The sequence below is a fragment of the Lotus japonicus genome, chromosome 6, assembly GCF_012489685.1.
Source record: "Lotus japonicus ecotype B-129 chromosome 6, LjGifu_v1.2".
Lineage (NCBI taxonomy): Eukaryota > Viridiplantae > Streptophyta > Magnoliopsida > Fabales > Fabaceae > Lotus > Lotus japonicus.
This window is the reverse complement of record NC_080046.1, coordinates 14748669-14809616: the sequence shown is the minus strand read 5'-3', so window position 1 is coordinate 14809616 and position 60948 is coordinate 14748669. Positions and strand designations below refer to the sequence as shown.

The 60948-nt window shown below is 37.9% G+C and overlaps 6 protein-coding genes and 1 pseudogene across 7 annotated transcripts; 3 read left to right on the top strand and 4 right to left on the bottom strand.

Moving 5' to 3' along the window:
- The first annotated feature begins 947 nt into the window (after positions 1-947).
- LOC130724968 (probable long-chain-alcohol O-fatty-acyltransferase 5) lies at positions 948-2016 on the top strand (annotated as a pseudogene).
- Positions 2017-9750: 7734 nt separating this feature from the next.
- On the top strand, positions 9751-15531 carry LOC130722633 (uncharacterized). Its single transcript, XM_057573437.1, has 4 exons — positions 9751-10353; positions 12264-12749; positions 13904-14416; positions 15134-15531. Exons 1-4 carry the CDS (start codon positions 9820-9822, stop codon positions 15215-15217), a joined length of 1617 nt encoding a protein of 538 aa, XP_057429420.1. The 5' UTR covers positions 9751-9819; the 3' UTR covers positions 15218-15531.
- Positions 15532-17105: 1574 nt separating this feature from the next.
- Positions 17106-19961, bottom strand: LOC130722635 (GDSL esterase/lipase At2g40250-like). Its single transcript, XM_057573439.1, has 3 exons — positions 19275-19961; positions 17739-18006; positions 17106-17363 (listed from the first exon to the last, which is right to left on the bottom strand). Exons 1-3 carry the CDS (start codon positions 19902-19904, stop codon positions 17170-17172), a joined length of 1092 nt encoding a protein of 363 aa, XP_057429422.1. The 5' UTR covers positions 19905-19961; the 3' UTR covers positions 17106-17169.
- A 1750-nt stretch (positions 19962-21711) lies between these two features.
- LOC130722636 (uncharacterized protein At5g43822) lies at positions 21712-27904 on the bottom strand. Of its 2 annotated transcripts, XM_057573441.1 has the most exons (7): positions 27548-27904; positions 26214-26362; positions 25989-26107; positions 25025-25204; positions 23976-24032; positions 22950-23014; positions 21712-22054 (listed from the first exon to the last, which is right to left on the bottom strand). In XM_057573441.1, the coding sequence occupies exons 2-7, from the start codon at positions 26355-26357 to the stop codon at positions 22011-22013; spliced, it is 609 nt and encodes a 202-aa protein (XP_057429424.1). In that variant the 5' UTR covers positions 26358-26362; positions 27548-27904; the 3' UTR covers positions 21712-22010. The 2 variants fall into 2 exon arrangements, with proteins under 2 accessions (XP_057429424.1, XP_057429423.1); XM_057573440.1 differs by lacking the exon at positions 27548-27904 and having other exon boundaries at positions 26214-26386.
- Positions 27905-36854: 8950 nt separating this feature from the next.
- Positions 36855-37700, bottom strand: LOC130724967 (uncharacterized). The gene has a single exon (XM_057576232.1). It carries the CDS (start codon positions 37698-37700, stop codon positions 36855-36857), a length of 846 nt encoding a protein of 281 aa, XP_057432215.1.
- Positions 37701-37834: 134 nt separating this feature from the next.
- Positions 37835-46422, top strand: LOC130722631 (UTP--glucose-1-phosphate uridylyltransferase 3, chloroplastic). Its single transcript, XM_057573434.1, has 17 exons — positions 37835-38733; positions 39549-39729; positions 39820-39969; positions 40095-40256; positions 40342-40514; positions 40611-40677; positions 41639-41805; positions 42472-42630; positions 43133-43224; positions 43313-43407; positions 43893-43970; positions 44170-44265; positions 44740-44814; positions 44899-44990; positions 45114-45276; positions 45784-45844; positions 46018-46422. Exons 1-17 carry the CDS (start codon positions 38033-38035, stop codon positions 46128-46130), a joined length of 2625 nt encoding a protein of 874 aa, XP_057429417.1. The 5' UTR covers positions 37835-38032; the 3' UTR covers positions 46131-46422.
- A 260-nt stretch (positions 46423-46682) lies between these two features.
- Positions 46683-48954, bottom strand: LOC130722632 (U-box domain-containing protein 1-like). Its single transcript, XM_057573435.1, has one exon. The coding sequence runs from the start codon at positions 48911-48913 to the stop codon at positions 46877-46879; it is 2037 nt and encodes a 678-aa protein (XP_057429418.1). The 5' UTR covers positions 48914-48954; the 3' UTR covers positions 46683-46876.
- Positions 48955-60948: the final 11994 nt, after the last annotated feature.

Sequence of the window (60948 nt, the reverse complement as noted above, 5' to 3'; positions counted from 1 at the left end):
GTTCCAAAATCAAATTGTGATTTGATCACCCTACACCAGAAGTTGCTAGGTTCATTCAAATACCGCCACTTCCATTTGCCAATCAGAGCTTTATTAAACAAAACCAGGTCCTTAATACCAAGGCCGCCAAACTCCTTGTCCTTACAAACATCAGTCCAATTCACCCAGGCAATTTTATACTCACCATCAAAACCACCCCACAAGAAATTCCGCATAAGACGAGTGCACACTCTAACTATCCCTGCGGGCATTTTGAAAAAGGACAGATAGAAGAGTGGCAATGCAGATAAAACACTCTGAATCAAACAAATCCGACCCCCAAATGACAACGATCTCTGCTTATAGAAGAGGTACTATACCGTGTTTGACGTGTTGCTTTCTTAGAAGAGGAGACGGCAGGACGGAATTGAATGATGGTAATTATAAGGTGACGTCAAGGGAGATGGCAAGAAGGAATTGAATGATTGTAATTATAAGATTTTTATGTATTAGAATTTAGAAGGCCTAATTTAAATTAATTTCCCTTCAATATCAAATTAAAATGAACTATTTAAAAGGATAGCTCAGTTAGCAAACATAAGTTGAGTGTGTGAGAAGAGCTCTCGGCCGGTTCAATCCCCACACAATATACTCTGAAGAAGGGATGAGAAGTCTTAACTGTGACTAAATCTCAAATCTAACGGCATTTAAAGGGTGATTAGGTACCAAATATTTATTTTAAAAAAAATGGAATGAACTAATGGATTTCTCCGGAGTGGTCCAAAGTTGCAAATTCAATATCACTTCTTCATTGAACTTCTTTTTCCAATGTAATTAATTTCCCGAAAATCTCTCATTTCCTTTCTATATATACAGCACACTCCACTTTTGAGACTGTCTCTATATCTGCTCATTGATCACTCTCACTTACACTTGCACATAACCTGATCTTATATTCAAGGAGATCAATGGATGGTGAAATTGAGAGGTTCATCATGGTGTGGATCACAGCCATGTCATGTCTATGCTATTGCTACTACATAGCTGCCAAAATACCAAAAGGCTTCTTGAGGCTCCTCTCTCTTCTCCCTGTTCTCTACCTCTTCCTCATCCTCCCTTTGAACCTCTCTTCCTTCCACCTTGGTGCCCCCACAACTTTCTTCCTCGTTTGGCTTGCCACTTTCAAGCTCCTCCTTTTCTCCTTCAACCAAGGCCCCCTTTACCCTCTTCCAAACATCGTCCACTTCATCTCCATAGCTTCCCTTCCCATCCAACTCAAACCATCAAAACCATCCAAATCCACCACCCAAACAACAAAACCTCTTTTTCCCACGTGTCTCAAACTGCTTATCTTGGTTGTGATCGTACGTTGCTATGACTATAGTGAAACCATGCACCCATATTTCATGTTTGTCCTCTATCGTTGTCACATGTACCTCGGCATAGAGCTTGTGTTAGCCCTTAGTGTGATCCCAGCTCAAGCCATCTTTGGCTTTGAGATAGAACGACAGTTCAACAAACCGTTCCTATGCACCTCGCTTCAAGATTTTTGGGGTCATAGATGGAATCTTGTGGTTACGAGTATTCTACGACCCACCGTATATGACCCCACACGTCGTATTTCAATGTGTTTTGTGGGTCCGGCATTTGCTATGCACGCTGCCAGGATGACCACCTTTCTCGTATCTGGCCTAATGCACGAGCTTATGTACTACTATCTGACACGTGCGCTTCCCACAGGGGAAGTCACGTGCTTCTTTGTGCTTTCACGCTGCGTGCACCATAGCGGAGGTGGAGGCTAAAAAAGTTTTGCTCCGTCGCGGGTGGCGGTTGCATCGGATCATGTCGGGGCTGCTTACACTTGGGTTCCAGACTATCACTGCGAGTTGGCTTTGTTTTCCTCAGTTGTCTAGGAATGGTGTGGGTAGCAAGGCTATCAGGGAGTACACTTTTTTGGTGAATTTTGTCAAGTCAATGTTACCTAAACATTTGTCTAACTCTCTATGTATTGAACATATTATTAAATCTACAATATGAAGATTAGTTTTGATGGCAAAAGCTAGTTATGAGATTGACGTACTAGAATTGATGTAGACCACTTGCACTACAAAAAGAATGCTATAGGCGCTGAAAAGTAGCGTCGGTCACGATCCCGACACTAAATTTGGGAAGCCGTCACAAATTTTAAGTAAGTTTTTTTCTCTTTTATTCCCATCTGCTTTTAACAAGTTTGCACCCGGTGGTTTAGCGTCCATGATGTGACATTAAGTAGCGGCTCTGGTGCAACGATCTAGAACATGGTGTGAAATACATCGGTCAGGGTATCCTCGGTTACAGCCAACACTGACCCCATGTACAGACGATCCAGAACATGGGTGAAACTATAGCGTCGGTTTGGCCGATGCTAACTCTCATCTTTTCCTCCGCCAAACTTTCTTTATAACTTTCTCTATGTAAAAACTCACACAAACCCTATAACTTCTCTATTCTCTTCCTCTTCCCTCTCCCTCGTTACTCGCCTAAGATGTCACCCCTACTCTGCCTTTCCTTTGTCACGCCTCACCGTCACCCTTACCTTTAGTGCATCCCCTCTCTCAAACCCTACACCACTGCACTTAATCATCAACCTAACCCTTATCGGCTCACAATCTTGCACCGCTATGAGTCATCCTTGTCCCCCGACCTACATTATGACCCTTCGTTTGACGACCTTATCCTCCCTCTAGCGCTCAACCTATTCCATTATCCTCCCTCCTCTTCTGCCACCTTCACCTTCTCCCCCGGCCACCAAATCCACCGACATCACTCTCTTCCTAAACATCTATGTGATAGCCCTACCATCGTTCCTTTACGAGATGCACCGTTGGCGCTTTACCACAACCGAAAGTCCTCACCCTAACTCTGCCACGAGCCGTTGACCCGGTGGCAGCGGTTGTGTCCTGAGCATCCACCGGCCGACATTTTTTATATTCAAACTCATTTAAGTTGTGGTCTTCAGGAGTTTCCTCTCATCGATCTTTTGATATATTCAAAATCGTTTAACAAAGTTATTCGTTGATCTTTATTATTTTGTTGATTTTATGTTTTCCACAACCCTTATATTAATTTGGTTAAATATAGAAGTGTTAGAATTATTTGTAAATGGAGATAATGGTTTGTCTTAGGATATTATAATGAGTGAATATATTGATTCACGAAATGAAATAACTCTAATTTGTTTGTCTTATGATTAGTTATATTAATTTGAATATGTATGAAAGTGTTGGAATTATCATAATGAGTTTATCTATAAATGAAGCAATTTGTTTTTGTTATGATATCATAATGAGTTTATATGTTGAAAACAATTATGAATTTTGATATAATAATTGAAGTTTTGGTAAGTTTGTCTTGTGTTTTGATCTATTATGTTTACCGGCAGGACCAATTGACATTGTTCAGATACATTGATTAAATAGTTCAACAATGAGAATTGTGTTACATGAGGTGAAAAGGGTTCAATAGCTAATTCATCTGGCTGTTAACCGAGTTGAACTAGGCCAATACACATTCAGTTTTTTGAATCAATCATTAATTTCGGATTAGACAAATCATTCAGATTATCAATGAAAAATTTAATTTGAAAATTGTGTTATTTCAATTGTAATTCCTAATGACATTACAAACGACGTAAGAGATGAGACAAGCAACACGATTGTATACTACAGTACAAGAAAACAACATATTGCTTACGACTAAAAACTGTCGGTACACACAAAAAACCGTCGATAATGGCATTATATCGACGATCACCGAGCCTTCGAGTTTTGGCTTATAAGTAAATGATTACCGACGATTTTGAGCCTACAATTATTACCGTTGAGTTCGTCGGTAATTACAAACGATCATTTATACGTGTAACTATTAACAGTTTGAGCCATTGGTAGAGATCAAGACGAAATTGTTTCCCCTTTTCTTTAGGATCGACTAATTTCTTTAAACCTGTGAAGAAATTTTTTATTCATTGCCTCATTATGGATCATTCCTTGATTTAATGGATGGTTGTTACGGATTGTTCGCAGCACATAAAAAAAATTGCTTGATTTATTGGGTTTATTTATCATGAGTTTCGGGATATGAGTTTGAAGGTACTGGATTTTAGGGGAAGAAGATGATGTGGAAATGAATGGATAAATTTTTTGTTTTTGTTTCTAGAAATTTCTAGGTTTTCGATTTCTGAGAAGAATAAGGGGAAGGGTTTTTATGTTTGTGAGAAGAAGAAGTGGAAGAAAGTGGAGGAACAGGACTTTAAGTGATTAAAAAAACTTTCGATAGACCAAAATTGATGTGAAAAATTACACATAGGATTAGAGAAATGACGTGGAAGAGTTGACTGGTCAAAATTAATAACACATAGGCACAAGGACTTAATTTAATTAAAAAATTATTAAATATAACATTTAAAGGATTATTCATGGACCCAATTTGATTCTTCTTATAAAGTCAAGAACCCAAAATATATTTAAGCGTAAATGTAATTATCTATCAAAAAATATTAAACGTGAAAGCCAAATAATACGATTAATTGATCCACAATGAAAATCTTACATATAACACAAGACACAAAAAAGAGGACCATGGTGTCCCCTCGTTGATTCCCCTCGATGGGATTTTCTCTTGGTTTAAGCCTCTATCTTGTTGTCCTTCTGTGGAGAAGGAGCCTGTTAAGGGCACAAGTTTTTATGTTGGGAGAAAAAGAGGTCGCCTAGGAAAGTTACAAAGAGGGGAAGGAAAAAACAAGGGTTTTAGGTTACTGATTATGTTGCCGTCGAGGCACCGGGAGTGTCTACCACTGCGTTTGATAGGGTGGATCCTGAGGGACTGTTGTCTTCTCAGTCCCAGAATTATGTTTATGAGCGTGCATGTAAGATGTGGACGGTTGGTAAAGAGTTGGGTCTTGTTTGGGAAGTTTCCGATGAGCTAGGAGGTCACTGAGGGGTGTGTGCAGCATCTCAAACGTACCCACCCTAATAAGTATGGGTCTTAGTTCTTTGTGGTTTGGGTTGTTTTCCTTTTGTCTTGTTTGTTTTGGTATTGTTTGTAGGGTTGCTTTTTAATTGACATATTGTGGTTAGGTTTGAGTTGTTCAGGTTTTATTGTTTTGGTTATTTATTTATTTTGTCTCAAGTGAACCAAAGGCAATTCTCGGGAATGTTGTACTCTTTTTCCTTCACTAGGTTTTTTTCTCAATGAGTTTTTCCTAGGAAAATTTTAAAGAGGCACATTCCCTGGGTGTGGCCTTTGGGGTGGTTTTGATTGGTGGGATTTTGTTGATTTGTCCTATTTGTGAGAGAGTTGTTCTCATGAAATTTATCTATCTAACAGTATATATCTTTTGCTACCAAAATAAAAATTATAAACTAAATTAAATACAAAAAAGGAAGAAATTACTGTGAAAGCCAAGAGGATGGCGAGCCTATATTTAGGTTACCGATGACTTTTGAATGAGTATATATAAGTTATTGACGAAAATAACCGTCAGAATTCTAGCGGTCAGTTGTCGTGCCCAAACAAATTCTCAAATTCATTCAAAAAAATATTGGTAAGGACACGAAAATCATCCTCCAAAACAATGACGACCGAAGTCAACAGTAATGGGATAGTTAAATTTTCCCGCCAAATTACCGACAAAAAAGTGCTTAAATTATTTTTAATTTTTGGCAAAAAAACTTTTTCGACGACTTAGCCGTCTAAGCCGTTAGTAATGGAGTCCTTTGCCTCTGTTGGTAAATTGCCATATTATTGTAGTGTTACTTTTGTTATTGTGTACTACTTTTCTTATGGCAGATTACAATTATTTGTGATGTGATTTAAACTTTGATTAATTTGATTGACACTGAAATGCCTTATTAATTATATTGGTAAGATATTTTATTATGTTTTGTCAATGCAAACTTGGTGATGATTTTAATTATTTGTTAATGATTTTCACTACCCTAAATTGGTGCTCTCGAGCATGCCACACACTACCTTTAATTTGGAGATACTAACATAGTAACTTCAAGTTAGGGGTAGTTAGGGCTGAGCAGCGGGCGAGTTGAGGTGGATTTGGGCGAAAGATGTCGGGTTTGGACGGATTTGAATCAAACATATTCAAGACCGACTCTGACCGTGGTTGGTTTCGGGTGTGTCGGGTCTTGGTGATAAGGGTTAGCGGGCAGGTTGGGGAGGATTAGACTCAGATATGTGTTAGCTCAAGCTAGAATCGAGAAGAGGGTTTTTCTCTGAGAAAGACCACAGAGAACTATCACAGATCGCAACGGCGAGGGCCAAGGCCACCGTTGGTTCGCAAGTAATTAACAAAGAGAGCGGAGGAGAAACATGAAGAAAAATGGGTTGTTATATGAAGGAGGCGACAACGAAGACGATGAAGACAACCAAAGCCACACCAACAAAGATCTAAGCGATGGACATGACCTTCAGCCCCGCCATTAGTTCGCCGATAGAATACCGGCACCTATTGAGACAACACTAAAGTGGAGAGAAACACGAAGAGTTGCACAAGAAAGGGGGGATAGAATTGTGTCATCCAAAAATTGGATTTCCAAGCGATAGAGAGATATCACGATTTGATCGTTATCGTTTGGGGGCAGCCAAAATGTTAGAGAGAAGATGGGGGAAGGAGTTAGACGGTGAACACAATGATTTATCCTGGTTCGCCCCCAAAACGATAGGGCTACATCCAGTCCACATCATGACTGAGATTTCACTATGCAAGTATCAAGGACTTCTCCTACAACAAGTATTTAACAGGACTTCTCCCGGTGAGTTTGTAAGGACTCCTCCTTTGAGTTTATAAGGACTTCTCATTTGAGTTTATAAGGACTCCTCCTATGATTTTATAAGGGCTCTTCCTACAAGTTTATAAGGAATCCTCCTATGAGTTTATAAGGACTCCTCCTACAAGTTTATTAGGACTTCTCCTTTGAGTTTATAAGGACTCCTCCTACAAGTTTATAAGGACTTCTCCTATGAGTTTATAAGGACTCCTCCTAGTGAGTGTTATCCAGGACTCCTCCAAGTATTCTTTCACTGCCTCTTCAGGCATTGAGTATTAGAAAGGACTCCTCCAATACAAGTATTAGACATGACTTCTCCCAAAAAACAATCTTTCTCAAGATCGTGTTCATCTTCTCTAAAATATCTTCTTCTAAGAGGGATAGTAGATCAATTAAGTTCATGAACATAAAGCATTTAGGAGATTTTCAACTCTAGGCTTATGCTTTATGTTCTATTACATGATAGAGATAGAAAAGATTTAACTCTAAGAATATCTACTCTACATGTTTTTATCAGACGATGATAAATTATGTGATCATTAGGAGTATCATCGATGTCTAATGTTGGGCACTGAGGCTCCAATTCGCACTTCATAGATTTGAGCATAAAGCTCAATCCTTGTGAGCGTGAGCACTACTTCCTCAAGTATTTGCTTCTTCCCTTTATACTTCTGAGTCTTCTGTGAGCGAAAGGTAGCTGTTGCGACCTGTTGGAGCTTGGCGTTCACAGAGCTTCTAGTCGTTGGATCAAACAACGCTGATGTACCATCGTCAAAGCTTGCTACTGTTTGATGGAGACTCTATGTTGTAAGGATGTGATTTTTAATGTAGAAGGTAGCATAGGTCTGCGTTTCTATCCGTTGGTGTAGAGATATGGAAATCTGATAGTGACACCACAAAGCTCCTTTTCATCATAGCTTTGTGTCAGATAGTTAATCTTTAATTTGAATCTTCTGCACAAAGTTGTCTTCGGCTTCAACTTCAAGGGAGAGCTTGCTTGATTTGACGTTGCGGTAAGCTAGAGTGAGTTGCTGACTTTGTGGACGATCCTCTGTGTCGTCAGTCTTCAATTCTGCTCCAGACGATCTTCCTTTAGTCTTCCAGACGATGAGTGTGTTTCTGCTTAGGCTTGGTCACTCTAAGACTTCCACTCATGTCTTCCTTCCCGGTGCTGAGGTCATTGGACAATGATGGTTTAATTGTCTTCGACATTGTGCTTACCATAATCTTCCTCAGAAGATGCTTTCAGCTCTGACCAGGTTCTTCATTTGTCCTTAGAAATGGATTGTCTAGTTCGCCCTGAACAATGGGCCTAGACATTGGGCTGTGCTCCATTTCTTTATTTCTTTGATGAGAGAGAAAGAAACCTTTGATGTAGACAATTGCTCAGGTTTCCTTGATCAATGTGTTTTGTAGAGTATCATGTGATTTCTTAGCACTTGACTCTTCTCTCTAAGCAACTTGTGTCGATTTTATGGCTCAAAAGGCTTCCTCCCTATCAAATGTTGTTTGGATAGAGGAGGGACCTCTAGGACTTTCTGATCTTTTGGTTGTTGACCGTTTGGCTTCGATGCCGGTTTGATTTCTTAATAATATGACCTACATTAAAAAAAATGATTTAATCAAGGTTTTTAATGTCATTTAGGCAACTTCATTTCCATTTGGCTTATTAGCACTTTTGGTCCCCCAGATTTCAAAAATGTGCAAACGGAGTCCACTAAGTTTAAAAATAGCATTTCACTACCCCGACGTTAAGCTCCGTCAACACTTTTGGTCCCCCGCCAGTTTTCCATCCAAAAACTAACGACTTTGGGGACTAAAAGTGCAATTGAACTCAAAAATTAATTAAAAAAATAGAAAAACATTAAAAGCCCTGCAAACCCTTGATCTTCATCTTCTTCCTCAATCATCTTCAAATTCAGAACTGAAATTCACACAAAAAAGAGGTAATATGACATTGCAAGAACCATACCACTACCAGTAGGGAGAAAGTAAAGAAAAAGAAAATAAAAATATCAGCACATAACATACCCATTCCTACACATTGGCCATGTAGGGAGGCCAATAATAGTGTGGGCATCTTCGAGCAGCTCAACAACTATCGCCCAGTAAACAGAACTTGAAGAAACCTTCATGTGATTAGAGTTGATTTGTGCATAGGAGAGGGTTTTTCCTACCCATAAAATGAAGAATAAACCCAGAAAAATAACCTCATCAACCCACATCAAAAAACCAATATTTATCAAAACCCAAACGAAATTTATCACAAAAGATGAAGCAGAGACCCAAGTCGTTCCAGATCCAGATCCTTGTTCTATACACCAAATCGAAATGACCCAAAACCTACAGTCACCACCACGCCATCACAGCTTCCACCTTCCTCGTCCTTCGATCTACAACTTCCATCGTTTCTTGTTTATTGTGCAATTCATCTTTTGTTATTGCTTCAATTCATTCCTTGCATGCTTGATCATGTTGTAGAGAATCAATCTGTCATATTAAGGAATTAGGTTCATTTCATAGTTAAAGAAGAATGAAATGAAGATCAGGCTTCATTTCTTAATTGATTTGGAGAATATGGAGATGTTTGGGAGAGGAAGATATTTTTTTTTTTGGGTTTTTTCTGGGCAAGGGGATGAAGATGATGAGGGAGATGACTGAGGAGATAACTTTATGGGTTTTTGTAGGTTTTTTTAATATTTTAATTAATTATTTTTTGTTTAATTACATATTTACCCTTAGAACCGTTAGTTTTTTGATGGAAAACTGGCGGGGGACCAAAAGTGTTGACGGAGCTTAACATCGGGGTAGTAAAATGTTATTTTTAAACTTGGGGGACTCCGTTTGCACATTTTTGAAACCTGGGGGACCAAAAGTGCTAATAAGCCTTTCCATTTGTGCAAATCCGTAATAACACAAGCGAGAATAAAAGGCGAAATATTTTGTTCTCTATAACCTTTTTTGCTTTGCTTGAACTCACACACTCTTCCTTCTCCAACCAAACTGCCTCCGAATCTCATCAATGGAAAACTCTGAACAAGTTCCAGTCCCTCCAAACCCTAACAATGTCAATACCCACCTCACTGAAGAAGACGACGACGACGACGACGACACCGACATCATCGAAGAAGAAGAAGAAGACGAAGACGACGACGACGACGTCGTTTCGGGGGACCGGAATCAGCGAAACCCTCAATCCCCTTTATCACGGTTACGCGAGCAGCGTTTCAAGCTCGAAACCCTTTCCCGGCGACTGTCATCGGAGCTGGTCCCTATCCGAGTCCACGACGTGCTGATTCGCGGAAACACCAAGACCAAGGATTGGGTGATCGAGGCGGAGCTCAAGGTTCTCGAGGAGGCCACCACCATGCAGGAGCTCATTCGCGCCTCCGAAATCGCACTCGCCAGGCTCCAGAACCTCGGGATTTTCGATTCCAGCAAGCTCCGCCTTGAGCCCGGGCCGCCGGAGTTGCCTGACACCGCCAATGTCATCGTTGACATTGTCGAGGCCGCTAGCAGTGTCTCCGGTGAATGCGGCGTTTATACCAAACCCTCGGTATGATCTCATTCTCTATTAGTGTTTTTCTATGTGATACTGAGATTGCTCCAGATTCATTCAAAAGTGAGACATGTTATTGATATTAGATTTATTTGAGGCATTGTAAAGAATTTTATGACGACACTCGGTATGCGCTGATTCGAAACTTCATGTAGTTATCTATAGTTTATTTGAGAATTTTCCTATTAAGTCTGAGGTTGTAGTTTAATTTCTGATGCTTGTTTTGTTGTGCAACAAACAGCGATCCTTTAATCGTTTAAAAAAAGAAAAAAAGAAGTTTATTTTCGTGATAATGATTGGGATAGTGGAAGGTTTATGTCAGTGTGAAATGTCTGCAGTTTGAGGGAAATGATCTGTGACTTACTAGTTACCAGGGACTAGGGGTTGGTTCACTTTGGTTATCCTTGGACTGTGAATCGGAAGCTTTTAGTTTTAGGGGTATTGGTTTTACAATTTGAAGTTTCAAGTAAATGTGGTACTTCCTGATAATTTTGTGGATAAGAAATCACAGTTCTAGTCTCACTTGGAGTTGGGGTTCCTAGCAGTGGAAAATCTCCACCTGTATCTTCCACAAACTCGTGGTTTGGTTAAATTGTTCAACAAGCACCTATTCTTCATGCCCTTGGGAGGCTAGCGTCATCTTACTGTATGTTCTTGACAGTTTGACTGACTATTCTCTGTGGAGGCATTAGATATACATTGAAGTCTATCTTGGCTTTAGATACTGTAGAATGATTATCTCTATTTCTAATGGGTTATTTCTGCTACTAGTGTTAATAAGAAAATCAAGATATTGCGTATGTGCCATTTAGTGTTCATTTGTTAGGATTTTCAAAATGTCATGGTAGGAACAAGGATATTATTTGTTGCCTATTTAGCAAATATAAAGGTCCAATAGTATATGCATGTCTATATTTTACGGTATATATGAGTTTTCAGCTATAATCTTTTCCTAGAGATGCATTAGAATATTTTTGTTTCAGGCCTTGTCTAATAGGAAACTGTATATTGATCTGCTGAGTATTCAGCAGTCTTAATCTGCTAATATCTTTTCTTTTTCCATTGTGGGAACTTTTTACTTTTGTAGACTAGTTCTTTGACACTGGATTGGGCTCTTAAATGCAAAACTTGTTAGTTTATGGTCATCTATGGGATACCTCTTTGGCCTATAATGTTACTGTATGAACATTGACAGTTTGACTGACTATTCTCTACGAGGCATAGATATACATTCACTCTCTTTTCCCAGATTATCAAATTATTAAGGAAGCAAGCTTTTATGCTTCATGGCGTCTTAATATGAGAGCTTCTATACAGTTGCAGCAACACAAAAAAATATGTAACTTTGCTTTACTTCTTGGCTGAGGAGTTATTTTCAATGTTATTTACTTTTTTGTTCTATTGCAGACTATTTGGTTGGAAATAAGTATTTGAAAGGTTATACCTTATAGTAGAAACTAGTAAGAGACTACAGTTACCTTTTTTTACTTGGAGCTGCAGTTGTATTTTCTTTCCATTATTGAAGTCTATCTTGGCTTTAGATACTGTAGAATCAATTATCTCTATTTCTAATGGGTTCTTTCTGCTACTAGGAAATATCAAGATATTGTGTATGTGTCATTAAGTGTTTATTTGTTAGGATTTTCAAAACATCATGGTAGGCTCAAAGATATGATTTGTTGCCTATTGATCAAATATAACGGTCCATTAGTATGTGCATTACTATAATTTATGGTATATGTGAATTTTAAGGTATAATCTTTTCCTAGAGATGCATTGATATATTTTTGTTTCGGTCCTTGATTCCTTGTCTTATAGGAAACTGTATATTGAACCTCTGAGTATTTATCAGTCTTAATCTGCTAATATCTTTTCTTTTTCCTATTTCGAAACTTTTACTTTTGCAGACTAGTTCTTGGACAACTGAAGGTACTCTTAAGTACAAAAACTTTTTAGGTTATGGTGATCTATGGGATATGTCATTGGCCTATGGTGCCAACCAAGCAACAGAGGTGAGTTTGGGGGTGTATGCTCCTCGACTTAAAGGATTATTAACACCTTTGGTAGCACGGATATCCATGCTTTCCCAAGATTGGCAAGAGTTTTCTTCATACAAAGAGCAGCTGTTGGGCTTGTCTCTCGGATTAATCTCTACAAAGCACCATGACTTAGTATACACTCTTGGATGGCGTACATTAACAGATCCATCGCAAATGTCATCCTGGTCTATAAGGAGGCAGCTTGGGCATGGTTTACTGTCATCCCTGAAGTACACATTTAAAATTGACAAGAGAAACTCACCTATTAGGCCCACAAAAGGGTATGCTTTTCTTTCTACCACTCACTTTGGCGGCCTAACACCAGATCATCGGAGCTTGCGATTTATACGTCAGGTACAATTAAATATTTTTCTTGTCTTTTAGTTAATCTGCCGCAATATAATTGTTTCAATGTGTGTATTATGAATAAAACATGATAATCGTTCTTTTAAGTGATAGATGTGTAGTAATTCTTCAAATAACTTTTGTGAGTGCTTGAATTTCCAAATTGATGAAGACCAGGAATTTTTAATGAATCAATTAGACTAGTACTAGGAAATTAGCGTTTATACTCATAGCATTTTTGGGTGCAGAGTCTATCTCCTTGGACACATGAACAATTGAGAACATGGTCGGCCTTTCCAATAAAAGAAAATTTGTAGTAATATTCTTTTTCTATTTTCTTTGATATCATTCAGTTTTAATTTATTGGCTTAGAAAGAGCATGAGATACTTGTTTCACATGGGTGGGGTCTTTCCATGTTATGAAAGGACACTTTCATTTCCTGGATTAGGATGCTCATATGTTGAAGTTGAACAATTTATTAGATTTTTCACACTATTTAAAATTATTGGCACCAGTGCATGATTGGTTGCTTATGTTCTAATGATACAACTGGTTCAAAATTAAGAAGAAAGAATGAAGTTGGTTAGCATTGAGAATTCTAGCAAGAAAATCCTGGTTCCTCCTTTTCCTCCACTGACTTCTCTGAATTTCCTCTTCTCTACCACTGGTTTATATATAGATGTCAATACAGTCTGTAACCCCCCTTAACTAACTCCTAACAGCACTGACTAACTCTCATTCTGTTATTATTATTCTGTTATTTCTGGCTAACTACATTCTGTTATTATTATTCTGTCACTCCTGTTACTATTATTTCTATCATCTTACTTCTTTAATGGGTGCTATATATCAGGTAATTCGGAGCTCTATCTTATGAGCTTAATTGTGTTCGTATATGATGTTATTTTGTCAGAACCTGCTTGGAAAATGCTTTTGATAATGGTAAATACTTAATAGTGGGAGATGGAGACTACTATTGCAAATGATATATTGGGGATGGGGCAACCCTTTCCTTTCAAGGCTCGCTCAGTAAAATGTGGATAACAAGTTGTTGATGGAATATCATTTCAAGATTCTCTTATTTTGTTTGCTCTTATATGTTTTTATACTATATATGTGTGTGTGTTTATTATTACTAACTTATTTGACTCTTTTAATGCAGGAGTTTGATGTTCGCTACGCTGTCCCCTTTGGATTTTATAATACAGCACTGAACCTTGGGATTTCTGCTGGTGCTGTTTTTCCATGGGGGCATGGTTTCATGAACAAGCCATCTCCCCTTCCTGAAAGGTTTTATTTGGGTGGGGATTTCTCTCCAGTTTGCACCCTTGGAGGGCCAATAACATTGTGGGGGTTTAAAACTAGGGGATTGGGTCCTACTGAACCACGGAGACAAAGCAGAGATGCAGTGAATGATGACAATAATGATTCCTCCGGACGGGACTTTGTTGGAGGAGATCTTGCTGTTACTGCTTTTGCAGACCTCTCTTTTGATCTTCCAGTTAGGTGGCTAAGAGAACATGGAATCCACGGCCATGTTTTTGCTGGAGTCGGGAATACTGCTAAATTGACTCAGAATGAATATAAGAACTTCTCTCCTCGGAAGTTCTTAGAATCCTTTCGAACATCAGTAGGATGTGGATTTGTTGTTCCTACTAAACTTTTCCGCCTGGAGGTTAACTTCTGTTTCAATCTCTTTAAATTTAATTTCGTAGGAGGTCAAACTAACCCTCTTTTTGGGGGAGGGGGTAATAATTAAATTGAAATGATCATGTTGGAGGGATTCACAATAAGGCTTTGGGTTGTTTAGGCCATGTTTGGAATAACTTTTTTGAAAGCATTTGTGCAGATATTCTGGTAAGCTTACGATAGTGCTCATAACTGACCTATAAACTATTTTGAGGTTATTTCATAAGCTACTCAGATATTACCTTATGAATATATGATTATACCTACCCGTAAGTTATTTTAAGCTTATTTCAATAGTTTATCAAATTAGCTTATGAATAAAACTTGAGATAAGCGCCAATAAGCGTTTAAGCTTACCCAAAGGCATCCTTAGTCTTATTTGGACTTTGAGATAGTTGTGTCATTTTACTTTGTATTGTCGGTAAGATTGGATTCTTAACTGAGCACTTAATATTTACTCATAAAACTGTTTGCACCAAATTGTAGTGAGGCGCCTGAATATGATATTTTGACTCTTTGAATTATGTACTAATGTAATGTAGGAAAATAACCGGTCGTAGTTTGAAGGTTGGCATTGTTTCTCATAAGTGTTCCTCTTTCTGATGTAGTCCTCACCTGACCTCCTTCCTGATTTGGCATTTACTTGTTATTTATCAAAGCTCTCCTATAATATCTTCACTGATATACTTCCTTACTGTTTCAGGGTAACTTCTACCACATACTCAGGCAGGATGAACATGATCGTGGGAAAACTGGATTTAGGTTCAGCTTCTCAGCTCCTTCTTAGAGGGGTTCACAACTGAGATTCTTTCCCTTTTATGTATTTTTGAAGCTCTAAACAGTTTTGCTGTTCGTCACTGGATCACTAGTACTATATTCTCATTTCCTTGCTTTCAAATACAAACTGAAAATTCTGAGAGGGGATTGTTACAGCGTTGGGGATTTTTAGGGATCAGTTTTTTTGAGTAGACTAAGGTGTTTGAAATTAGAAATTCATGCACACGTACATTGCTACTTCTCAGAAGACCTCGATTGGCACTGAGAATTTTCATACATTGTTTGCTCAGTTTAAATTGCAAATAAATCCTTGACATTGCTCGAGATTATCCTTGTGGATATGTCAGAATATTGCCTTCCAAATGGTAAAATAGAGAATTAGCTTTGTGCTTGTGTGCTTGCATATTTGCTGAATGCCTGGAGCTTTTTAAAGTATTCAGGTATTATTATATTTTGATTTTGCGTTGATATATTTATAGTAACAATAAATAAATACAAGCCATGAACCAAGAGCATCGGCAAGATCTGGATAATTGGTTCATCATTCATGCAACTTATTTCAGCTGGTCAAACCAATTTGAGACGCGAAAGAGCCTTGGATTTATGAATTGGAGATGAATTAACTTTCTTTTTTCTGTCCTCAACTTCAGCCAGGCTAAAGCAGGGAATTTCAGCCTAAAGGATGGTTTTTATTAATATGAGGTGATTAAAATATATTCACTTGGGTATTTTTATGGTTAAAAGGAACTTTTAATAAACGGAAGCAAAAGAAGAATGTACATCATTGGATATGGACAAAAGAGGTAACAGATCATAGGCAAAATCCTTAATCCAGACATGATATTTAGACACTTTGCCTTCTTAGCTGGGCCGTCTTCAGCAACAACATTATACTTTCACTTAACCATTTATGGGGTCTTTGATTGTATGTTCTTATATTGTTGTCATAGTGTAGCATCATGTTTTTTTTTTTGTCTTAACCATTTATGGGGTCTTTGATTGTAAGTTTGCTTTTTTAGCCAAGCAAACCCTAGGGCATTTCTGCCCTGACCCCTTAGAACCCCCTAAAAATGTGTGTAAAGACAGAGTCAGCTCACACCCTATCATTTTAATAGTTGATTAAAATATTGACAAAAGATAAATAGTTGACCAAAAATCTGTGATTTTTAAAATTAAATTGACGAAAAAAATTTAAAAAAAGTAATTCCCAAATTTACCGCTAAACCCTAATTCCAAATTTACTCTGCGTCGTCCTGCTCGATCGATATCAACCAGCTTGACCCGAAGTCAATACACCCGACTCGACGCTAATACGCCTTGAACATCAAAATCAACCCTAAACCCAAAATTCAACATAAAAATCTACCTAACCCCTAAAATCGGTTCAACAATTGACTTTTGATTGTGTTGTCTTGCTTATTTGTTGACGTTGACTTGTGGTTGACCTTGAGAGTTATTTGATTTTAGAATAATAATTCATAAGTCATATTATTTTAATTAATTTCGCAATGCATATGTAAAAGTGCATGGTTGAAATTATTTTATTTTGCTTGTGTGAAAATTTGATGGTATTTATTAAGTGCCGAAAAATATAAATAAATAGAAAAAATATTTTATTTCATTAACACTTCTTGAGTTTATCCTTGTGGACACTTCTGAATATTGTCTTCCAAATGCATGGTAAGACAGCAAATTAAATGGATCCGTGCTTGTGTGCTTGCACATTTGATGGATCCCTGAAGCTTTTTGCAAGTATTCATGTATTATATCGTAATGACTTATTTTACCTTTTAAGGTTACTTCCTCATTTTTAATGAGCTAAATCCAAAATCATTGATATTATTTATAACTGAGAATGCTTTATATTTAGTGTATTGAACTTAGACAAATCATCTACATCGTACGAAAAAAGACAAATCATCTACATAATAATAATATAAATCTAAAATCATATATCACTCTTTAACTAGTAAGATATGGAAGTACAGTTTCACGACTATTCTCGGTGAGAAACCAATATCCGGCTTGAGTAGGATGCACGGCATCCCAAAACAGATACTTAGATGCATCTGGACAAGTTGGGGCAAACGCATTGCAAACAGGACCCATCTCGACGAGCCCTGACCCACAACACCCTTCAAGTGTTTGTTCAAAACCTTCATAAATTTATAAGAAAAATCAACACATTGTTATTGTTACACACAAAAATGCACTACGTTTACTTATAACACTTTTTTGTTTTCAACATTATTTTTTTTATTGCATTTCAAAAAAAAAAATAACATTATTATTTTTATTGATTAAAATTCATTTGAGATTTACTAGATTATACGAATCTCACTCGCATTTAATTTCCAAGTGTTGTATACTTCAACCAAAAATAATTAGGGTTAAATTTGTTTTGGGTTTCAATAAAATAGTGAATACCATTTATTTATTGATTATGAACCAAATTAAAGACATATTTAACCAAAAAAAAAAAGTGGACACAACTTAATTGGAAAAAGAAGTTCATGGAAACATGTGATTACCATATTTTGCTGGACTGTGGATCATGTCCATGAAGGGCGTATAGATATCGAAATAGCCAACCTTGGCACCCTTGAGAGTGGCACGCAGTGATTCAAGATGGGCCTGAAGCTTGGTGTTATAGACTTGAGAATCTGTGTTCTGTTGGTCATTACACACACGCTGGAACAAGTCTTCGGTGTTGTTGCTTATAGTCACTTGCACCGGCAAGCAGCCAATAGGGGGGAGACCCGCCACCATAATCCGGCGAGCTCCTGCCCTGTGGAGTCTCTGCCGTAAAATTCAACATAAAGTCACTTTAAAAAGTAAAGTAAAGTGATATGGTGTGACAATTGTTGATTGAGAAATTAATTTGAGATTTAAATAATTATTACTTGTTAGACACATGCATGGGGCTGAGTTTTCTGCTATTTTGTACGCTTTACTATTTTTAAAAATAAAAATGAGATGTGAAATATTTTTAATGAGAGTGATATATATTTCCTAATGGATAAATGAGGAGCATGTAATAGGTCATAGAAATTTCTTAACATGCTCTATGTATTGTTGTCTTCCATGCTTTTAGGGAACAAAACCATTTCGTTGCTGCAATACAAGATGTTATAGACAATGCGATTACGATATGTGTGTGGTCTTTTAAGTGTATTTGGATCATAAAATGTTTATTTTACTTGAGAGTGTTCTTATATTAAGAGTATATATTATATTTTAATAAATGATATTCTTCTACTTTCAAAAAAGGTAATACATATTTTTTGTTTTAGTTTTTTCTCAAGTATAAGTGAAATATAAAAATGATACATGATTTGTTATTTGTAACTTTCATGACTAAGCTTGTGAAATGTCTTTAAATTGGGATGATTTATTTGGCAACCACAACTGTTCGGTGGCAGAATCATACTTTACATAGATCAAGATCTCTTCTATTAATTTTTTTTTTTTGACTAAATTAGACAATTTGAGAACAGAAAATTTGTGTCATACTTGACATCTAAAATCGGAACGTAAAATTAAATCGTTGGTAAACCTTTTTCATTCCTTCTCCTCAATATTGTTGCCTTCCCATAATTAATCAATAAGACATTATTTAGTGTAATAAGAGTTTTGAAATTTAAATTTTAGTCATTCACTGATACAGAAAAAACCCAACACCGTAAACTCTTTAATATGGAAATGTTTGTCAGATATAAACTTTTCGTGGACATCTTATGAACATATAGATTAATGGTTACTTCTAAGAATACTATAGGTTAGTGGTCATTTTACAAACCACCGCTAATATAATAATGGTTAAAAACCATCAAAAATATATATTTGAGTTGGATGTATGTATCATTACTCCTCTCTATATTAGAGAGTACATGAAAGTTTCGCAAGATACTTGTAATAATTCATTTGAATTAGCAAGTTCAATTAAGAATTACAGTACTAAATATTTCATTCAATTAAGAATAGATTAATCTCTAGATGCAACATTTAAATCAGTGATCAAGACAAAGGAGAGTATATATACATATATATGCTGCAAATACACAAACCTGAATGAAAGCCACAAGGTTTTGGAGCACAAAATCCTGGTAAAGTGAAATACTACCAAACTCCATCACCCTCGTAGGAAAAAGATACGCATTGTAGAACATGTCATTAGTCCCAACACCAACGACGAACAAAGCGTTCTCAATAACATCTCTAGTTTTATCCTCTCCAAACGATTTTATCATCCTCAGAAAAGCCTCATCAAACAACTCAAACTGCTTGGCTAAGTCCCAAACTCTGGTAATTTCTATGGTCCTCTCATCCAAACCACAACCACCAGAAGCAAATGTAACCCCAGTGAGCAAGTCACTGTCCACTACACTTGTTTCAAGATAAGCCGGCAAAAGATCCTTATTAAGTCCTAGAATGCCAATGAGGTAGTCCGTCGAGAGTTTCCCGTTTGAGAACCTCCCGGTTGGGACACCGTTCGGAAGGTCGCGGCCGTACGGCAAGTGGTCGGCGCGGTAGGGAGTGTTGTTGAGGAGGTTGTTGTTGCCCGCGTCCAAGGTGGAGTCGCCGAAGGCGAAGACAGCGGAGATGTTGTAAGAAGCAGCAGCGGTTGAGAGTGGGAGAGAATGGAAAAAAGGGATGAGACAGAGAAGGTGGAAAGTGGTGGCTTTTGTGAAAGCCATGTGTGTAGGTATATGATGCGTGGTTATCTGGCTTGGAAATGTGGTGAATGCTACATGGTTTTAATATGCAGTTTGGGACTTTGGGTAGTCTGAAATGGAAAGGCTCGTGGAACCTTTCGCCATAGTTGGTTTGTTTTGGATTCACATGGCTTTTAAGGAATACGCTAATACTTTATTTGTTTTATAAAAAGGGAAAGAGAGAATAAAGAAAGTGAGAAGAGAATAGATAAGTAGAGAGAAATAAGAATAACCTTGAGCCTCGTAAAGCTACAAACAATTTGTCTCAAAACAAACTTCGCAAAAGCAAAGATCCATCGAGAGGGACCAATGGAAAGCAACAACTTTAGCTAACAAAGACAAAGAAGCCTCCAACAGACCAGTCGTGGCTGCTGCCATAATCTCTTCTTGGAGGTTCCTCGAAATCAAGTCAAACCCAGCACCTCCGGTATCAACTTATGAAGCATCAAAATTGAGTTTAATAACTCCACTTGTTCGGCGCCTCCACCTGGACGTTGTCAACGCACGAGCCTCGCGGGGGATGCTGGAACCTACTCCACGGGCGGGCCATGAAGGCTAGACAGCTGCCGCAGTATGTGCTATAAGGATGGAGAGTAATACTGAAAAATAACCTGGTTTCGCATCTCCCATATGACATACATGAAAGACAAAAACAACCCAATAATCCCAGGACCTGTTATCGAAAAAAGTTGCAGCATAAAGTCCTGTAGCAGCCCACCATTATGAACCCGAAGCCCCACCGGGAGAGCAAACCACCACTGGGCAAGATAAGAAAATATGGCATACGTTTATGGGTTGTCACGACATATGGTATGCACCATCAACGTTGATACCTCGCACCCTCAAAGCGTACTGAACGGGAAAGATTCTCACCACAACTCTCAACACCACTTTCCTTGCACCTAGGGCGCGTTTTCGCGTGCCATAATGCCTTCAAAAAAGAAGAGGGTTGGTGTTGTCCACCAGTGCTAGAAGCCATACCCCGAACCCTCCTTTAGCGAATGAAAGCATAATCTGTTTTTGTGGTATAAGCTTCATCTATGGTAGATGACCAGAACAGATCATCATCTTGGTGACCCAAGGAGGGTGGAGTTTGCAGAATCTCTCTCGCCGCAGGTGGCCAAGAAACCAGCTCAATCAGCTCCTTACTCCAAACCTGTAGATTGGTAAGAAACAAATCGAAACCATACTATAAATTACCAACCTGGACCAAATCCTCCATATAAATTAAAGGGACACCTTTAGGGAGCCACTTATCATTCCAAATGTCAATGGTTTTGCCATCTCCAACCTTCCATCACGCACCTTCCTCAAAGATCCACCGTGTATGAAAGATGCTCGTCCATGCATAGCTAAGATGACTATGCTTCTTAGCATCACAAAGCATGTTCTAAGGAAAGCACTGATTTAAGGACCCGACCCAGGAGAGAATTTGGTTACTTGATTAACCACCAAGTTTTCCCTACCAACCCAGTGTTAAAAGCTTTAAAGTCTCTAAACCCAATGCCCCCATCAAATGGTGTCCCAATTGAATCTTGTATTATTTTTCATATAAATACAAAAAAAAAGTTTCTGAAATTACGCATTGTTTTTAGCTTTTATATGTGTATATTCAGGGAAATGATCAATAGTATTGATGTTTTTTAGACCAATTTGTGCGAATCAACTATAGCCTTTGGTCAGCCAAAGTTATTACCACTCGCAACAATATTTTCAATGATCGAACTCAAAATTCCACACGATTAAGGGGCCTGGCCCTTCTACTCATATCAACACACAACTACAGGTATTTTTAAAAAAATTCATCAAAAATAAATCCAAATCCTAATCAAACCCAAACAGAATACAAAATCCTAATCAATTATTGGTTTCTTAATATTGAAAATCCTAATAGGCCTAAAAATATACTTAATAAAGAACATTTCTAAAATAAATTAAAACCCCCTAAATAACAATGATAATAAAATTCATAAATTATCACGATTAATTCTGCATCAACAATCATGCTTGTGGGATCAAAGGGCTCCCTTGAGGTACAAAAAGCTCAAGCACTCCCATGTACAATGTCAATATCGATAGTAGAGGATATCAAGATAGTTCTTCAGCAAATATTACATCAAATACAAATTGAACTGCAGCCAAAAGTCAACAACCAGAAACAACATTAGCAAACGAGTCTAATTTTAAGCCATAGTGAGTGCAAAACACTTTTTCATGCTATCTTCCAATCACGTGTTGCCACAACTAAATTAAATAATTTAGAAGACAACATATCCTAAAAATGTTTTAGATACATTTTCACCAAGAAACACTCAGAAAAATTGGGTGCTCTAGTTAACACACCAGAAACTGGGAGCATCTGTACAAATTATCCATGTCTTCCTCATTTTTCATTTTTTCTTTTCCTAAAAATAGGGGATAGCACCAGACTTGAAGGCTTTCCACCCAACAGATTCTTTGAAAGAGATTCTAAAAGTATTTTGTACTAACAACCCACAATTCCCATTGTTATTCTAAGAAGCGGTGAGGAAGGGGGAAGACAAGTGAAAAACCAGGTGTGAACCTTCAAGAGACAATAAGTGCTTTTAAAGCTTTCATGCAATCAACAACTTTTCAAAACAACAATTATACTTGCAGTTCCAGTTAAGGTTCACCAAGTGAAAATATCTCTGAAACTTCACAAACTCTAAACAATGCACCATATTTGAATCAAAGTTGACATCTTATAATGTCTATAGAAAGCAATCCAATATTCCCAAACAATGCAATGTTCACTTGAAGATACTATTTATTGAAAACAGATTAAATGTGAACTTCAAACTCAAGAAATTTAAATTAGTAATCTAAGGATACTACAGGAATAACCAGAACCATAAAGAGGTTGAGGTGAAGCATTATTTATTGTCATCAATTTATCATAAGCATCACATGAGAGCATTAAAGCGATGGAGTGATGAGTATTCATGCATTCTTTTTACAGTTAATCATCAAGACATCATTGCTACACCACATATAATTCTTCCATACCTTCCTCAGTAAGGAGATTAGGTTGATCAACCAAGAGTTGTTGCAATGCACCAAGATCACTGGCACTAAAATGCAAATTAATGCAGTTAATAAGTGAATATTAATGCACACAAAATAAGATGTTGGACACCAATCTAAACTTTAAAAAAAATATAAGTATAGACATTGAAACAATAAAAAGTAAACATCATCAATAAAGTGCGTGATAGATCTCGCAATCTCTGGGCATGTAGAAAGGGATGCTAGAACAATTGAGTAGACATAGCACCATTCGCAACTTTGTTTTCCTTTTTCTCCCCATGCAATTCTGTGCTTATTTTGACTCAAATCCTTCTGAAGATCAGATATCAAAGTGCTTTTATGTGTTGACAAACTTCAAATGCTGCTCTAATAGCAGCCAATAAGATAGTGGGCGACGTCAAAAATAGAAGTGCGGCTTAAGGATCTTCATAGAAAGGGTTTCGATCTAGATGGATAAGGTAGATTCTTGCTATTTATCATTGTCCAAAGGAGGTAAGAAAAAATGAGGCGTTAGGCAAGAGGCCTCTCATTTACTTGAAAGTTTCTCTAGGTTGTAATCATTAAGCATGTACTTGGGATCCTGTGTTTCGAAAGATGTCTAGGCACAGAAACAGTTGGAAGGATGACTTTACTTCTTGTAAAGTCAGTTTACCCACATTCAAATGTTTATTTTATTCATGGGATCCTTTGTGTCACCTTATACAAATCATTAGTTGCAGATTTGTGGGATTCAAACTTATCTTGCACTCATGTGTGTATTATGTGCAGATCTAGCTCAAAGACAGTATGTCACTTACTTTTGCATGGGGTGTCTACTTTCCTTCGGTAAAAAAGTTCTTGGTGATTGAGGGGAGCATTAGGCATGTTCCTTTACCCTAGAGCAGTCTTTCATGGTTTTAAGAGAAAATTTTGGTAAAAGTAAAAAAGAAACATGTAACAAGGAAGTGGCCATATGCCCAACAATAAATTCAGAATGGTTAACCTATAACATTAGCATCTTCATACCTGGGTTTTAAGGCCATTGCTGATAAAGCTGAGACCACTGATGATTTTAATAAATACCTGTTTCAAAAGAAAAAACTAGGAACCGTTTTTCTCAATGAAAAAACAAAAAGAAACTAATACTTGAATTAAAATGGCTTTATCTGAGGTAAAATAAATTAAAAGGCACTAAGACACAAAGCATTTAAAGCAGATTACATCCGAGTATCAATAATCATTTAGTGTTTAGCAGCAGTTTCACCCAACAAATATTAAAGGTTGATGATTAAAAATATTGACCTTCACTACCAAAATAAGAAACAAAATTGCATTTTTTAGTTTTCAAAAAAAAAAATCACCAGCAATGACACTAATTTTAATTGGTCAGAATTAAGCCATATATTCTTCTTATACAGTATCAGTAACAGAATGATTCATAGCAAGCATTAAGCGAAGAAAGTAGATCGTGTTTCTCATCTCAGAACCTGAGAATGACACCCTCGTTGGCAACTTCATTATCAAAACTTTATACTCATGATAAAGTCTCAAATTTTCCAACTCTGAATGAGTGGTAAACTAAACTCTTTGGTTTGGTGGACAGGGTAGAACATATTCACATACAACCTTCTACAGTGTATCGAGGCTGTTCCAGTTAAAATTTACCCTTGACATGACAATAGCTCTAACTACTCTGATGTTAGTAGCAGAATGCAGTTCATGTAACACTTTGTTGCATTAGGCCAAGTGAGTCCTCAGTACTCACTACTAAAATCTTTAAGGGTCTCTCTGCCCATACACTATAATGCTTATGGAACTCAATTCATGCTTCTAATCTATTTAAATTTTATATATTGTTTGCTTTTGAAGAAAATATCTAATATAGGACCATACGAAATTTAAAAAAAAAAAAATGTAACTCAAGTTTGACCAAGTTCAAAAAACTGCTAATCTTCCAAGTTCTTGCATCATATCATTTGATGAATTAAAAATTAATTTCACATTAGTGCATTACTGGGTGGTCTAAAAGAACAAATAATAGAGATGATGAAAATTTCACAAACACTATTCCTTACTCAGAGTTGTGTATTTCATGTAGAAACAACAGCCCATCCAAGCAATCATTAAGTGTGGGTTTAATGCCAACTCGCTGCTGCAGTTGTTTAATGGTTGGGCGAGAAGAACCACCTTTAACTAGTTGTCTACCTTCACGATGAATTTTCTCAAGAGATAAGACAACACAATGAAAGTCTTCCCTGAAAATTCAGATTTAAATTTAAACAAATAAGTCACTAAAACAAAATAATTCATCCTCACTAAAGATCATGAAGGCTCATAAGCTTCATTATAATTTATAAGCTGAACATGGAATCACTTCATTTCAGTTTTCATTAACATCACTGCGAGAAGGGTATAACGCTGGTAAGTGAAAAATAAATAGAAAATAAAACAATTTAATGTTACATATTATCATTATAATTTAACCAGCATCATGAAAAACATCAATGAGTCTGGATTGATCTAATTCTAACCTCCACAATTTTTGCATATAATAGGTAACTTATATTTGGACAATAACAATCTTCTTAAATAGCTACTGATAATATCTACTTAAAGAAGCTATTGAGCTAGTTCTAAAAGCTACTCTCAAACCAACATTTATAAAGATGTTCTACTAAGTGGGTGTACATCTGTCAAATATTAAGATCACTTTCAATTTTGAAAAAGATAATGTTGTGAAAACATTCTGGCATTTTACACAAAGCACAAGAGCACAAAAAGATTCTAAAAGAAATCCTCAAAGAGGGGTATTGGTTTCTGTAAAGTAGCTTAAGGAATTAACTAACAGCATGGTACTTGTTTTCTATATCCTAAGTAAAAGCCATTCACAATAACAGAAAACAAAGCAAAGCAATTCCACACCGCTGAGCCGAAAACTTAAAATGTCCATCACATTATCTATGTTTTAAGAGATATTTAGATCCATCTGTCAAGACATTTTCAAAGTTGGAAAGATTGGAGGCCCAAATATATACTCACAAAGTCTTTTTCATGGAGACCAAAATGTTCACCAAAGATTCAATCTGCTTTGCCAAAAGAGCTTCTCTTACACCACTGACACACTTCAGAACACCATAATTGTGGGAATTTTGGAGCACCTGCTTCCAATAACCCCGAGTAATTTCAGAACTACAGCACTGTCAATAATAGGATGAAAAAGAATTATATGTAGACATACAGAAGAATAATAACAAGTCAAATTACCTCTAACCTTTCAACAATATAGGAAGCATTTCTAAACTGTGAAATTAAGCACGACTGAAGCTCATTCCACTGATTCATTTCTTCCCTGACTTTTCTGAATTTTGACTGAAACTTTTTCACCATGGCTTCCATTGTCAAAGCCATAATCGCTTGGGTCATTTAAGAAACAAAATCTTTACCGTAAGTAAAACTATAGAAATTTGAAAATATGAACAATTATGAGGAAGATTTAAACTTGTCGAGAGAGAAATGAGAATGGAGAAGTGAGAGAGAATATATATCGCAGAAAGATGCTAGAGAATTATGGAATGGGAAATTGGGAAAATAAAATTGAAGAAAGCTATTTCATATGTGAATGTGAAAACATAGAAAATTATCCAAAATACAGTAAAACTTTGTTAAAAAAAATGAAACAAATCTGAATTGTGATTGATAAAAAGGCTAAACAAATATTAATGGTAAGATATGAATTTGCAGCCCGTGCAGATAATTTGAGAACTTAATGGAATTCAAAACAGGATCCAACTACAGCTTTTGTTATGGACAAAGAAACTTGAATCAAGTGACTGATATTCGCCTATGGTTGGACATGAAATTTTCACTGCTCTAAAGTGTTATCAATGACGGATGGCAATCCATGGCGGAAGCCAAAATACCGCCATATAATTATGGCGGATGCCATGGCGGCCTTAATAAAAAAAATTGTAAATATATATATATATATATATATACACACACACAATTATACATACACACATTAAAAACCTGCATAATGCAATTATACAATGCAACAACAAAAAATCTGCTAAGTAATAGCAACTTATATCATCAAATATAGGCTCAACATCATAGATACAATAGCAAATATCATAACAAAGGTTCAATAGATATTAGATACTAGATAGATATAAAGTCTCATACTCTCATTTAGCATATTACATACCAATTACCAAAACATCATGACAAATTCAAGACTTGATGTTTTAATTGACATGAAAAATAAAGTCTAAAGAGTAGAATTTAATCTAAATAACTAATCATCCAATCCCAATGTAGTGTAGTCAAGTTGAGTGCCAATGCCACTAGCCATTGTAAAACAGAGGAACACCCACCAGCACTAAAAAGTGGAAAGAAAACAAAGATTTAAGCAAACAGTGACAGAGGAGAAAGGAGAAGGAACAGAAGGTTGTAAGTCGTAACAGAGGAGAGGAATCAAAAGTAAGTCAGTAACAACTGAGGAGAAGAAAGAGATTAGAGAGAGGGAAACTGAGAAACAGAGGTGAGAGGACGCAGAAATAGAGTGGGAAAACGAAAAAATTGCAGAGAAAAATTACCTAAGAGCTTGGATGGAGCAGAGACGCGGTGGCCGGAGACCGGAGTGCTCGCCGGTGGTCACGCGGCCGCAGGTAACCGGGGATGGGCGGAGCGGTGGTCGGAGGTGGATGGGGTAGGAGCTATGGGAAGCTCCGCCGCGAGATTGCGAGGCTCACCGCCCTCCGGGAGAAGCTCGCCAGCTGCGGCACCACCGAGGAGAAGCTCCGGGCGGTGAACTCCGATTCCAGGGTGAGGAGATTCTTCAGCTCCCACCGCGGGCTCGTGAGGGTTTTGGCGCTCGGGTCTGAGGACTTGTTCTTGCTCAAGTGCTTGGTCGCCGCCGGGCAGGAGCGCGTGCTGTGCTCAATTTTTTTGGTCGAATGAAAATTTGGGGTTTAGAAGCTCGGACTTGGGCCATTAAAATCCATGGGCCCTTTGAACAGTTTTTTTTTTCAAACAAATTTGAGAATTTCCCGTTTTTTCCGCAAATCGCCATGGATATCGTGCCGTTAGGGCTGTTTCGGGCCCAAAAAGGTCCACCGACCGAACCCGCATGACATAAAATTGGGCCCGTAACCGACCATGAGATATGTCGGTTTGGATCGGTTTCGGTTTGGTCGGGTAACGGGCGGGTCGGGTCGGTTCCATCGGGTTTTGCAGAGAACAGAAAGATGAAGAACCATTACCAAACAAATTAACCAAGAACAACATAGTCAAGAACAAGTTTTCAATTGCTTTTCTCATGCGAAATAGCATGTTCATTTCATCTTGCGATATCAGAATCGATTGAGGCAAAATGAAGATGAACAAGCTATTACGGACCAGAGAAGCATGGAGGAAGAAGGCAAGAAGCCATGCAGATGCAGTGGTGGAGTGAGTGGCTAGGGTGGTGGCGGCACAGAGTATGGCGACGCAGGGAGGGGTGGTGGCGGCTAGGGTTTGGAGTTTGGAGAGAAGAAGAAGAAGAAGAAGAGAAGGGTGGTGGCAGCGGATCTGAAAAGGAAGGGTGGTGGCGGCTAGGGTTTGGAGTTTGGAGAGAATAAGAAGAGGAGGAGAAGGGTGGTGGTGGCGGCGGCGAGTCTGAGAGAGAGAGCAGAGGTTGAGAGAAGAAGAGAATGAGAGTTGAGAGGTTGAGAGAGAGAGAGAGAGAGGTTGGGACGGCTAGGGTTTGGGAGGGTGAGGGAGGGTTAAAAATTTTAGTGGGTGGGGTAATGGACTAGGGTTTTTGAAGCCTTTTTTTTTTCCTCCCCTCACTCACACACAATGGGCTGGGCCACTGGAGGAACTTTTTTTTTTATCCCTAATCGATCGGGCCGGTCGGTTCAGAACCCAGACTGACCCCGACCAAACCAGACCGGTTAAAACCGGTTTTTTTTTAATTGTAAGACCCGAGAACCGACCCGCCCGCCTGAAAAGCCTTTTTTTTGCCACGGGCCGGTCGGGTTCGGTCGGGCCAAAAAATGTTGGGCAGCCCTAGTGGCCGTCATGGCCCCGTCACGCCAAACCGCAACGTCACACACTTTTTGTGGTGACATGTTGAAAATCCGATATGGAAAAATGTCATGGCGCCGCCATGGCCGATATTTAATAACACGTGCTCTAAGATTTCCTATAACTTGTTGATCATTCCAAATATTACATTATCCATCCTCCACTTGGATTAACACTAGATAACTGACTATTCTATTACAATCACATGGAATTAATCATCAAAAGCCTAACCCCCTCAGCTTAACTCCAATTTTTTGTCAATAACAAAATCCTACAAAATTGAGGTGCTTGTTTGCAGTGGATTAATGATTAGAGAGTGAAATTCACACACTGATGAAAGAAAAGAGAGGGATCAAAACAGTTCAAAACCCAATGGAGTTGGTTCAAAACGCGTCCTAAAGTACAAAAGAGCTTCAAGATTACACGTTTTTCAACCAACACTAAGACACATTCTGATTCAAATTGTATGATACATATAAGTTTTGTAGAAGGCTATACTAGAGAAGCAGGTGTATCGTTACTCGGTTGTGAGAAGCGGGTTGAAGGGGCAAGCAATGGAGAAGAAGTGGAACGACGACGTTTCGCGGCGACTTTGATAATAATCCAGTAGCGAAGATGATTTTCCTGCGAAAATATGCTTCTGCTGCTGAAGATGGTGACGCGAGCTCTCAAAAATGGGAATAGACTCTTTGAGGAAGAAGATATAGGGTTTACGCAGGTCTCTGTTTCAGGTTTTTTGACCTTTGATTTCAAATCCTTCTTTAGTGGTTTTCGTTTTATGTTAAAAGAAAATAGATTTTTAATGTTTCTTTTTGAAGTTCAAGCTTATTTGGTTGGGTATTAAAACATTTTGTTATCATGAAATTTTTTATATGAGCATGGTGTTTAGCTCACCTCGTCCATTAATTATAAGGTTGAAGGATTTATTTTTAGTTTTTTACTCACCAGAATTAAGCGTATTTTGTGGTTAGTTGTTTACCACTTAGTTTCTTAACAATAAATGACTTACATGTATTTCCAAAGGATGAAACCTAGAGAAAGAAGGTCTCAATGTGGATTATGTGATATGCTCTGAGTGCAAGAAGTCACGGGACATCAAAGAAAATTCCCCCTAAGTAAAGTGTAGCCTAAAACTTTCCTAAGAACAATAAAGGTTTCGTGGTACTCTCAAAGGATCTTAACGAGACATCTTATGAAGCATAAGAAGATGGCTAATTTGGAGAGGAAAATATCTACTTAATATGTAGATGAGGTGATTTCTAAACTTAAGTTCCTAGAAGCTTATAGTGAACTTATAACTGGCTCTCGTGACTTTCTTTTGAATTATGAGACTCTTAAAAAGGAATTTCCTCTCTCGAAAAGCTTTTATTTTCTAAAATTTGCAATGGAGTCGTTATAAAAAGGAATGAACAAGAGTGCAGTATTAATAGCAGGTGCCTCATAGGAAACTCCTCCTCATATCTTCAAAATCTCCTTGGATATTGCTTGCATGAGTGGAAGTTCCTCCATGTTTGTAAATAATCCATGGTGTTTGATTATGCTTTCTAGAGGAATTCCATGGTTGCTTATCAAGCATCCAATATCTTCAAAATCTCCTTGGATATGACTTGCATGAGTAAAATTCCTCCATGGTGTTTGATTATGCTTTCAAGAGGAATTTCATGGTTGCTTAACAAACATCCAACTCAATTTGATATCGTTTCAAATTGTTTGAAAATTCAACGAATAACAAAAGAAAGAAAGTGGAAAGGAAAGCACCACAAAGCTCTTTATAAGAGAGATTCATAAACTTGATTGAAGATAAACCACTAGTTAATGAAACTATATGATTCTCAATATACATGTCCTTAAAGAGAGACTCAAGAGAGAGAAACTACTCTCATAAGAATGTGAAATTCTTCCATATGACATAAAGTATTTACTATGTGTTTGTGCACTTCTACTTATAAAGGAAGGTGGTATCGTCAACTATCCCAAATGGTTCAAAAAGTGTCCCTCTAAAGGCAAGCACTAATTGAGCCAAAATTCAACCTAAATAAAATACAAGCATTCACAAGAAAAAAAAAATTAATACTCAATACAAAAGAGTATAAAATTATTAGAGTCCTCAAACCCAATGTCGTAGGTCTTTCGAATATCTCAAAAGCTTGTAAGTCATGTTTGGTCAATCATGTATCAACTAACTAAACTTAAGGAGTGGTATTGACCACTTGTTGAAGGTACATGAGTCACGATCTTCTTGAGAAGTTGAAAAACTTCAAATGAAGAGCATCATGCTTACCGATAATCTTGCTAGTTTATTTTAAGCTGATTCCTCTATCCATCATATGAAGTTATTAACCATCTTTCATGGCCTTATTGTTGTCTAGGATAATGGTTATAGACTTGTAGTTTGTTACTCGTACTCATTAGACACGATTTCCTTGATTACAAGTCCCCTTCAAGCCATCACGTGTATGCAATTTTGATCTTAAATATTAGGGATTTGCTTAGTAGGTTGCGAAAAGTTATGATGGTTCATACCCTTAGAATCCATATGTGCCATCGCGACAGTCGGCCACAGAAGGTTGAAGATGAACCCATATGTGATCAACCTAAACCCTCCATTAACTAATTTACTAATAAATATATTTCTTGAATTATTATTAAAAAAAAACCGCTAACCCACAACAATAGGTTGTGCAAGACAACTATGCACTAATGCACGAGTTTTTTTTTTTTTGATAATAAAGGGGGCGAAAGCCCAAAGAAACAAGATTACACCAGAAGTCTGGGTAAAGCTACCCCAATTACATCATCCCTTAAAAGGGGATATAAAGAGCTAGGAACATGGGCAGAGTCAAAGTCCTCTCCAGGGGGGGGAGTGGCCCAGTCGCGCCAGATGATCCGCGCAACGATTTGCTTCTCGATAAATATGATGAAAGGAGACAGTCCAATTCAAGGAAGCTAAGTATTGGATGTCCTTAACCAGGTCTATGCAAGGGTGAGAGTGGGAGCAACGGATAGTGATGAGATCATGAGCAGTTTTTGAATCCATTTCAACCACTACCTCATTCAATCGATAAGAAGATGCTAACCGGAGACCTTTGAGGATACCCCAGAGTTCAGCTCTAACAGAGGAGCATATGCCAAGAGAGGAGAAGAAACCTGCAAGCGGTTTACCGGAGTGGTCGCGAATTAGCCCACCACAAGCAGCTCTAGAATCAGATTGGAAAACAGAGCCGTCAGTGTTAAGCTTCCAAGAATCACATTTAGGGGGCCACCAGCGAATTAAGTGTTCAGCCTTTGGAGGCTTGAGAGGTTTGTCCAATTGGACTAGAGAATTTGCTACTTGAGAGGCAGCACTAATAGCCATGACTGCAAAAGAATCTGGGATATTGGAGCGGTTGTTAAAGACCAGATTGCACCTATCTTTCCACAGAAGCCAGACAATGACACCAAATAAAAGGGGCCAGCTAATACCTCGATTATGGATGTAATTCTTGCTGAGGTTGGTGAGCATCCAACTCAATAAGCCTTGACTAAAGAAACAGCTCCAGTTTGCCTTCTCCACGAAGACATCCCAGACCTCTTTGATGCACTCACAGTCCCTGATGGCGTGCATAATGGATTCCTCTTGCTCATTGCATCTTGGGCAAAGTCCCTCATTTGTCATTTGCCTTTTAACACGCTCTTCGTTGGTGAGAAGCTTGTTGTGGGCAATTTTCCAAAGCAAAGCCTGGGCTTTAGGGGGACCACGAAAATTCCAGACTGATTCAAAAAGAGCATCAGGTTCCAATCTGAGGGATGGAAAGAGAATGGAGGAAACAGAGCTAATAGAAAAAAGGCCATCTTGGCTAAGACCCCAATAAGGATTATCATCTCCTCTAGCCAGCGAGGGAGGGTTGACAGCTCTAATTTTATTGCAGATTACCTCGGGAAGTAAAGGACTAAGAAGAGCCCAGTTCCAATCTCCATTTACCACAAAACCAGTAACAGGCAGATTAGCCTCCCAATCAGTAGAAAGGCCATCAGGGATGAAATCAGAAAGTGGCCCTGAGTTGGGGATCCAGGAGTCTTTCCAAAAGCGAACTTTCATTCCATTCCCAATAACCCATTTAGTGCCCTCGTCAAGGATGGGCCACACTTTGCAAATACCCTTCCAAGTCGGGGAGTCAGGACTCTTGGGCTTTGGAGGAGTTCTCAAGGAGCAGTTAAGTTTGTATTTTGCTCTAAAGACTTGGGCCCATAAGGAATCATCTGAGGAAAAAACACCCCAAGCAAGCTTTGTCATATAAGCTTGGTTAAGGGTATAGAGGTTTCGGAAGCCAAGACCCCCTTGGTTCTTGGGCATGCAAACAGTTTCCCAGTTGACTAAATGACATCTCCTCTTGTCCGCAGTGGAGCCCCAGATGAAATTCCGGCAAAGTCTTTCGATTTCCTCACAAATCCCCTTAGGAATGGGAGTGGTTTGCATAACATAAGCGGGGAGACTGAGGATGCAACTCTGAGCTAAGGACACTCTACCAGCGAAGGACAAGGTTTTGACCTTCCAGCCGGAGAGTTTCTTTTTAACTTTGTCAATAAGGAATCCAAAATTCTCCTTTGTCATCCTTGAGTGGAGAAGTGGAACTCCTAAATACAACCCCAGATTGGAAGTTCTTTGAATATTCAGGGCCTCCACCACTTGGTCAACCACTCCATTAGCCACATTCTTAGAGAAAAAAAACTCTTGATTTGGGAGAGCTGATTTTTTGACCTGAAGCTATACAGAATCTGTTGAGAGTATCTTCAATCAACATGGCTTGATCAACTGTTGCTTCCGCAAACAGAACCACATCATCAGCAAACAGAAGGTGGGAAAGAGAGGGTCCTGATCTACCTATTTTGAGAGGTTTCCACTTCCCTTCAGAGCAAGCATCTTGAATAGCTAGGGCAAGTCTTTCTATACACAGCACAAATAGGTAAGGCGATATCGGATCACCTTGCCTAATGCCTCTAGCAGGTTTGAAAGATTCAGAATAATCCCCTCTCCAAGCTATAGCCATAGTGGAGGAAGAAATACACCATTCTATCATGTTGATAAAGCTGGCTTCAAACCCAAAGAATTTGAGGGTATTAACAATAAAAGGCCACCTTAACCTGTCATAAGCTTTTTCCAAGTCAAGTTTGATAGCCATAAATCCTTGCTTCCCTTTCATTGATTTCATAGAATGAATTACCTCTTGGAAGACAAGGATGTTGTCAGTCGTACTCCTGCCTTTAATGAAACTTGATTGATTATATGAGATCAAGGAGGGAAGGGATAAAGACATTCTGCTGGCCAGAATTTTAGTAACCACTTTGTACATTGTGTTACAAAGGGAAATGGGTCTGAATTGGGTCACCCGTTCCGGAGAGGGAACCTTGGGAATTAGAGCTATCACAGTCTGATTTAGGTCCTCTATGGTTCTATGTTGATTGAAAGCAGTCATTACAAGCCTTTCCACACTGTCCTTAAGAGTATCCCAGTGTTTTTTAAAAAAGATAGCATGGTAGCCGTCAGGACCCGGAGATTTGAGGTTACCAATACTAAAGAGAGCACCTTTGATTTCTGATGAGGAGGGAGGTTTCCCCATAAGGTTGCTGATTTCAGTACTCAAGGAAGGATGATTGCCCGAGGAAAGAAAAAACTGATCAGCAGAGGAATCATCAGCATACAGCTCTTTATAATAGGAGACAAACATCTCACGGAGGTTGCTTTCATCATAGACCCAGTTGCTCTCATTATCGAGAAGAGCTACAACTTGATTTTTCTGTTGCTTGCATATGGCGCTTTGGTGGTAAAATTTGGTGTTTCGATCACCCAGTTTCAGCCACTTAGACTTGGCTTGTTGGGCCCAGAACACCTCCTCTCTATTAAGAATTATCACATATTCATCCCACAACATCTTCCTCCTATGGACAAGAGAGGGATTGAAACCTTGAGCTAGCTTGCGCTGTATACCATCAATTCTGGTCAAGAGTCTTCTTTTTGTTTTAAAAATGTCCCCAAAAACTGATTTGTTCCACAACTGAAGTTGCTGAGTACTACGAGTTGCTTTCCAAGAATCTGAGGAGCGCCAAGAGTTTTTGATCTGATTTGGGAAAGAAGGATGATCCAACCACGCAGCTTGGAATTTAAACGGTTTGGGGAGGGACCTACCATTTAAATTTAGCCGCAGCCAAAGACCAGCATGATCAGACATGGGGAGAGTCACATTAGTGACAGAGGCAGCTGGGAAAAGAGCTCTCCAAGTAGGGTTGGCCACCACTCGGTCAAGTCTTTCCAATAGCTCACCTCGTTGCCAAGTGAAGGGGCAACCATTAGCTCCTAAGTCTGCAAGTTCACAAAAATCCAAGCATTCCTTGAATCTATTTGCAGCTGCTCTATTTACTGGTCCTCCACCTTGCTTTTCAGCTTCACAAAGTACTGTGTTGAAGTCACCTGCTGCACACCAGGGACCTGAGAGTTGGGCTTTGTAGCTCAAAAGGTGTTCCCAGAGATCAAGTCGAGGCCTCTCTTGAGGATGAGCATAGATAACAGATAAAAACCAACCCCCTTGATTGAGAGGATCAACCTGCAAGTGAATACAGTGAAGGTTAGTCTCAATTACTCTAATCGAGATAATGGAAGACTTCCAACAGCACCAGATGCCACCAGAGTAGCCTACTGGGTCAGCTTTAACAAAACAGTCAAAACCCAACTGCTTAATTATTTTTTCAGCCCTGGCTCCTCCAATTCTAGGTTCTAAAATAGCAATAAAACCTAAATTATAAAGCTTACTACAATCTTTAACAAAAGAAGGGAAATTCTTCTTCCCGGCACCTCTACAATTCCATATTAACCAATTCATCATAACAATTGGGGGTTTGGAAAGAGGGGCAGAAAAACAGATCATCATGAAGAGGTGATAATAGGATCGTCTCCCATGGAGACATCCTGCAAAGGCATAGTGCCATCATCAGTGTTCTGTGGAAGAGAATCCATCCCTGCACAATTTACATCAGTTTGTCCCATGGGGAAAGAATTAGCCACCCCTTTCTTACGAAGAAGAGACTGGATAAATTGTAATTCCTCATCAGTAGGAACTACAGCACTGGCCTCCAGCCAATCACTAGTACCTTTGCCTTCCTTGAATTGTTCCCATAACTTGTTCTGTTGTTTCCTCATTTCTCCAAAAATTGCATTTTCTCTGGGGTCCAGCTTAGGAGTGTCCTTAGATGACAAAGGTACAGAGTTCTGGGGAGCAGGAGCTCTAGCTTTGTTGTGATTCACTTGACCAGAAGCCTTGAGGTTGCTCTGCTTACTGGGGTTGTTCCCATTCTTCTTATTGACACCAGTAGCAAATCTGCCTGCCTTAGTGGATGCTTGTCCAGAATTGGGGAGAGCATGGGAACCGATAGGCTCCTGATCAGATTCAGTGACACCTTCCAGAGCATTAAATCGAGAGCCATTCCCTTGGTGCTGCAAACCAGAGGTAGAATTTTTCCCAGCTTTCTTTCTAGTTGTCTTCTTGACTAGCATCCAAGGTCCAAAACAATTAGTGGGTTCAATTTCTGTATGCTTCTGTTGTTCTTGGCCATTTGAATTTGGTAGCACTTTGGTGGTGTCTTTAGCTTCTTCCATAGCCAATGGGGACGAACCATAGTTCACCTCCTCAGGGATAGGCACTTTGGAGGAATTAATGGAAGGCATTTGAACGCTTGCAGTGGGTTCCGTGCAATAGTCTGTTTTATGCCCATAGCGTCCACATCTGAAGCAGATTGAGTGGAGTCCTTCATATTCAAGACGGTGCTCATCACCCATAGCAGTGAAGGTGGGGGTCAGCTGCTGGCTCAAGTCCAATTCCACACAGATTCTAGCGAATCTACCTCTGGTGTGAATAGAGGTATAAGTATCATTTTCAGCATAGTGCCAAGATTAGAACCCAGCCTCCACAAGAAAGTTTCAGTAAATAATTCTACAGGGAGTTTTGGTATACGAATCCACACTGCAATTTTTTGAACCTGGCTATCATCAGCTTTGAACATTGGCCTCCAGCGTTGGATCATCAAATAATGGTCAGCAACCATCCAAGGTCCTTCAAACAGGGCAAGTTTATAGTCATTCTCAGACGAGAATCGAACCAGAAAATAATCTTCACTCAGGTCCATGACTTTAATTTCACCTTCTCTAGCCCATAGACGTTGCAACCGTTGATTCATCCACCGAAAGCCCAGTTTCTTACCCAGAAGTTTCACAATCAGAGAGTTCTTCCATGGCCGGCACCATTCGCTGTACTCTTCAATCGATATCGGGATGATTGGGTTTGGATTGAAGGGCCCTCTAGCCTTCGTCAACCCTCTGTCACCAGCATCATTCAAGCACAGGTCTTCATGGACAGACTCCAAGATTTCTTGAGGAGAAAAGAGGTTGTTGAAGCATTCACCCTCCACAACCTTGTCTCTGTAAGAAATCTTACCTGCAACCTCCGCTTGCGAGTCCACCACAGGGCCTTTGTGATTCTCGCCCTCCTCCATATCAGTTGGGGATTGGGGCATAGGAACATCATCAGGGTCTGAAATTCCCACAGTCTTGACCTTTTTGGTGCTCCGTGCCATCTGGTCGAGCTCTTCCGGCGAGGAAACGCGGTGGTCTCCATTTGCTATCCCAACCCTAGCAGAGCAAGTTGGTGTCGTCATTAAAAATTTTATTAATGCACGAGTTTTTAAAGAAATCCAAGAAAAAAAATTGCATATATGCATGAAAAGGTGTGAAATACAAGTAGCCAATCCGATAACGATATAGAGGATATTTGACACTAGAGCCACAACAACACAAAACTACAAATCATAGACGGTTGATAAAACACACACTCCCTCGGTCCCTCCTTCCTTCCCACCCTCCTTCTTCTCCCTCTCATTTCATGGCATATACCTCAAGCATCTTCTCCTGATTCCTCTTCCTCAATCATTTCATTCATTCATTCATTACAATTCACACCACAACAACACCATACCTCACCACTCAAACCATGATTCACTCCTCCACCTCCTCCCTCCTCCGCCATAACAACCACCGCTTCCTCTTCTCCTTCCGCTCCAAACCTTCTAATTCTGACTCACACTCTAACTCACACTCACAGCAATCTCTCTCATTTGGAAACTCGCTATTATCTCTCACACCTTCTTCTGCGCGGTCATCATGCTGCCACGTGGCGCGCGTCTCCACGGAGGCATTGGAGCTCTCGTCGACTCCGCCGCCGCCGGGCTTCGACCTCCGCCGCGAGATTGCGAGGCTCACCGCGCTCCGGGAGAAGCTCGCCGGCTGCGGTACCACCGAGGAGAAGCTCCGGGCGGTGAACTCCGATTCCAGGGTGAGGAGATTCTTCAGCTCCCACCGCGGGCTCGTGAGGGTTTTGGCGCTCGGGTCTGAGGAGTTGTTCTTGCTCAAGTGCTTGGTTGCCGCCGGGCAGGAGCACGTGCTGTGCTTGGGTGACGGTGGACAGCTGGAGTCTTCGCCGGCGGCGGCGGCGAGTGAGGGGTCTGTGAAGAGCGCGTTCTACGCTCTGGCGGAGATGATTGAGAAACTGGATTCGCGTAACGGCAATGGCGGTGTGGGGTTTGGGAACATGGGGATGGCTTTGGAGGATCATGAAATTCGTGACCTGAACAAGTTGTTAGAGACTTTGGCGCAAATTGAACGCTTCTATGACTGCATTGGGGGAATTATAGGGTCTGTTCTTCAATTTCTGCTTTTTTTATATTCACTGTTTGAAGCAATTGAATTGAATTGAATTAACTTCTCTTATTTATAACAAACACAAAGGAGTTAGTTATGTTACGTTGTCCGAGAGTTACATTACTAAAATAGGTAACAGAGTTATTCTAATTGTTGTTGATGAACACCCGAAGGTCCAAGCGGAAAGAAATTTAACTCCCTTCGAATTAGTCTTAGGTACAAACATTGTGGTTGATGAAACAAGAGAGCTTTGGCCTTCTTATGTGTATATATCTGGTTCGGCTTGGATCACTCGAGTACAAAAGGCACTAGGATATGACTAGTAGTGGTAAGGGCATTGGTTAGTGTATTTTTTTTTGGTATAAACCATCCGCTATCAGGTCGCCCTTTTGATGCCGACTGCTGACTATTTCAGATTCGGGTTTTAGGCATAGTTAAGGCTCTTCATCCCTCCCCCATGTGTATTGTGCGGGGATCAAACCAAAGAGCTCTTCCCGCACACTCGTGGATAAGGGCATTGGATAGTTTGGTTCAAATTTCATTGCCATTATTGTAAACCAGAAAAATAGACTAGTCAGGCTCAATGTGACTTTCATAGCATCTGAACAAAATGAGGTTTTCTGGTTTATACCTGGGATTTTATCATTTGGGACAGAACATACAATGTTCCAGGTGGAAGTTGTATACGTTTTTTCTTCATGTCCTTTGCTTTGTTTGTTATAGACCAGGTTTAATAGGGATTAATGTAGTTTAGAAATAAGTGATCAATGTTTCTGCTTATTTGTTTGCTCAAAATCAATACGCTGCAGATATCAGATAACAGTACTGGAAATTATTGCCCAAAAATTGTTTGAGAGGCAGAATATAAACTGGGCTCAGCACATGCATGAAGTGAAAGAATGCCAAATTTTGGGAATCGATGCACCTAAAGGGCATGACCTTTCTGAAAATACAGAATATGCATCTCAAGCAGCTCTATGGGGTATAGAGGTTAGTATAATCACATTACAGGGTTCTTGATTTGCATTTAACTAGAGATGCTTCATAGATACCTGGAATAAAAAGATCTTGTCATTCTAGGGTTTGCCAGACCTAGGTGAAATTTATCCTTTGGGAGGCGCTGCAGACAGGCTTGGTTTAGTTGATCCTGACACTGGTGAATGCCTGCCCGCTGCGATGCTACCCTATTGTGGAAGGACTTTGTTGGAAGGTCTTATAAGAGATCTGCAGGTATTAGATCTCCAATTATCAAGGATCTTACTTCATGTGTTCACTACTTGATAATAAAAATAAGACAAGAATAATAATTTATGATGGGCATTGAAATATCTAATTCTGCTGTTTCACATTTCAAGGCTAGAGAGTTCTTGTACTTCAAGTTATTTGGGAAACAATGTATCACCCCTGTTGCTATAATGACAAGTTCTGCAAAGAACAACCACAAACACGTCACTTCTCTATGTGAAAGACTTTCATGGTTTGGAAGAGGTCGATCAACTTTCCAACTTTTTGAGCAGGTTTTATATAAATCTATACAATTGTTTCTCAGGAGGGATACTCTTATTTTGGCAATGTCTAAATGTCTAATTTTTAAACTGGCAGCCTCTTGTGCCAGTTGTAGGTGCAGAAGATGGGCAGTGGTTGGTCACGGAACCATTCAGTCCCTTGACCAAGCCTGGTGGTCATGGTGTCATATGGAAACTTGCTCACGACAAAGGCATCTTCAAATGGTTTTATGGACATGGAAGAAAAGGAGCAACTGTGCGCCAAGTCAGGTCTGTCATTCTGTTTGATGTCTCAACTGTTCTCTTTCGAAGTTTTTTAGTAGAGAAACTAGTTTTTACAGGTCAGTGATACTGGTGACCTTGCAGTAATGTTGTGGCAGCTACAGATTTAACCCTCTTGGCCTTAGCAGGGATTGGATTACGTCAAGGAAAGGTAGGAGTACTTTGTTTTAAATGATAGTTCATTCTTTTCAGTCTCAAAGTTAACAGGGACAGGAACATGTTATAATAATAAGTAATTAATGTCTTGTCATCCTTAATTGTGATTCCTTACTTTTCATCTTATAAACTCCTGATGTATAAGATTTGGTAAATCAATAAACAATAGATATTTGCAACTTTGATGAGTAATGATCCCTGAAAAAGAATATATACCATAGTTAATCTGTTTATTCTTTAGTCACTGTTTCCACGTGGCATTACCCCTATTTAATAATTTCTCATGCCTGAAGAACTTTGAGGACTCATATTGATGAAAAAGGATCTAATGAAGCGGAATGATCATAGGTTCCATTGTTTCAAAATTTTTTAAAATAGCATGGGATGGAACCTTTTGGAAGACATTCCATTCAATCCAATTCACCACTTCTTCTGTTTCTTCAATTTGGGGGTTTGAGATCAAACCATTCTTTTGGTAGTATCCGGTACATACATGAGAATAGGACAAGACATAAACATTTGGGTTTTATTCTGCGTTTGTGCATAATTAAAATAAAATAGAAAGGATGTAAGATAGGAAGAGTGGCACATTTTTAGCTGGAAACAAAGATAACATAACAAGACATAGTTCTTCAAAAATATCATGAAAAATAAGATGATAATTTTTTTTCCCATTTCAGTCCAATCCAATCCATTCCATTTCATTACATTCCACTCTCCAAATATGGATTGATGGAAGGGATGTAAGGGAGTCAAATAAGATGGAATGAAGTGAACCTACTGGAATGTATTCTCTACCGTTCCATCTTGTACACCACCTTTTCTTTCCCTCCAATTGGGGGGTATGGGATGGAAATTTTATTCAATACCATTCCATTGCTCTCAGTAAATATCAAACTTCTGTAAAATTTATTTAACATAACAGACTGCACTTCTTAACTGTGTGTGTTTAACAGAAACTGGGGTTTGCTTCCTGTAAGCGTAGCTCAGGAGCCACAGAAGGAATTAATGTCCTGATGGAGAAGAAAAGTCTTGATGGTAACTGGGAATATGGTGTTTCTTGCATTGAATACACAGAGTTTGAGAAGTATGGGATTACGAATGGAACTCTTGCTCCGTTAAGGTACATGATTTTCCTGTACATGATTTTCCTTACCTGATTTATTTCAATATTTCATCCATTTCAATTGACCTTAGTCTACTAAACTGACTTAATAGGTTCAAGTTTAGTTTCAAAATACTGTGATGTAGAGTGTAGGTTCAAAATATTTGCAACACTTAGGCTAAAGTACCCATCAAGTGAGACACACAAATAAATAACTTTGATAATTGAGAATGCAGTATCCCTAAAGTTTTGTTAATATTGAGATCGACATTCATCCGATAAAACTGCGTCCATAGGAACAGTGACAGGCTCGACAGCAGCTGAATCATATACATTTTGTTTTGATATCATAGGATTCTCTTCTATATAAGGTTATCATAACAGTTGCGCATTCATTTGTAGTCATGCACCAGAGATAGCTTTCTGGGTCAGGATAATTAATGACTTGATTAAAAATGTCCTGGTTCAACCTCCCAAGAAATATGGATTGCCTAGTTAGAGTCCTATATTCTGTTCTTCTGTTTGAAAATGGAAACCTGTTTTTATTTGCTCAACTGGTGTGACAGTTGATTTGACGGTGAAGGTTTCAATTTATTCTATCAGAAATCTTGATTCTGTTTGTATTTTAGACTTTCTAATTTGGAATCCATAACCTAAATATCAACTTTAATTTCTGTATTCAAGTATGCAGGCAGAGTTTCCAGCGAATACAAACATCTTATATGTTGATTTACCTTCTGCGGAGCTAGTTGGATCAAGTAAGAGTGACAATAGTTTACCTGGAATGGTGCTAAATACAAGAAAGACAATAGATTATGTAGACCAGTTTGGAAGACACTGTAGGTATGTGTTTTACCTATGATCATTTGAATACAATAATTTTCTCCATTTTATTGATTAGACAAGCATTAACTGAGGCATTTATATATATATATATTTTCTAAAGTAACTTCTTTCAGAATTTCAAATAAGGATTGCATGTTTAATCACATCAGTAGCTACTGTGTATGATATTAATTTACATACATGTATGATGTATCTGTCAATTTTGTGACAGAAATTTCTGATTTTGGATAAATGACAACCGCAAGTTGAAATTGATGGGTTCCCTTTCCTGGCTTAAAAACTTTCTTCAATGGTTATTTACTATCTATCTTGTTCATTACTGACTGGTGTTAATAAGGGTGAATTTGCAGTTTCTTCAAAAAAAATTGTATAGCTCATTGCTTTTATCTAATGGATTGTTAACACTGTCCATATGGCTGATTCTTGCATTCCTTGTTTTTATAAGCTTCTTGCATTCCTTATATGACTTACTCATATGCTTTTTATTATGATTTATTAGGATCTCTGGTGGAAGACTAGAGTGCACCATGCAAAATATAGCAGACAATTATTTCAACTCATATTCATCTAGGTGTTATAATGGCGTGGAAGGTGTGTACTTGTTTCATAGGACAGAACCTATACCTTTCTCTTTCACATTTAATTGAGCATAACAAAACCCTTATATGTTTGTGAGCAGATAAGCTAGATACATTTATTGTATATAATGAACGAAGAAGAGTTACCTCATCTGCTAAGAAAAAAAGAAGACATGGAGACAAGTCCTTACACCAGGTTTGATTTACTTCTCATGTATAAAGAATCTATTTTATCATGTCTAGATTATGATGACTAAACACTGGTACATGTGATCTTCCATCTTCCATTTTGTTGATTCCATTTCAAGTTCCATGCAGTCCTTGTTGTACTCTTATATCTCGTATTTTGTTTCTTATTCTGAGGATTGCCCTGTATATTTCTCACGAGACTTGTATAGTGGTAGTTAGCAGCTATTACCATCTAAGGTTATGTTTCTGTTAAAGTTAACATGAAAGTAAAAGTACTTTCATTCCAACAGAACCCAAGAGTTCCTTTCACTTTTTTACATTCATTTTTTCTTGGAATGTGCACCAACAGGGCTCAAGCGGTCACCCAAACATGCACTAAGTATCCTACTGCTGTGTCCTCAATCATTTACCAAGACAAAACCTACAATTAATGTCTTGAACACGTTAATGATAGTTTTTCTCAAATATTTATTGTTTTGCTTCAATATGCAGACACCTGAGGGCTCACTATTGGATATCTTAAGAAATGCGCATGATCTGCTTTCAGGATGTGAGATAAGACTTCCTGAGGTATATATGTATACGATTGTGTATTTTATGCATAAATTTATTCACTTTCATTTAGTTGGATATAATTCCATATCGTCGTATGCTATTTGCCAGAATTTTTCTTTTTTCATTTTTACGTTTATATAATAATGCATGCAAGTTTGTCAAAAATAGATAATTAACATTCAATTATTTATGTTATGTTTTCATTCTGCTGCAGATTGAAGCTAATGAGAACTATGTTGATTCGGGACCACCATTTCTCATCCTTCTTCATCCTGCTCTTGGTCCCCTTTGGGAAGTCACCAGACAAAAAGTAAGTATATACATTATGTTTTTTCAATGGTCATTTATCAATAATTTGTCATTTTCACACTATATAGTTTGTATAAGTAACAATTATGGAAATTTAATTGGGCTCCATAAGTAATGGATTACGTGTATTTTGAACATGTTAATTTCAAGCTTTACACATACGAGTCAAATAAATATGAACGACCTGTTTATTGAACGAGCATTCTGACATTTTGTCCTGTCAATGAATTTATGTTTGACATGATTTATTGAAGAGGTCATGTTTGTTTCATTCGTCTAGTCTCCATCCATCTAGTTTTGAAACACATAACATGAATTTCACCTTATCAAACACATTTCCCTCCCCAATATTGGTCGTAGCCCTTTCTTTAATACTGTTTGATTAAAACGTAGCAGTTTTACAGCTTTATGAGTGAGTAGTATTTATCGTCATTTATTGAAACATTGATTCCAATAATTTTGTTACTGTGATCAGTTTTATGGAGGTTCAATATCGAAGGGCTCTGAGTTACAGATAGAGGTTGCGGAGTTCTTTTGGAGGAATGTTCAGGTCTCATATAGTTTTTGTTGACTAATATGGCTTGTATTTACCGAGATACCAGGCTGATGTCTGTGATTTTCTTCTGTGTTGCAGCTTGATGGAAGTCTGCTCATATTAGCTGAAAATGTTATGGGTTCAATGAGGATTAGTGAGAGTGGTGAATCTATACTACATTATGGTCAAAGGTACTGTACTGCATGTTAATTGCCATGGTCCTGTATCCCCCTTATCTTGCCTTTAGATCCAAGTCTTATTTTAAATTGCTAGATTAAACATTTGTATGCACATTTATCTTGTTATCTTGCTAGGTGTGGAAGATGTAAATTGCAGAATGTCAAGGTGTTGAACAAAGGAATTGATTGGAGTTATGGTGGAAACGTGTACTGGAAAAATGATGTGCAGCGGTCTGAGGTATTGCAGATCATACTGCATGGAAATGCAGAATTTGAGGCTACTGATGTTACCTTACAGGTTAGTTTAAATTTGTTCTCTCTCTCTCTCTCTCTCTCTCTCTCTCTCTCTCTCTCTCTGTCTCGCTCTCTTTCTCTCAAATTAATTGCAAGTTTAGCAACAATACACCTCCTTGTTGGGCTTGAGTCTTAAATATCTTGCTCGATGTAGAGAGTTGTCACTAGACCCATACTCATTAGCTAGATGGTATTAGATTTGCATGTGCATGTTAAGACCGCCACAGCGTTAATATCGCATAACACAATATAATTTATTCCCTTGTTCCGAAACATCATTATCTTTTAGTTAAGTAACTCTTTCTTTTCTAAGTTCTGATATAAAGGATTCATTCTAAGCTCTTCAAAACTTATTAGGTTGCGGGCTTTTAACCTTCATATGAATAGTCACTTGTAATAGAATCTTGAAAAGCAGCAGTCTCATCACGAAGGCGTTAACCACTCTTTTAATCATGTAGCCTAAAATATAAATAACTAACACTTATTTTTTGCTGGTATTTAACTGATACAGGGAAATCATGTATTTGAAATTCCAGATGGCCACAAACTGAAGATCACGCCGGGAAGCCCAGGTCTCTTCATCCTTAGAAATTTGATTGGCTTCGTTGTTTTAATCACTAAAGTAATATATATTAGTGTTATTTATGGAATGGTCTTGAAATACTTAGTGAAATTGCTTATTTTCTATCTAGTCGTAGAATAATACTGATTTAAACTGCTTGAATCACGATTTAAATTAATGCAGGTTTAGCAATCCAGTTGGATCCGATTGAACAGTGCATGATGGACAGTGGAAGCTGGCACTGGAATTACAAGATTGAAGGCTCTCACATTCAGCTAGAATTTGTAGAATCATAGACCACTAACAACTTCAGGTGTCTGCTGCGTGAATCATGGTTCACAGTTGGTATTAGAGTTTACCTTAATAATTTCGATTACCAAGTAAAAGGTTGAACAGATGTTAAACCTTTATCATGTTAGGTTGTTTTTTCACTTTACTGTAAAATATTGATAGTCTTGTAAAATTCCTGTATTATCATTTGAGTTTTCCCTTTTGATTTTGTTTTTTATTGGAATGATCTCCATGTAACTAACATTGTAAAACTGACAGGAATTCAAGCAATTAATATGGATCTATTTCATTGATTTCTTTGATAATTGTCATGGTATACTTTCTTTTCTGATCCATCAAATATTCACTAGTTTACATTGCACCCAATTTCTCCTTCTGCTACTTCCTGCTGAGTGCCCTTAGCTAAGTTCACGGGCTTGAATTTTGTTTGGTTATTGATTTTGTGAATGTCTTTAAATGTAGGTAAAAAAAACACGTTTTTTAGAAATATCCTGAACAGTTCTGTAGGTTCAGCGTCTTGTTTAACAAAGTTTAGAATAGCAATTAACAAGAATAAATAATGAATCATAAAAATGCATTTTCCAAAGATCCCTTCCCTCTCTTTGGAAGCAAACATCAGTTGCAACCATTCGATACGCAGTTTATTGGGATAAAGCTCCAAGATTTTGACATCAAATTACAACCATCAATTAACATAATTTGTCATGTGTACCATTCACAAAATATTCAGCTCTGCATCTTGCTATTGCTATCAAAGAGAATGATGAGGTTGTGAGCAGCACCGATTGAGCAAGCGAAGCAATGCATCAGCCTTTCTTTGAGCTCTCAAGGAACCAACAGCAGCCAAGCTTTGAAGAGAAGGAACACTCCTTGGATTCGCCAAGAGACGGCTCGCCACAAGCTCTCCTTCTTCTTTGCACAACCCCAGCAACAGAGTTATTGAATTTTCCTTCCCTCTGGCTGATCCAATTCTCAGAAGATCAACAAGAAGAGGGACCAGTTCTTTGCTGTTCCTTATCTCTTCTAGACCTTGAGAGCAACCCAGAAGCAAAGCAAGCACTGCCAAAGCATCATCCGTTATGCCAGCTTTGTCATCCATCAGCAACTCAATCAGCAAAGTAACTGCCCCAGCATGAACAATACTTGCCTTGTTGTGCTTGTAAACTGCAAGATTGAAAAGTGCAGTAGCTGCATCTCTTTTCCCTGTAGCAGTTCCTTCTTTAAGGAGTCCAATTAAAGCAGGTATGGCCCTTGGATGAGTTCCAATTGTTACTTTACATTCATCTACCATGGAAAGGCTGAAGATTGCTGCTGCTGCATTTTCTCTTGCTTCCATGCTCTTCCCTGATTCCAGCACTCCTATTATATTTTCTACTGCTCCAGCTGCCATTATCAAGATCTTGTTGTTGTCGAAGATCGAAAGGTTTAGCAAAGCTGTGACTGCATTTTCCTGGATTCTTGAATCATTGGAACCTAGTAGCGTCACTAGAAACGGAATAGCCCCAGCCTCAGCTATAATTCTTCTGTTATTCATGCCGGATTTTGCGAGTAGCCGAAGCTCATATGCTGCTTTCATTTGGATGTCAGCTGAGCCAGTTGCCAATTTCCCAACAAGAAACTCTGCTGTCATTTTGACAGAATCTGTAGATCCCTGGTTTGTAGAAACCTGATCAACAGCATTCTCATTCAGGTTCTTCTTGCTGTTGTTTCCCTCTGAAAGCAAAGAAGTAGGATCGTTTACTGGGACCTTGTTTTCTTGGCACCATTGTTGTATAAGACTCTTCAATGCAAAATTGGGTATTAGAGCTGTGTGAATTAACCTTTGTCCACTCTTGGGGCAAGTATGGTGCCCTGAGTTTATCCACTTTGCAATAGAATTTCGATCATAAGTGTGCCCAGATGATAAAATCACAGGGTCTCTCATTAGTTGAAGTGAAATTGAGCAACGAAATTCGTCAGGAATATCAACTGTCATGGACTGAGAAGATGAGGAACTATCATGGATTTTAACATACAGAAATTCAGATAGTTTCTTGCAGTTTCTTTCATCTTTTTTACTTTCTCCATCTTCGAAAAACATTGATTTGGCATGTGAAACCACACATAAGAGGTTGTTTATATTAGAGACCACCATTAGTCCTCCTGTGCCTGCTTGATTCTGAGCTTCAGCCTCTAGCTTTGATATTTCTCTATCATAATCTGAAGGACTTCTGAAACCAATGCTGCTTAATATCTCTTCCAATTTCCTCAAATCAATGAAGCCTTTGCTCTTGTTGTGTGGTAAACTTTTGTTGGCCATCACTTGTAGGAGCTGATCTCTTCTTTGAAGATCTCTAGGATCAATGAACAACTCAATCTTCTTTGTCTGTTTATGCAGAATCTCTAGTTGTTCCCTCATATCTGTTGTTATGTTAAGCAAACTCACAGGAAGGATATCAAGGACCCTTCCCATTTCCTTTGCCAGCACATAAAACTGGTTGGAGATGAACTCTAACTGTATTAGACCCCAGAGATTGCTTCCATCCTTGCATTCTTGGATCAAAAGCTTGACTTTTGTGATCAAAGAAAAGAACTCAGTGAAACACAGGATTGAAGAAGGAGGAAGTGGAGTATCTGATACTTGAATCTCTTCAAACAAAGAAGAAAGAACCTTGATCCTCCTTATCATGGATGTGACATTCCTTGCATGTAGAAATGGAAACTTCTCCATTGAGCTAGCTTCATTGGATATGTTAATCAATGAATCTAGCAAAGACTTATTCGGTAAGAAGGTTGAGGAGATCATCATAGTGGGCTGTTCTCACTTCTCACATTATGAGCAAGTTTTTGTTCATTCATATGGTTTTGACAATATCAGCTTTGTGCAAGGAATTGGATTACTCTGAGATCTTCTGTATGATTTTTAATTATTAAAATACATAAACTAACTGTCAAGACAAGCTTCAAATTAAATGCTAATCATAGAGAAGGATTTGTGGGGTGTTGCCATTTGGAGGATTTTCCTGGCTTTGAAAGATTTGTTATAATCCCCAGCCACTTTTTTATAATAGAAAATGTTATAACAATTAATAAGCCTTGTCAAACCTTATCTGCAGCTTCTTCTTTACTTGTAGATACACATTTTGAGTATTTTTTCAGCACAACTTGATATTTGGCTATATATGTGCTGTCCAACAGCACCCTCAACTAAATGTGAACCATTTCATTTTCCTCATTTGTCATTTAGGAAAATTGCGCATTAATTGTGGATCATGTCTCCTGCAACCTTAAAACGGTTGATTTTAAATCTTCCTACCTTCTTGCCAGCAATTTTAAATTGCATTTCTGTATTCTTTGTCGTTTCTGTTGGACTGTTGGTTGCTGCAGCCTTCAAAATACGATATTTGAATTCCTCCATATATTTGAGTTGACATGCAAGTTTTAAGTGGATATTAATCTGAAAGTTCATACTATATTTCATGTTTCAATTCACGAAGTACCCCTCATATTTACATCTATAAGATGCAAAACGCCACATGATGATCATTAACAATACTGGGGTGGTAAATTTTAGTTTGACTACATGTATAATTCAAGGAAATAATTACGTGTGAGCCGTGAATATCTACATCCTGATGGGATAGCTCTTATAAGGAAGTTTTTTCACTTACAAGACTAGGTCTGATATTTTTTTAAGGAGAATTAAACATTTACTACTTAAACCACAACAAGATTGACACTAATGAGCCAAAAAAACCGACATTGATTGATAAGGAACTGATTCCTTATCAATAAATTTAGCATCATGATTGATAAACACAACATTGTAATGGCAAGAAATTCTCTACAATAATAGATGTTTCAAACCTTATACGTGCACCATATCATAAATTAAAACAAGAAACTTACCAAATTTACCGATTACCAAATAACTTTCCTTTTGTTGTTGTAATCATGTGCCTTAAAAAACCTTTTTCTAGATGACATATCCGCATTTGGTTTTCAAGAACACTTACAGAAGATAACTAATGATTTTTTCTAGGCATCCAAAATTATTTTAGTCCTTTGGGGTTAAAACAAAGGGTTTTACGGTTTTACCGTTGTTCCTCCACGCAAACTCGCATTTAGGCACACCACGTAATTTTACAAAATTCTTATCAAATAAATAAATAAATAAATATATATATATATATATATATATATATCATATCATATCATTTTGCACTAATTTTATAGTGAAAACATAAAGGATCACATCAAATTATAAACTACAGAAAAATATTGAAAAGTCATTTTTTTCACGAAAGTGTTATTCCCTCCGTCCCATATTATAAACCATATTTTCTAAAACATAAGTCATATTTGAAGCTTAAATTACATTTTTTCACCTCAAATTTAATATAAACGAGATAGTGTGATTTTTAAAAGTTTTTTAATTTGGAGAAAGAAATTCATGAGTAATCTAAGAAAGTCAATCATTTCAAAAAAAAAAAATCTAAGAAAGTCAATAATTTTTTTTTTACAAATTTACTTATAGTAACTATTTTTTAGTCTTAGAAAATTAGTGAATATGACTCATAAATTGGGATGAAGGACGTAGTTGATTTCCACAATAATGGCACCATAAAAAATGTGTTTTCACCTTTTTTAAATAGTTTTGTAGGTTGTGGTAGTTAAAAATACTCGAATGTTAAATGTGTGTCGGTTCTCACCAAAATCTATGTAGTGGAACTGCCCTGATCCAAGAGTACTCGCCTTACGTTGAAACTATTGATCCTTACCATTACCACTATGAGATTATCCTTGTGTGTCTTGATCCCTTTAAAATCAGCTGACGACACCACTATATCCTGATACTGAAAACCAAACTGAATCTCTTGTACTGAACTTACCGCTTTGACATGCCTTCGCCTTGCCGCCTGAGAGTCACCTCCGCCGCCGAAGCCTCCGACAATTGTATTGATGGTTCCAATTGGCGGCTCCAGCTCCTTGTTAAAGGTTTCCTCAGCCCCCTTCTTTCCAGTCGCCAATGTTTCCTTCCGATCTCTCGCCGGAGTCGAGCGACAGTTGTCCTGTCGGCGCTCCTCTCGTTGATGGTCCCCTTGCTGGCGGTCACCCTGCTGACGATCGCCTCGATCATACTGCTGTGAGAAATCCCACCTTGATCAGCTTTTCAAATTCTTTCTTCAGAGTGAAGCAGCCATTAGTGTCATGGACCGCCGAGCGGTGGTACTCGCACCATTTAGTCTTATCTACCGCCATTCGTGGCGGGCGCACCTCTTGCTCGACTTCCGCAACTGCATGCGTTGCTTTCACCTCGCGAAGCAAGTCTGTCAAATGTGCACTCAAGTCCTTGTTTGCTTCCTCTCGCCGACGCGATCCTTGCTGCAGCCAAGGCCGACGCCGCTCAAAACTCTCTTTCTTCGGATAAAGCTGCTCCTTAGCATATTTCTCCGACGACTTACTTTTCTTCTCCCTTCGCCTACTGCTTTCACCTTTCTCCTGGCCTTGCCCGTCCTTTTCCAAATGTTCAACTAGTCTTCCGTCTTTCTCCTTCTTCGCGCGCTTTCTTTTGAACGCGTCATCCTCCTCGTCCAAAATGTAGGTGTTCGCCTGCGCGCGAATCTCCGCCATTGAATGAGTTGGCTTCCTGCTTAGCTTGCTGTTCAACATTCCAGGCAACAGTCCATTCTTAAAATCTCTCGCACAAGCGTGCGGTTCCATCTGTTCGATCTTGATAGACGCTGCACTTTACCTCGCCACATACTGCTTCAGAGTTTCTCCGTCCAACTGGCGAACGTTGTACATGTCATCAATCGTTATTTGCTTGAGCTCTCTCGCAGAAAACTAAACAAGAAACTTCGAGGAAAAATCATGGAAGTTTGTGATGGATCCACGAGGCAGAGTCGTCCACGACACCATCGCTGTGCCTTTGAACGTTGATGGAAACATTATGCACTTCACCGCATCCAAGGTCGCGCTTATCACTATCTTCGTGTTGAAATACAGAAGGTGATCCTTCGGATCCGTCTTTCCGCTGTAAGATTCCAGGACAATATTCTTCATGTTGTCCGAAATTGCGACATCCCTCACCGCCGCTGAGAAAGGCTCAAATTCCGCTACGGCCTCTGCCTCTCGCACTCCCTCGTCCTGCTGCTCATGGTGGAAGTAGTCAAGCTGCTCTTGCAAGTAGTCATTCCGTTGCTGAATGTTGTCTACGTTGAGTATCAAACGCCGCCAATCTTTGTGAGTAATTGGTCTCTGAGGCTGCGGTGATCTGTTTTCTGCAAGGACCGGAGAGTTCTCAGGTGTTCCTCGCTGCGAAGGTGAGGTTGGCGGAGTAGGCAACAGAGGCGTTGGAGAAGGAGGAGGAGGAGGTGGTGGAGGAGTCAGTTGCTCAGATTGCTCACGAAGAACCTCCTCACGACGCGGTCTCCCCCTCACACGACGCGGTGGTAAACCGCGCCTCTACTCCTGCGTCGACGACGAGTTTCCATCGAAAATCAACCGTAAACCAGAAAATCACTCCAAAAACCACTAAAAACCGAGGAATTCAGCAGAATTCCGAACTTCTCTCGATCGTAAAAGCAATCCACATAGTCTGGGAATCGAAATTCACCGATCCCCATAGACGGCGCCAAATGTTCCAGCCAAAAAAATAGAGATATGGTATAGTACCTAGAGTGAAAGGATTGCAACAAGAGAGAATCTAGAGATGAAAATGTGTAACTACCTAGAGAGAGAGTGTAACCGCTTAGAGAGAAAAAATAACTGAATTAAGAGTTTGTTATTGAGCAAATGAGTTAAGAGTCCCTTACATGTGGTAACTGCTCTCTATTTATAGGCTAGGAGCTGGGCCTTGCGAGTTTAACTACCTTTATTGGGCCAGTTAGGCCTCGTAGGAGAGGCCCAACTCTGAGCCTGTGTGACCGCCACGAGGCGGGCAGCCCTGGGCAAGGCCCTCTGGGGGCTCGCCCAGTCCACTTGATATTTCAATTATAGATGGAATACAATCAAATATTTGAGGAGGAAAATTAAAATAACTATAGCTTCTTTAGTTTTTGGCTCAATCTGGGGACTTGGGAATTTCTAGATTTGTACCTCATTGAAGACTATCCATATTCTCACAAATTTCCACCTAATTTTCTAGACCTGCATTATTGCATCATCTTGTCGTTTAGCGTTAAATTAGGTTTTGGGCCTTGCCCCAACTATTGTCTATTCATGTACTTTTTGGGCCTTAGCCCGTGTTCTATGAATGAATAATGAATCATTTTTGAAAAAAAAAATATAAAGAAATAAATTTTTGAAGTAGAGAATTTCTTAAATATTTGGGCTTTCTCTATCCATTAGTATTTGACATTTGTTTTTAATTCTATAACTTCTAAGAGTTGAATAAAGCATGACCAAAAAATTAAAAAAAAGTTGAATAAAGCCATCATCTTTGGTGCCAACTCTGATATATTAATGGAAGCTATCATCATTCCGTAATCAAATGAGATGATAATTTTTTTTGGTTACAAGGAGGGGAAAACCCCAAACGAAAAAAAAACTAACTCAACGAAGAAGAAGAACTTGGACCAATGTCCCTATCCTGAGCAAGAAGAGCGTGACATTCCCCAAACGGACTATCAAAGCTGTGCACTCCATATTGGAGGTCCAGACCTACTTTGGCTAGGTAATCCGCCAATGAATTGGACTCCCTTGACGCATGTTGGAAAAGAAGTGAACCGTGAGCCCCTTGAAGCTGGAGAACGTCACCAGCAATACGTGCATAGCGATGGGCACCAATATTCTGAGAGCACAGTAGGGTCACTACCTCCAACGAATCGGATTCGATTATCACCTGCGTTAGGTCCAGGTTCATCACGAACTCTACCGCTGTGACCACGGCCGTTAGCTCAGTAAAGAAGACATTCGACGATGACAACACTCCAAGGTTTCTGGTGAAGCCCTTCAACCACCTGCCTTCGGAATCCCGAATCACTCCACCACAACTGGAGGTAAAAGAGGAGCTAACCGCTCCGTCTACGTTAACTTTCACCCAGCCCGCGTCTGGCCTGATCCAACCGGTGGCACGAGGCTGAGAGGGAGAACAGTCGAAGATTCCAGGAGGTTGCCCTTGAACGCTCCTTAGCGGTGGGCTCAACGCGGAGGAGACATAATGGATTTCCATGCCCAGGGATTTCATGAGGGACCATATGCGAGAGCAACTAAACTGGGTATGGTTGAACACCCAATCATTCCGCATACGCCAAATGAGATGATAATGATATTTGATATAGGGATTTTTAAAGAGTTGTATTTTAAAAATAATAACTATGTGTAATCTAAAAGATTTAAAATGCTCAAAATTACAATGCAGGGGAATGAAAAATTTTAGTATCTGATTATGATATTAATGGTTATGCATGAATAGTTTAAAAAAATTTTACACCAACATTCAATCACATTATGACACATAGGACCAAACGGTTTTATTTATTTTTAATTTTAATTAAAATAAAAATAAACTTTTTGATGTGGCGAAAATCATTTGGAAGCATGTGCAAAAGAATTTTACACTAATAGTGCATCTATCATTCTCTCTCGTTTTTTTAAACAATCAATTATCTCTTAGATGATACTTCCTCTGTTCCTATTTATAAGAACCAAACTAACATTTCACGCCCCTTAAGAAAGTGATTGGTAGTATTAAATTTGTTAAAATTTATCTCAATTTTCCAAAATTACCCCAACTTATTTTTTTTAATTTTTATTTATCATTAATGAGTTGCATAGTGGAAAGAAAGATAAACCTCTATTAAATGAGGGTATTGTTGCCAACAAATAATTAATGCATCTTGAAATTTGAATTAGTTATTATAAAAAAGGAACAAGCTACACCCTTCATTTGGTTCTTATAAATAAGAATGGAGGGAGTATTAAGATTTGGTAAAATAAAATATAAGATACTATTTATTTTCCGAAGCACCAAAAATATATAAGATACTATTTATACAATTATTTAAATATAAAAACTTATAGGTTATTATATGAAATATACTAATAACAAAATACAATCACCTCTAGTAGTAAGCTTAAATTTTATTATCTCTTAAGTTTTTTTTTCCGATGTAAAAAAACTGACCCTATGAAAGGATATAAATTTAAATTTTATAATAATATAATTATAACGATAGAAGTTAATCTTACTTTTTTTTTTGAACTTTAAGTTAATCTTACTTTGTATAAGATAAAATAATTTAAAATTTAAAACTATTAACGGATTGGAATTTAAATATCATAAAAAATTATAAAAATAGAAGTTAATATTACATTAAATTATGTGACATATTAATTTAAACTTTCTTTTAAAAAAATTAGAACTTTAAATTAAATATTTTATAAAAGACTCGTGCATCATCGCACGAGTAGAATCCTAATAAGATAATAGTGCTAGATATTCAACATAAAATTTTGTTAAAAAGAACATGAAATTTAGCAGTCAAAGTCATTCGTATTTAACACAAAACTGATTTAAATTTTATGCAAAACAAAACAAAATATAGTATAATTAAAAATAATATAATATATGATAATATAATATAATATAATAAAATATAATATAATACAATATAGCATAACATAATAAATTAAAATTAAATATAATATATTATAATATAATACAATCACTACAAAAAAATGTATAAAAACATGACTCGGATGGTAGTAGCGACGGTGCCGCTAGAAGTGGAAGCCCATCAAATCATATGACTCGGATAATATAAAAACATCTATGATTGCTACCTAGATGAAACTATATATATACATTTCAAATCTCTCTCTAAGTCATTTCATCAAACAGCTTATGCACAATCTACCACCTCCTTGTCATTAAGTGGAAAAATCAAGAGATTCAACATTGAAGCTAAAATCATTACCTAGTAGTGCAATAATCATGGTATCAGTCAGTAGTAGTAATTAGGGGAAACAAATGAGTATCCTCTCACCCTTTTTTCATAATCAAGACCAACTCTCTAATCAATCTCAAACCAGAATCATGATTTTCAAATCATCTTAACATAACTCAGAACATATCCATCGCCACTTGCAAGGTTATAGCAACATAAATCAACAGTTCAGAAGCATTGTTAATCAAAATTTCCACAAATTTTCAAGTTAATCAAAATTTCCATAAATTTCCAAGGTACCCTAACTATAAGGACTATCAGAACATGAAAAAAGGTTGATCGAATCATACCAAAAGAAAAAGCTGCACCAACGATGAACCTCGACGGAGCCCAACACCATTCAAAGGCATCTCAAAAACCCTTCGCATTCTGGATCTCTGCATCACCGTTTTGCAAATTTCCTGAACCCTAACATGACTCCCCCTTCGCTCATAAAGTCTCCGCCAATTTCCTCTGTACCCTCGCCGCAACCCTGTCTTCGAGTTCACGGTCTCCAACGCCATCATCGTCGCCCTCCTCGCTCAATCAAGCAACTTCTCTGCCAAAAACGCCGCTGGTGAACTCTACCACGAGTTCCTGAATGGCACCAACATCGTCGTCAATCCTCCGCTACCTGAGACAGTTATCTCCAAAACGGTTCAGGATCTGATGCCAGAGTGGGTTCTAATGTGACGACGGAAAGAAAACCCTTGCTCGGAGACGGAGAAGCGGCGAGAAAACGATGATCAAGGGAGAGAAATCGAAAGAGTGTGCTCTTTAAGAGATTTTTAGAAACTTAAGTAATGAATGTTTGATAATTGAGCTTTGCAGAGTCTCTCTCTAGCACACTAGTAATTAGGTGAAATGACCACTTTAGAAAACTTGCTGCCAAATAGCTGCTAATTCACTAGGAATGCAGTAGTGGCATTCTAATTAAATGCCAGACTAATACCGGTTTGTTGCCAAATAGCTGCTAATTAGCTAGGAAGCGGTCCTAAATTAGTGGCATTCTAATTAAATGCCAAAGTAATACAGTTTGTTGCCAAATAGCTGCTAATTAGCTAGGAAGCGGTTTTAAATTAGTGGCATTCTAATTAAATGCCAAAATAAAATCGGTTTGTGGCATTTTTTGGTAAATGCCACAAATATAGTGCCACTAAAAATAAGTTTTTTTGTAGTGAATATAGTACAATATAATATAATATCAGTGTTTTAAAACTCGGCTCGGTCATTGACTCGGTGGGGGTACCGGGTTAATGGGTCACTGGTCGGACCAGTGAGTCACTGGGTCGAATGCTTGACTCGGTGTATATTAAAAAATTATAAAAAATCCTTGCACTGTGAAGTTAAGTTATAGATAATAGAAAACGTGACTATTTCATCAAATAACTATGGTACAACGGTAAATGCTTTGCAATATTACCTTCAGGTCCCGTTTTCAAAACCCATTGGCACCACTTTTTAATATAATTACACATTTTTGTCTTCTGTTGTTGTCATAATATGGGGAAAAAAATTTGAAAAGCCCACTCCAATCAAGCTATTGTAAAACAAAAACGTAAGGCCCACTGTAATCAAATTAATGTGGGCAGAGTTTAGAAAAAAAATGCAAGGCCCATTAACAGAATGAAAGAAAATAATTAAAAAAAAAATGGGTGACTCGCCGGTCTGACGAAAAACCGGCCGAGTCACCGAGTTAACCATTGAACCGGCCGGTTCAAACCGGTTCAAAACGAGCTGCTTGCAAAACCGATCCGTTCAGAGGCTCGGACCGGTCAGGTCACCGAGTCCCGGTCCAACCGGTCGGACCGGCCGGTCCGAGTCGAGTTTTAAAACTATGTATAATATAGTATAATATAAGTATATATTGATAATATAATATAATATAATAAAATATAACATAATAAAATAAAATATAATAAAATATAATATAAAAGTATAATATAATATATTATATTATACTATATTATAATATAATATAGAACAATATATATATTATAATATAATGCAATAGCGTATAATATAATATAAATATATATATATATATATTGATTATTATCATTATTAGTTTCAATTTTTCAAGTTGTGACTAAAAAATCCAATTTAGATAATAATTTATTTTTAAATGTGAGAAACTATAAAAAATTATAATTAGTAACATATATAATGAGTAATACAAACCCTTATTAATAATTAATTAATATTTTTATTAATGTATAGGTCAAGTAAAATATATTTATATATATTGATTGATGATATTGATTGTTTGATTAATTATTGTAATTATTATTTTTAAATTAGTTTCTCAAAGTTGTGGCTAATAATTACAATCAAATAATAATAGTTATTATTTTTCAATATTAGAAGCTGCAAAAATTTATAATTAGCAATTAATGTAGTTAATAATATAAACTCTTATTAATAACTAATTAGTATTGTTATTAATGTATAGGTCAAGTCAATGATGGAAAATATTAACAATATTAAATCTTACCAATCAAAATATAGTATTTTAAAAACTCAAAAATAAGAATTTATTAATATTTTAAATTTCTTTAGGCTATTTAAAGTCGTGTTTGTCTCCAAAGTATTGCTAAATGGTAGTGGAGGTGAAAGAAGGGAAATACTTACACTATTTCTGTAAACCCTTCAAGACTTCAAATGGCTCTGGAAACAATGGCGTGGGTGTACAACTAGCGGCTCCAATCTCTCACTGTCATCGTGAGAAACTTGGAAAGGCGATGATTGTCAAATTGGATGTGGAACACAGAAGGAAAACTCAACCCAAAGCCCATCTTTAGTTTTGCAAGGTAAGGGCAAGATAGTAGAATTTTCTTCTATATGTGTTTTCAGTAGTTTTACATTGAGAGCAAATTGAAATTGATGTTGATGCTTTGGGTTGGAATATTTTTCTTTTGGAGTGATCATATTTTTCTTCGGCTCACATGTGTTTTTCTTTTCCAGTGTTAACAAACAAACAACTTGAAACATTATCTTTAAGAGAAAAAATTCAACTAATTATTCATAAACACAAAGTAAACTTAAGCTCACATTTACTATGATTTCTTGTGAGTCGATGTCAGGCTAGAAATTTGAATTTAGTTTGAAAATTGTAACTTCAAATAATGTTTGACTCTCTAAATGAACAGAAAATTTTAGTCCACTAGGAAGTTACTTAACTTCATTTTAAAGTTCATATATATATATATATATATAGATGGTGGTTGCGAGAATGTTTTTGTCTGCTCTTATTAGATAATCATCATAATCTTTCTTAATATCTTTTTATTCGCATCATTTAGCATGTATTGAGAGTAGTAATTTTTGGGACATTAAATCTAATCTTGTATGAATTTTTTAATTACAGATATGAGATGATGCTAAAATAAGTTCCATAGACAGAAAGCCCCACAAACTTGACTCCTCGTGTGAGTATTATGTGAAATTTTATTCTGATCAAGGTTCCCTTGGTTCAGAGAAAATGACTCTCAACAAGGATGTCAAGGTAGTTGGGTTTGGTCGAATTTCCATCCTCCAATAGCTTGGACGTAAAAGCCATAAAGATCAGCCATACCGGTGAGATTCATCAGAAGACTACATCACCAGACCACAAATGAGGTTGTTCTTAAGAAACTTCGTATGCAACGTTTAATGGCTAGTTATCACATCTCTTAAGAAGAATGTCCCAGCCTGTGCAAGATCTGTGGAAAACAAGATTCTATACCAAATGTTAGAAATTGATACTAGCAGCTCTAATAATGCTCACATGAAAGCTGTGAATTTCAGATACCAAGATGGAATATTACTGCCCACTGTTTTCCATGTTGATTTCTCTAGCACCAAGAGCATTGTCCCAGCAGAACATGATTATCAGCAAGTTCCTCCATCTGTTGAGGGGTTATGATATTCCACATGCCAAATCAGGGCACCTGAACGTTACTTGGTTTATGATCTTCTTTCAGGTTTTGTTCAAACTTGGAAATGCAAGATACACATTGGGAAATATGATGAAAAATTGGCATTAGTCGTATGCAGTACTCCGCAAGGGGATGCTGAAAGTGGTAAAAACGTTGATATAAAAACTAAGGAGGTGAACTTAGGTGATGCCATTCCAAGGGGAAGTCTAAAACTACATTATGCTTTCTAGCTTCTAAAGAAGGTGATATTGCAGATGCCCTTGAATGACACATTCTTCATGCGAAGGTTACTGGAAGAAATGCACATCAGAAAAGTGGTGAAACGCCTGAGCCCTAAAATCAGCCTAAAGGGGATTCAAAAGTGTTTCATGATGTCTCTTCAGCATTATTATAATCTTGCAAGTTGTGAGAAGCATCTGAGGAAGAATTAGTCTGATTTGGATGATATGATGGATCTTGTACCCAGATGGAAAAGGTTGAGTTCTAGAAGAGGAGTTGAGCGGAAGAGATGTCATTCAGATTATTCAAGAGACATCAATGATGAGGATGAAGAACGAGCACGAAGAGGCGACCCTTAGATGCAACTTCCTCCAAGAAATTGATAGATATTCTTACATGAAGAGTATGGACAAAATGCCACAAAAGAAGAGGCTCCTATTAATGAACAATGGAAGGGAGTAATCAACTCTGGGCAAGACAAGGAAACAAAAAAAACTCGATCAAGGGAGGAGGAGGAGGATGAGGAAGATGAAATTTCTCAAATGGAAATTCTATGGAGAGTATTTGACAAGGCATTGACTAAAGTTGTATTGAAGAATAAACAGAGGTGTGATTCTTCTTCCCTATCTCATTTTTCTATCTTTTATTCATCGAAAAAGTTTAGGTGACATGCAAATACACAACGCACAAAGAAAGAGATAAGATGAACAAGAAAGAAATTACAAAATATGATGAGTGATGTGATGAAAAAGAAGAGAGAACAATAAAGTAGGTAG

Bases quoted from the DNA above. Each gene is read 5' to 3' on its own strand.
- LOC130722633 (XM_057573437.1), top strand. From the start codon at position 9,820: ATGGAAAACTCTGAACAAGTTCCAGTCCCTCCAAACCCTAACAATGTC. The intron at 10,354-12,263 runs GTATGATCTCAT...TTACTTTTGCAG, and splicing joins GCGTTTATACCAAACCCTCG to ACTAGTTCTTGGACAACTGA. The intron at 14,417-15,133 runs GTTAACTTCTGT...TTACTGTTTCAG, and splicing joins CTAAACTTTTCCGCCTGGAG to GGTAACTTCTACCACATACT.
- LOC130722635 (XM_057573439.1), bottom strand. From the start codon at position 19,904: ATGGCTTTCACAAAAGCCACCACTTTCCACCTTCTCTGTCTCATCCCT. The intron at 18,007-19,274 runs GTTTGTGTATTT...ATTTTACGGCAG, and splicing joins ACCTTGTGGCTTTCATTCAG to AGACTCCACAGGGCAGGAGC. The intron at 17,364-17,738 runs GTAATCACATGT...AAATTTATGAAG, and splicing joins CCACAGTCCAGCAAAATATG to GTTTTGAACAAACACTTGAA.
- LOC130722636 (XM_057573440.1), bottom strand. From the start codon at position 26,372: ATGACCCAAGCGATTATGGCTTTGACAATGGAAGCCATGGTGAAAAAG. The intron at 26,108-26,213 runs GTAATTTGACTT...TATTGGAAGCAG, and splicing joins ATATTGTTGAAAGGTTAGAG to GTGCTCCAAAATTCCCACAA. The intron at 23,015-23,975 runs GTATGAAGATGC...TTTGCATTTTAG, and splicing joins GCAATGGCCTTAAAACCCAG to TGCCAGTGATCTTGGTGCAT.
- LOC130724967 (XM_057576232.1), bottom strand. From the start codon at position 37,700: ATGACGACACCAACTTGCTCTGCTAGGGTTGGGATAGCAAATGGAGAC.
- LOC130722631 (XM_057573434.1), top strand. From the start codon at position 38,033: ATGATTCACTCCTCCACCTCCTCCCTCCTCCGCCATAACAACCACCGC. The intron at 39,730-39,819 runs GTTAGTATAATC...TTGTCATTCTAG, and splicing joins CAGCTCTATGGGGTATAGAG to GGTTTGCCAGACCTAGGTGA. The intron at 42,631-43,132 runs GTATGTGTTTTA...ATGATTTATTAG, and splicing joins CAGTTTGGAAGACACTGTAG to GATCTCTGGTGGAAGACTAG.
- LOC130722632 (XM_057573435.1), bottom strand. From the start codon at position 48,913: ATGATGATCTCCTCAACCTTCTTACCGAATAAGTCTTTGCTAGATTCA.